This window comes from Rhipicephalus microplus, chromosome 7 (genome assembly GCF_043290135.1).
Source record: "Rhipicephalus microplus isolate Deutch F79 chromosome 7, USDA_Rmic, whole genome shotgun sequence".
NCBI lineage: Eukaryota > Metazoa > Arthropoda > Arachnida > Ixodida > Ixodidae > Rhipicephalus > Rhipicephalus microplus.
Window position 1 is genome coordinate 159,566,770 of NC_134706.1, and position 72,089 is coordinate 159,638,858.

Genomic DNA, 72,089 nt, shown 5'->3' on the forward strand with positions numbered 1-72,089 from the left:
TCGTCGAAACTCGAGGAAAACACGACGACGTCGTCCAAGTACACAAGGCAAGTCTGCCACTTCAATCCTGCCAGTACTGTATCCATAACGCGTTGAAAAGTTGCAGGCGCTGAGCAAAGGCCGAAGGGCATCACTTTAAACTCGAAGAGGCCGTCCGGTGTTATAAACGCCGTCTTCTCTCGGTCTCTTTCGTTGACTTCGATTTGCCAATAGCCAGTCTTGAGGTCCATTGACGAAAAGTACTTGGCGTTATGGAGCCGATCAAGTGCGTCGTCTATTCGTGGGAGAGGATACACGTCCTTTCTTGTGATTTTGTTCAGGCGGCGATTATCGACGCAGAAACGTAGGGTCCCATCCTTTTTCTTCACTAACACCACGGGCGATGCCCATGGGCTCTTGGACGGCTGGATAATATCATCCCGCAGCATTTCATCAACTTGTCTCTTGATGGCCTCACGTTCTCGCGTCGAAACCCTGTACGGACTCTGACGGAGTGGTCTGGCATTTTCTTCGGTTATGATGCGATGTTTCGTGATTGGGGTCTGGCGAATTTTCGATGACGACGAAAAGCAATCTTCGTATTGCAGGAGCAGGGCCTTGAGCTGTTCTTGCTTATCGTTCGGAAGTCTGGGATTGACGTCGAAAGCTATGGGAGAGGCTTGGTTCCTCTAAGCAGGTTCCGCAGAATCGGCGAGGGCGAAAGCACTGGTGGCTTCGACAATTTCTTCGATGTATGCGACCGTTGTTCCTTTGTTCACATGTTTGTACTCATTGCTGAAATTTGTGAGCATAACCGTTGCTTTGCCTCCCCGCAACTCTGCAATTCCTCTTGCGACGCAAATATTTCGGGTGACCAACAGATGCTGACTGCCTTCAACGACGCCTTCGAAGTCAGGTGATTCAGGAGCGCCGACTGAAATAATGACGCTTGAGCGAGGCGGAATGGTGACTTGTTCTTCCAGCACATTCAAGGCATGGTGTCCAGACGGCGTGCGCGGCGGTAGTGCTTCTTCTGTGGATAACGTTATCGACTTTGTTTTTAGGTTGATGACAGCACCATGGAGGCATAAGAAGTCCATGCCAAGAATGACATCTCTCGAGCAACGCTGTAGGACTACGAAGTCTGTAGGATAAATACGGCCGTTAATGGTGACTCTCGCTGTGCAGATTCCTGCAGGCGTTACGAGATGACCTCTGGCTGTGCGGATTTCAGGGCCTTTCCAAGCTGTCCTAACTTTCTTTAACTTCGCGGCGAACGACCCACTGATGACAGAATAGTCGGCTCCAGTATCGACGAGAGCGGTCACACTGTGGCCGTCGATAAGAACGTCGAGGTCGCTAATTCGCCATCTCACATTACAGTTAGGGCGTGGCGTCGGGTCACGGCTGCGTCGGCTTGTTCCGCTGCTTCCATGTTGCGTCGTCAGGCCACCTTCGGTAAGTGAGCTTTCGCTGTCAGGGCTTTGCCTGGTTGGCGTTGTGTTCGGAAAGCTCCGTCGCGGCGTCGTCGTCGTCGGAGGATCTTCGGTAGTTCGTCGCACAGCAACCGCACCTCCACCGGTTGCTGCCCTTAGTTTCCCGGATACGGGCTAGGAGACCGGCCCCGCGTTGGGCCAGAGTACTGTCGGTGGTGCGGTGACGTGCGGCGGCTGGGCGACGGCGAACGCGAAGGGCTTCGTGGTGTCCACCGAGTTCCTGTCAGGTAGTCGGCGATGTCACGTGGTTGTTCTCCTGGCTGTGGGCGCGGTGCATTGACGGCGAAGCCACGCAATCCCATCTGTCGGTACTGGCAACGGCGGTATGTGTGTCCGGCCTCGCCACAGTGGTAGCAGAGCGGGCGATGGTCAGGGGTGCGCCAGACGTCAGTCTTCCTCGGTGCACTGCGCTGGGAAGCTGGCGAACGGTATGACGTCGGTGGGGGTGGTGGCGGCGGTGGCGTCTGTCGACGGAAGTGCGATGGGGCGGTGTTTTGGCGTGGACGGGGAGGAGCGTTGTGGCGCAGTGCAGCGGCGTAGCTCATAGCTTCCGGCTCGGGCAGCGGTGCGTGGGGAATTTGAAGCGATTGCCGAACTTCTTCTCGCACAATGTCTGCGATCGAATCCACTTGAGGCTGCGCCGAAGGCAACAGCTTGCGCAGCTCTTCCCGCACGATCGCTCGGATCGTTTCACGCAGGTCTCCGGAGTTACTGGCTTGAGCAGCAGCGCAGTCTGCAGTCAGGCGACGATTATACTGTCTGGTGCGCATGTCCAGGGTCTTTTCAATAGTGGTCGCTTCGGCTACAAATTCTTGGACGGTTTTCGGTGGGTTTCTCATCAGCCCCGCGAAGAGCTCCGGTTTGACCCCTCGCATGAGGAAAGAACTTTTTTCTCCTCAGGCATGTCTAGGTCAGCGTGACGGAATAGTCGGGTCATTTCTTCTGTGAAAATGGCGACATTTTCATTTGGTAGCTGAACCCGGGTCTCTAATAAAGCAGCGGCCCTCTCTTTTCGAGCGACGCTCGCGAACGTTTGCAGGAATGCGCCGCAGAAAACTTCCACGTTCGGAGCGTGGACTCCCGATTTTCGAGCCAGGTCCTTGCGGTGTCTTCTAAATAGAAGAACACACGACGCAGCTTTTCATCATGGTCCCAGTGGTTGAGGGCGGCCACACGGTCGTATGTCTCTAGCCAGGACTCCGGGTCTTCGAACGATGACCCATGGAAAATTGGTGGTTCCCTGGGTCGATGCATGACCATCGTGGGCTGGGACGCTGCGGTTGTCATTGTCGCTGCAGTCGCGGTCATGGCCTTGGTCTTCCGCGGCTTGTCGTGTAGAAGCCCGTACTCCGGTGGTAGCTCTTGCTGTCGGCGGCTTGTTCGCTGCTCCTGGTTGGCGTCGTTGTCTTCTCCGCGACGTGGGCTGGGTTCACGGCTTGACGGGGGCGTCCGGTACATGAACGAAGCAGCACCTCCACCAAATGTCACGGGGTCGTGACGTGGCCGAAGACAGGAGACTTCTTGTTGGAATTTAACTGTTTATTTGGGCGAACCTGTGCCCGGTAAACAGAACGTCCACTTACAGCAGCAGTCTCGCACAGATAGCAGTCTCAGACTGATAGCGGCGAACGGAGCGTCGGGCTTCGATCAACAACTGACAAGCGGCGAAGCACGTCGGCATTTATACTCCCGCCGTCGAATGTTCTAGCGCTATCGCTGGCGGCGGCGTGCGTTCCAGAACAATCTGTACCATTCGCACAGTGGGCGTGATCTTATCGAAATGATCTACTACAGTCCGGAACCCTCTAGAAAACTGCAGGCGCGGTTTGCGCTGAGAATCGTGTGGTGTTTTGGGACGATAACAAAAACTTGGGAAATGGAACGTGGCAATATAATGAACAAAAGGGGACCCAATATGCTGCCTTGGGGAACATGATCTTTAATAGTTTGCACGAACGAAATTTCCCTGTTTATAGATACACACAGGTGTCTGTCTGCTAGGTAGCTTTCGATCAGATTTAAAGCTACACCACGAATTCCATAACATGGCAGTTTTCTTAATAATGTCTTGTCGTTGATTTTGTCGAACGCTTTCGACATATATAAAAATTTGCCAAGTGTGAACTTTTTGGCCTCAATATTTTTGAGAATCAATTCCTTTTGAAACGACTGGGCTCTTTCGGTTGAGTAGCCTGGTCTAAAACCAAATTGTGATATAGTTATAACGGAATGTTTATCAAAAAATTCAACAGTTTAGTATGAATAATTTTTTCAAGTCCTTTGGAAAAAAGCGGGAGAATCGAAATTGGCCTGTAATCTGTTAAAGTGTTTTTGTCTCCACCTTTGTAGATCACTGTTACCTTGGCATCCTTCATGTTCTGTGGGAAAATGCCGCTTTTCTAGGAAACGTTTTATATGTGTGTCAGGCATAGACTCAGTAGGTCAATAACATGTTTTATCGCTTCCATTTTAGGCCATTTAAATCCTCACTCTTAGACATCTTAAAGCTTTTAAAAACTCGTCTTCATCTTCATCTGTCGTTCAAAAATATATCGATTCCTTGAGTGGGGCTGGTAAGCACTCAAAAGCACTTGTTTGGTGCGAGCTTTTAGTTATGGATGTGAAGTATTCATTCAATTTATCTGCTAACTCTTTGCCTTTAATAACGTCATTGTCAATTACAAGTTCTAAACAATTTGTAGCCCTACCTCGAGATATGATGGAGTTTAACTTATTCCAAATTTCTTTGCTGTCAGAGACGCCTTCAAACATATAATTATAATAATTTCGTTTTGCTTGCCGTTGGATTTGTGTAACTGAATTTCTGTGTTTTTAAACGTCTTCAAATCATCTAAATTTTGGGTAACTAGAAATACGTTAAATAATTTATCTTTTTTTTTCACCATTTTTAGTATCTCAGAAGTCACCCAAGCTTTGCGAGCACACTTTGGCTTTCTCAAAGTCCTAAGAGGAAAACATTTATTATAAAGCGAAATGAACGTTTGCATGAAATAGTCATAAGCTAAATCAGCCGCGGTCAAGGAAAACAAGTTGTCCCATTTTGTTCGCTCAATTTCAACCCAAAAGTTTGAAAGAGATTTTAAGTTCACTGGTCGATATAATATACCAGAAACGGACTGTCTGGGCAAACAGTTCGTTTGTGCCATTCTCTCAAAGGTGATCGACGTCATTCTTCGCTCGTGTTCTACGCGTCATAAGCTCACTACTGCGCACCACCCGCAAAATAACAGACTCACTGAGCGTCTCAATCGCACGTTCACCATCATCCTATCTGTGTATGTTTCCGTGGACCACCAGGATTGGGATCACGCTCTTTTTTATGTGACGTTCGCCTACATTTTTTCCCGCCACAACCCTGCTGATTTCCCTCCTTGTATCTCTTGCATGGCCACTTTTACCTTTCAAAATGGTTCTAGCGTGAGGTACCGACACTCCTACACAGTACGCCCGCGACGCAGTTGCTCTAGCCTAAGTGGCTCGCTTGATTGCGCGGAATTGTCTTTGCGCATCGCAGCTGTCTCGAAATCCCGCTATGACAGCCATCACTGGACCGTCTCATACTCCTTAGGATCGTTGGTACTGCTCCGAACACCTTTAGCCAAATTAGCCGATCATTCACGCTCCCCTCTCAATATCTTGTTCTTGGCCACTACCTCCAATGACTACAGCATGATCTTGGCCACTACTTGGCCACTACCTCCCATGACTACAGCATTTAGGATTTGGCCTTCAGTCACCAGCGGCTGCGAAGCAACTGTCCAATGTGGCCGTCAGTCCTAAGACGCAGCGAAACAGCTCAGAGACTCAGAAATCACTCCTCTCGCAGGATCACCCTCAACCAAGCAATGCCACTTCCAACCTACCCACCGCCTTCTTCATCGGGCCTTTACGCAACAGGCGCCAGGGTGACCAGCCGCCAGAAAAGGCGGGAGAGCCAGCCGCCTCGGTGCCACCGTCAAAAGGACGAGCCTACCTGGCCGACCATGGTTGTATGGACACCCTTATGGCCTCTGTTACCCCGAGGCCATGGCGTAGCCTACATAAGATGAGACTGCCGAGCCCGCCAGACCAGTGGAGCTGTGACCCTATGCGGCAGCCCATACCATGCTGGGGATAGTAGCCTGGGGCCAGAACTGAACGAAACATCTAAAAAAATGGCTACTCTCAGTGGCCACCACAACCCTGAGTGGCGGGGGTCAACGGGGCGCGGTTCGAACCAGAGTGATACCGGCACCGGATCCAAGGCGGCAGTAACAGCGTCGGAAGCGACAGCAGCGGCAGCAATGGCGGAGAAGGTGACAGTGGTGGCGATGACTGGCCATGATGCAAGTGGGCACGGGAACAGTGATGGTGGCTACTTTGGATGCAGCAGCGACAAGTGAGGGCACCAGCGGCATGCCCGGCAGATGGCCAACCGCATGCAGGAGGGCACGGATTGGGACCCACCGTCGTAGCCTTACTCGATGATGAATAACGAAATACTCTCATGTTTCAGTCTGTCGTTCGGGGGCCTTCTTAAGGGGAGGCGAATGTGGGAGACCACGTGTGCCCAGCCTCCCGTTCCTTTTTACGGCAGCACTACAGTGTAGTTGCGGGGACACGGCTGTCCCTTCGAGAGTCAATAAAGCCTCTTGTTAAGGAATGGAACACCCCCGCGGCTGCGCTCGTTCCCCTTCTGGCAGGCTCCACGCCTCTACCAAAAGCGGGGGCACTGACCTTGCCTGCAACCCGGCACATTGTTCCGGCGGGGCGGTTACTCGCTTTCTCAGCGCGCTTTCCTCCACGAGTACTAGCTCCTCTCCCTGCGATTGACATGCTTTTGTCAATGTGGGGCCTTCGAGAAAAGCTTTAGCACGTCTCCGCTGGCTTTAGGAAACCGCCGTTTGCAATGTCAATGACAATACCCGACTATGGGAGGAAGTCTAGGCCCAGGGCTAGAGACATTGGACAGCCCAGAAAGATGGACGCAACGTTGTTGCCTCACGCGTCTTTCCTGGTGAATCACAAGAATAGCAACACCGCTCGATTGTGCTGTGCCCGTAGCAAGGCGGAAGATGGTATTGCTTTTCTCAAGAGGATATTGCGCTCGCGGAGATAGTGCAACACGTCGTGACCGAATAAAGAAGCGCCTGCCCCAATATCCAAAAGGGCTAACTGCTTCTTTCGAGCTAACGTTAACTCGATTAGCGGTGCGGGCGAGTCTACGGCATCACTTGCGCAAAAGAGTGAGGGTGGAAGTAATCCGAGCGCATCAGTGGAATTACTGATCACCGCGTGGGGTCCGACGTAGATCGATGGCGGCGCTGTCAGTTTCCCGAACCACGCGGTTGCTCCTGACCCGGTGTGCGGTCGCATTCGCGGGCGATGTGCCCCGGTGCGCTGCACCGATAGCAAGGACCGCGGAAACTACGCCGGCTCGATCGTAAGTTGCCTCGATCAGGTGGTCCTTGGTCTGAGTTGTGCTGCTCGTTAGGCCTCGAGTCGACCGCGCGCGCATGACGCGCAATTTCACGTGTGGGGGCGGAATGGACCATACGGAGCGCGTACGCGTAGGGGTACGAAGCGTGGTCTGACTGCTCCGAACCGCGTGGTACGTGCTCATCAGCGAACAATGCTGACGCGTTACCCCTAAACGTTTCAATGCACCTACTTGTGCCACGTGAGACAGGTGGCTGCGCAGAGCCTTAGGCCTAATTTGTCGCTCGACAACAACCGGCGTCCACCCAGCACCCAGCCTAGGCGCAGAAAAAGGCAGCCACAAGGAGACATCCACTCTGTAAGGTTGCCCTATCACTCGCCGCTCACAGCAGCTTACCGAGCGATCGGCATCCACCATCCCAGATGGGGTCACGACGCCCCGGCGTCGAGCCGCAATACAATACAGCAATGGCACCCGGCTCCCTTAGCCCGATGAGATAGAAGAAGCTATCTACAGAAAATCGGACAACCCACGAGGCTTCCATACTCACTCGCTTCGGACCTACAACCCACGTGCTCTAAGCTTTGCTCACCCCAGGAGGCAAACCGCATGTCTCTCGAACAACAATCTTGAAAAGCAACAACAACAAAATAGTAAAAAAAAACATTTGCGAGCAGAAACCTGCCGACAAGTTCAAATATGTTATATCCGATCTCCTCCCTCTCAACAAAGCACACCACCGACGCTAGGAATGAGAAGTCCTCTCTTGGCCTACTCTACCTAAGTCCTCTTGGGCCTACCCCGACTAAACAGAAGGTTGTACCGAACCGCAAAAACTGTCATCCGATGCTCCAAGAGCCCCTCGTTGGGCGCCTGATGTAGGGGGTTCGTCGTATGTACGGCTGACAAAGAAGCGTATATTTAATGTTCCAGCCACACACAGTCGTACCGTGCACGATTAACGTCCCCTATCCATAGCTCGTCTCATTGCAGCTACACGGGCTCGGGCGAATAAGGCAACATGCTAGGTCAACAAAACGACACTTTATTGCTAAGCGTTAGCAATTGCGCGTAAAGGTCGCGTAGAGAGACAGATAACAAAGGTGTTGACGCTTACTCCTTGGTCGTTGTCGTCCTCGGCTAGCAGGGGGTCGCGGACTCGACCTTCTTCTTCCTAGGCCGGTGCCAGAAAGAACGTCCGGTGGCACGCTGGTTTTCTTTACCGCCCCGGTTTCCCTTTTCCGGACGAGAATGCATTCCCTCGCTGAGTAAGGGGAAACCTGATCCATGCGCTGGGAAATGGGGATCACGAGTGCAGGCCGCGGGTGTGTTTCATTTCTTCGCAAGAGGCTTTATTGACTCCCGAAGGGACAGTCATGTCCTTGCAACTAGGTTGTCACGCTGCCATAAATGGGAAAAAGAGGCTGGGTGCACGTGCCCCGCCCCCCACATTAAAATATTTTGATGGGCGAATTTAATGGCAAAGTAGGCAAGAAACCGGCCGGAGACCATGCAGTGGGGGAATATAGAATCGACTCTAAAATCGAGAGGGAAGAGCTATTAGAAGGGTTGGCAAAACGTATTAAATTACGGATCTTGAACACCTTCTTCGAAAAACAGGCTAACCATAAGTGGACGTGGCGAAGTCCTGATGGTAAAACTGCAAATGAAATAGAGTTCCTTCGGTTTGCAATGTACAGGCTGTAGTAGTTGGCAAAAGCCGATGCAGTGACCAGAAATAAGACTTCGTATTTACTTAGATTTAATGAAGCAAAGACAGAAGCTGATACGAAAGAAGTCAATGAGCTAGCGGTGAGAGTGAAGGAACACGAATTCAGAATTTCGCTTCACAATACATTCGAGACACTAAACGAGGTAACCGCCGTTTGCACGACACAATGAACGTAACGACTTCCATTGCAGACGTAAATCGTCTGCAATTGAAGTTGGAAAATTAGGTGTCTCCAGCAGAGACACCTCCAGCAGAGACACCTCCTTAGGTGTCTCCAGCAGAGACACCTAAGAGAACTGGCACGTTGGTGAACAATGAAATCCGAAAGACACCAACTCATGTGCGTGACCCTAACCACCTCGTGCAGATAGCGTCATATGTGAGCATCGGTGATGACGGGAGCATGGTCTCAAATGACGTCGTTTCATTGTTCACCAACGTGCAAGTTCCGTTTGCTGTCTCCGCTGCCCGTTCTGCGCTTGAGAAGGACGCAAGCCTGAGGGAAAGCACTCCTTTGGTGGTTGACGAGCTCTGTCGTCTACTGTAGTTCTGCCTCTCCAGTACGTACTTCTCCTGCAAAGGAACTATTTTCAGGCAGAACAGTGGAACCGCGATAGTAGCTTCTATTTCCGTCACAATGGCAAACCTGACCATGGAGTGCATAAAATAGAAGTCCCCCAGCACCTTCTCGCCGTGACCCAAGCTTTTTCTGCGTTATATGGACGTTTGTTTTTGCGCAATTAAGACTTCTGAAGTTGAAAACTTCAGACAACACCCGAATTCCGTGCACCCAGCCATACAATTCACGACAGAGTGTAAAAGCGACTCCTGCCTGCCTTTTCTTGATGTCTAGGTGGCAAGAAAGCGCAACGGCATAGAGTTCTCCGTTCATAAGAAGCCAACGCACACTGGCCGCTACCTTCAATTTGATTCTTCCCACCCCACCTGCCACCAAGCCCTCGGTTGTGACCACGCTTCTCGAGAGAGCTAGGAACTTGTGCTCTAATGACACAGAGCGAAAAAAAGAACAGGCCCACGTAATGGCTGACCTCAGAAAAAACGGGTACCCAAAAAAACTTCATTCGAGCCGCCACCCGCCGCACAGAGCAACATAGGATACGGAAACCTCGATCAACCTTATTTGGCAGCCCCCCGAAACGCCTACCGGTTCAATACGTCCAGGGAACCAGTGAGATGTTGGCGCGGATCTTCAAGAATGAAGGGGTTCGCATCATGCACGTGCCTTCGTGTACGCTGGGCCACCTCCTCCCCCGCCCGAAAGACCGGGCAACAATGAACAGGAGCCGCGGTGTCGTTTACAAAATTCCGTGCGAGGAGTGCCCCGCGTCATATATCGGCGAGATGAAAAACCTACCGGAAAGACTGAATAAACACGCCAACGATGCGCGGAAGTTCTACAAAGAGCGCAGCGCAGTCGCCGAATATGCTGAGCTTTTGGATAACCAGATAAATTTCGAAGTGGCGGCCATCTTCGAAAGTGAGCCGAACTGGAGGAGAAGGTTGTTACTCGAGTCGTGGCACATATATTTAACAGCCCATAACATCAACCGCTCTCTCGAAACCCTTAACCCAGTGTACACACACGGAGTGCACTCCACGGCGGGGACTCGCTCGCTGGATACCGTGACGACTGGTTGTGCCCCTCGCAATCTCCGACTTCAGCGTAGCTCTGGCCGACCGGGCTCGCCCTACGTCATCTCCTGACGCCGATCTCCGACGACAGTGTAGCTCTGACCGACTGGACTTGCTCTACGACATCTCCTGACGCTGACAAGAGCTCTCGCAAGTGGTGCCCCGTCCTTGGACTCCTGTGACCGTGTTTCCATCTTTCCTATCTCTCCTATCCCCTTGATATATTCTCGCTCACTGGCTTACCTCATCTCTCTTTCTCTCTTTCTACACCTTTATTCCTATCCTTTTAATCCCTCCTCACCCCCATCCCTTGTGAGCTACTGCTTACTGCTGAGTTGTTGCACCCTGATGCAGACATTTGCGGGGCTCACTTTTCTTTTCTTTTCCTTCTTCTAAACATAAACACTCCCCCCCCCCACGGCAAAACGAGAAACAGAGAGGGAGGGGATCATTAGCCACCCCTCATGTGCTTTGAAGACTCCGCTGCTACATAGCCTACGCAGTCACCATAGGCACTGCGCCATGCTCCCGACCGGGCTGCAGAAATTAGCTGCCTTTTCTCATCTTCTAACCACTACCACCACCACTAGTCATCCCTGAGGAAGGAACCAAGTCAGTTCCGAAACGTCGGGTTTCGTCAAAACTTGTGGTTGGAGTCTTTATCAGATCCCAGTTTCATACCCAACCAGACAGACTTCTGTCGAATGTTTACATTCGTCATGTAGTTTCGTACTTTGTATATTAAGAATAAAACTCTCTGAGGCACGATTTCATGGCCTACCAGAGCGAAAAGAATATGATGAAAACACTTAAATTAGTTGAACCATTTGTATTCGCTGTGCTCCTGAAACTACAAATATTTATTCAAGTCTTAGAGTGTGATCCGCAATAATGAAACAAGTGTGATGAGGGACCCTGCGTGATTGTTAAAACATATGTACAATGAAAGAAACTAGCACGTTCGTATGATTGTTATTTCACAGCTGTTTCTACTTCATCATTGCTCTATTTTGGAATCATAATTAAAGGTGCTTTGATTTCGCCACCACGTGCACGTATTATAATAATTCCTCATATTATAATAATAATAACATAATAATAATAATAATAATAATAATAATAATAATAATAATAATAATAATAATGGTAATAATACTACTAATGATATTATTATTGTATTGAGCCCTAATTGGAGCACCACATAGGTGCAGGCCAGCCTCAAAGCCTGAGCCTGGCCGTCCTTAGTGTTTTCCGGTGGACCAGCACTGGGATCAGGCTTGAAAGAGCGGGCCGAACTCGGGCCTGCTCACTCAATAGCCCAAGATGAACTTTCTAGCAAGGTGTGCATTGCGTGGTCCAAGGCATTCTGGGCAAATTGATGTGACTTATGCAAAGAGCTGGCTCTTAGTAAAAGTCAGAAAAGAAAATAGAAAAATAGTTGAAGTTTTACTTTTCCTCAAAAAATGAACACGGCTTCAGCGTGATAAAAATGAATTACTCAAAAAACCGCTTCACAAGCAATTTCTCGTTTACCAGTATTGCGATTACACTCAACACTACTACAATATGGTAAGGCTAATTCCAAGAATATATTATATATCTATGCTGGTGCGCTTATTCGGAGCTGTATTCTCATGAATTCACCTGTGTATGTACATATTACGCAACATACAACTGCGGCGCACACCGTCATGGGTACCGGATTAGCTTCGACTACCTGGAGTTGATTACGTGCACTATAGATCAGTACACGGGTGCTCTTGCGCTTCGACACAATCAAAATGCAGCCGCTGTGGCTGCGAGAATCGCACCCACGCCCTACTACTTAACTGCGAAACAGCTTAACCGCGGAGCTTTCATCACAGGCAAAGCAACATTTCGATTGATGCACACACACGGGAATTTGTGACCGATAGCCCACTACAACGTGTAAGGTCTCATACTTACTCGCAATCAACAACTAATATCATCTAACGGGCCCGGCCCTGGCCAGGTCATGGACACACGCGCTCTGTATAAGTTCAGTAGAACACCTGGGCCCGAATTGGGCTTGGGACCACGGGTCCGGGCTTGGCTCAGACTTCATAAAATGGGCACGGGCCTAGCAAGGGCAGAAAAATCTAATTCGAGCAGTGCTCAAGGTCTTATAACTGCAAATTGTCAACTTGGCTGCTACTATAACTTAGTTTTCTAATATAATACCTAGATATTCGGGGAATCGAATGTCTTTATTGGTAGTACTTATCATTGTACATACTATAGAGGGCTGCTTATTTGTCATATGAGTGCACTTGATACAGCATGAATGATCAGCGTTTCCGGAACTCTGCACTAGGGCGCATGATAACGGTATCGTGTTTCTGACACGTAAGCATAGAGTACTCTGATAACTATTATGATTTGTACAAGCTAGCTGCTTCTGATCGTTACCTTTGCTGACAACCACCGGTAACGCGCCCAGTGTAACAGAAATAATATTGTTGGAGATAATTTCATAAAATATGCAGCATATATTTTCAGTTTATCCATTACGACAGCCCTACAGCTTTATCGCCGGGCAAGCACAGATCTTATCGTCTCTGATAGGGCCTACTTTGAGCTGGCTCATTGTGGTATTGTTTCAAGCCTGCAGAGAGCCCGCTTGTGCACTTATCAGCGGCCGCATGGGGCAGCGAGACATGCAATCGATGTCGTTCCTAACTGGCGTGGCGTTCATTTGTAAGTAACTTGACTTTTTCTACGTATAAAGCTTTACTGACACACCACCGTCTCATAAAAGCTGCTCCATTTATGGCGAATCGTCTTAGAATCTCGCTGCTAAACAAGAGGACGTGGGTTCAGTTTCTGGTCATGGCAGCCGCATTTCAATTGTGGTGAAATGGGAACGCTGGTTTACTTGCGCTTCAAGAAATCGAAGAGGTTTAACTAAGAGTTGAAGCTGTAGTAGATTAATTAGGAGCACGCGGTGAGGATGGTCACTATCTGCGCGGTAGCAATAACATCTCGAGCCACGGAGCATGCGCGCACAAAGCCCGCATCTGTAACGAATCATTACGTACCAGTATGGTCAGCTGTCACTTTCACCTGATAGTTTTTGCACTATGGGTTCCGTGAGTTAGTTCATGCTGTAGCTCAGAAATTTGAGACAAATCAGTGTTTCACGGTGGTTACCGCTTTTCCCCGCCCTGGTTAGACTCTCTAGCCAGTAGAATGACTGTTGAAGAAAAGAAAACGGTACCAACAGAAATAACTTTGCAGTCGTTTTAAAACTTTTCAGAAAACAATAATGGCAAAGCTGTTTACATGCTCATGGAACAAATGAACTGTTTCGGACAGGCTGAGGCTTTTTTAAAGCAAAACTGTAGTGCTCTAGGTTTGCCATTTTTTCGTAAATAGATTGAAAAATATTCATAATCATGAACGGACACGTGCTCACTCACAACCAAAGCACTCTTAAGAGATGGCAAAAATCATCATCATCATCATAATCATCATCATCATCATCATCATCATCATCAGCTGGTGTTGGTCTACTGCAGGACGAATGATCCCTAGTTCGAGCGGATTTTAACATGATAGAGGTAATGAGCTCACTTCACCGCAATTCCGGCGTCGGCGTTGCGCCGGCGTGGTTTGTTGTGAGAGAAAAAGTTATGATATTTTGTGACCGAAAAATTAAAAAAGATTCAAATAAAATAATTAATTATCGGTGTTAGTGTGAATCGAACACCACTCAATTGCGCAGAAGCGGGTGTACCCGTTCTACCATACAGCCAACCTTCTTTTTGTGAATTCACTGAAAATAATCTCCTCTGCTTGAAAATGCAGCAACTTTCATGCTCAACAGACACACACGTCGTGCATACAAGCTTCACAATACAGCATGAAATGTTGCCGTATAGTGCGGGGTACAGCCGTGCATTGCCATCGGGTGTTAAAAGTTGGGATTGTTATAATGACTTCATAGGTTAATGCCAGTTACCCACTAGAAAAGGCACAAATTCTACTGCATTGTAAAGACCACATACGTGGAGCATGGAAAGTTCAAGATTTCACACACTGAGTGTTTAAAGTATGCACTAGAACCGGAATATCAATATCGCGTTCAACTTCTAAAGGAGAAGCTTCAGAGACCAGAATTTGTTACCCAGTGTTTTCCGCTTAGGATACAGCCTTAAAGGCAGCGTCTGTCTATTCTTTAGGAATTAGAAACTTTTCGCGTTTATTTTTCACGCACTCCCGCCATGTATATCTCAACGTAAGAAGCACATGGAAGTAGCCGATTAGTCGAAAAACAGGTGCGCGCAACTCGTCCGTTTAGAGGAAGCGTCAAAGTGGGGGTGCGAACACTCGAAGTTAGCAAAAATACGACATTGCCGACACTTTGAAACCAACAATGTCAATATCGAGCGTGACAGGAAGAAGTTAAGAGGGAACACATGCATGAGAAGGAGGGTTATTCAAGGCACTAATACGGCATAAGCTCGCAAGGTCAGAAGTTCAAAACAACGTAGGGCGATTTTTTGAGGAAGAATAGATTTTCAGGCAGTAAAGAAAAGAAGGCAAAGTGAGCGACGAGTCAGGTGAGTTTGGAGTTGATAGGCGGTCAGGTGGTATTCTAACAATACTGATTGTAGGCCTAGTAGGTACTTGCTTACTAACATGCTTTGGCCGCAAGTAACACACACACAAAGTAAAATTCTACATTGCTAAGAAAGTACAACACAGCCCCCTACATAGAGATAGTGCAGCTGCCTAGCATACCATGACAAAATTCGGATCGAATGGATATTTCGGACCAATGCCAATTGTATATTTACTCAAAATACGTGAGGAAGGAATCGTTGAAAAACTAAGAAAAAAAGAGGTATGGTGTGCTGCCTCACTGTCGACCAGCTGCCAGTAATGCACTTCCTCACCAGAGCAGGATCGGCCACCTTGTTGCAGTACCTGGCCACAACCACCCATGAACACAGCAATTAATCTTTGGCCCTCAATCCCCAGCGGCCGCGAACAACTGTCGTATTCGGCGGTCACACCTGTGACGCAGCGGAAGGTGCTAAGACTCCCTGGGTCCGGAGAGGCCACCACTGGAATCCGAACTTGACAATCTTCAAAGCTCGAACGCTATCTAGGGGGGCCAGTCAGGCTGTGCAGTTCGAGGAATCAAAGGGTATTAAATGGGATGTAATAGGGCTCAGCGAAGTTAGGATAACACGTGAGGCTAATACAGTGCTGAAGAATGGACACGTCTTATGCTCCCGTGGATTAGTTGACAGAAAAAAAAGTAGGATAGGAGTTTCTCATACACATTATTATCGGTTGCAATCTAGAGGAATACTATAGTCTAGGTGAGAGAGTGACAATTATCATAATCAGGTTCAACAAAAGGTATGAGATGAAGGTGGTGCGGCCTACGCATCTACATCGAGCTATGATGGTTGAACGCCTCAGCCATTATTAAAGTCAGCCATTAACAAAGTAAAGACACAGTGTACTGTTTTCGTGGGTGACTTTACTGCCAAAGTAGGCAAAAACAGGCCACAGACCTTGCAGTGGGAGAATATGGCATTGGCTCTAGAAATGCGAGAAGATGTTTATTAATAGGGTTTGCATAACGTAATAATTTATTGATTTTGAATACGTTCTTCACAAAACGAGCTAACCGTAAGTGGACGTAGTGAAGTCCTAATGGCGAAACTGAAAATGAATCAGACTTCATTCTGTGTGCCCACCCAGGCATCGTACAAAATATCGAAGTAGTCAGCAAGGTCAAATGCAGTGACCATAAAATGATAAGACCTCGTATTCACCTAGATTTAAAAAAAAGCAAAGACAAAGACTAATACTTAAGAACCCACTTATTGAACTGGTGTTGAGAGGCAAAATACAAGAATTCAGACTTTCGCTTCAGAATTGATTCGAGCCACTAAACGAGATAACCGACTTCAACGTTGACACAATGAACCATAATCTTACTAGTATCATCAAAGAGTGTGCAATTGAAGTTAGAAGTACAGTCACTAGACAGAAAATGGGCAAACCATCTCAAGAGACGAAAAATCTTATTAAGAGACGACAAACAATACAAGCGTAAAATGCAATGGACAAAATAGAGCTAGTGGAGCTTTCGAAGTTGTTAAATGCGTAAGGTAGCCGACATCAGGAGGTATAACATGAAAAAGAATTAAGCAGGCTGTAGAAAGCGACAAAAGCCTAAAAGCTGCGATAGTAGACTTGTGCATAGACAAACATTGGATGTATGCATTGAGGAACAAGAAAGACGATCTTATAAACGATATAGTTTGGATAGTCGAGACTGTGGAGAAGTTCTATAGAGAGCTATACAGAAGCCAAAAGAACGGGGATGATATCGTGAGAAACAATAATGAACCAGAGAAATTGGACATCCTACCCGTAACGACAGGCGAAGTAAGGAAAGCCCTAAATAATCACAGCATATCCACGGAGTGAATGGTCATGAATGGAGCGAAGCGTCCGTTAGCCCATCCGTGCTTCCGCCCGTCCGTTAGTTCTTGCTTGCGTTCGTCCGCACGACCATCCGTGCGTTCATCCATGCGTCCGCCTGTCTGTCCATCCATCCGTGCATTCATACGTCCGCGCGTCTGTCCAACTGTGTTTATTCTGTCTGTGCGTCCGTCCGTGCGCCTATCTAGTGAACACTCCAAGTACCGTCATCTTGCATCCCCTGTGGCAGATAATCACTCCATGCGTCCATCCATCCGTCCTTCCGCATGCTAGTCTGTCTGTCTGTCCCTCCGTCCGTGCGTCTGTTCGTGCGTTCATCTAGTGAACACTCCAAGTACCGCCATATTGCATCTCGCATCCCGGTGGCTACGTACGACTACAACGGAGGATGGACAGACCCACGGCTTAAGGAGCTTCGCTTCTAAAAGAATGCAAAGAGGTAAGGCCGCTGGTTAGGATAACGTAACAAAATACATCCTGAAAGATGGCGGAGAAATGGTGTTAGACAAATTAGTCATCTTACATTCGAAACGACTCTTAGCGGGAAAGGTACCAACATCTTGAAAGAATGCCAACATCATTTCAATCTATAAGAAACAAGACGTGAAGGACATAGAAAATTACAGGCCAATCAGCTTACTGTTCGTTCTCTAGAAAATATTTACAAAATTATTACCTAATAGAAACGAAGCGAAATTTAGTTCAATCAACCAAAGAACCTAGCAGGATTTCGTACTGGCTTTTCCACAAAAGATGATATTCCTACTAAAACCAGGTATTAAAGAAATGCGCTGAATCCAACCAACTCCTCTACATGGCTTTGAGAGATTACGAGAAGGCGTTTGAGCAAGTCGAGACATCAACAGTACTGCAGGCATTACGGAATCAGGGCATTGAAGAATCCTACATAAACCTAATGGAACACAGGATCCACAGACACAATACTTCCGCATAAAGAAAGCAACATAATCCCAATAAAGAAGGGTGCAAGACGGGGCTGCACAATCTCTTCAATGCTATTCACTGCGTGTTTACGGGAGGTATTCAGGACCCTAGGTTAGGAAGAGTTAGGGATAAGAGTTAATGGAGAGTACTTTAGTAACCTGCAATTCACTGATGGCATTGCCTTGATCAGTAACTTAGGGAACGAAATACTACTCATAATTACTGAACTAGACAAGGAAAGCAGAAATGTAGGTCTGACAAGAATATGCACAACACTAAAGAAATGTGCAACAGTCTCGGCAAAAAAACACCACTTTGCGATAGGTAAAGAGACGCTGGAAGTAGTAAAGTAATGTGTATGGTTTGAACAAATAGTAACCGTGGAGCCGAGCCAGGAGAGTGAAACAAGTAGAAGAATAAGGATGGTGTGGATCACAATGAGCAAGGATTTTGAATTCATGAGTGGTAATTTGCAACTAACCCTCAAGAGAAAGGTATATAACAGCTGCAACCTGCCAGTACTTACCGACTGAGCAGAAATATGGAGGCTTACAAGGAGTTTTCAGCTTAAACTGAGGATGACGCAGTGAGTGACGAAAATTATAATGATAAGTGTAACCTTAAGAGACAAGAAGAGAGCAGAGTGGGTCTGCAAAAAAATCAGGGGTAATGAAATCATATTTGAAATCAAGGAAAAGAACTGGACATGAACCCGCTAAGTAGCTTGTTGGCAGGTTAACCGCCGTAGTTAACCCATTTAGGCCCATGAAAAAGCTAGGAGTCGGAATATATTGATATTGGGCACAACTAAATAAATAAAGTAGACAACAACATGTGCAAAGTTTCATAAAGCTCCGTTTATTTCTTCTGAAGGAACGATACTGTACTTTAAGAAGTACGCTGGGCTCTTGCCATAGCAATGCACAAGTTAGTGCGGTGCAAAAACAAAGCACGCGAGGCTCTTGCTGAACAAATGCCAGATTTATTTTGGTGCATGGAAATCGTTGAAGCACCCATGTTTTATGCATAGCGTAACATTACACTTTTCGCAACACCATTTTGATCTTTTGTGACAGACAGTGCACCTCAACTGTTTTTCAAGCTTCTTGTGAAAATGCCCATGCGGATCAAAGACTATGGCAGGCACAGGGGATGCTGGCGACCTCTTGATGGCTCTGTTGGATACACCAAGGCGCAGGTAGTGCCTTGCTATAATGCGGGTGAATGACAGTAAGTCTAGCCGCGAATCTCCAGTAACTTGATAGATCCCCCATGGGTTGACTACGGTCATGCTGATCATCTGGGTGAATAGGGACCACCAACACTTCTTCCCACGGATGAAGATTCTGTAGTTATTAACCGTTTGGTCGTGGAAGTCAACGCCTCCCATACCGCTGTTGTAGCTGTTGAACAGGTGTGGCTGTGGCAACTTTACATTACTTTTTTTTCAGAAGATGACCATCTGCTCACAGAGCATAGCGGCTTGACTGTGTCGTTGTTCGTCGCCATTGTAACTACGCTGTTGTCTCTCCACTTTACGAAGAGTACCTCGTTTTTTGGATCAAAACAGAAGCGGAATTCCCCACGTTTTTGTTGCTCCATCTTCTTTTTCGTTGGCAGAGGGCATCCACTCAGTCGATTCTCTCGTATAGTCCCTGTTGCTCGAAAACCAAGTTTGTGTATTGAAATAAGAAGGCTATAACTCGTAAAAAATTGTCGAAGAATACTTTTTGGTCACTAGGTGTGGGCACGATTTGAATTGAAAGGACCACTCGTGATCCCAGTGGCCCTTTGTTTGGTTAGATCAACTTGCCACAGTAAGTGTCGAAAGCATAGCAGTACCCATCAGCGCTGCACAACATCCAATTCTTGTAGCCGGAGTGGATAGGCTTTCCTCTGATGAACTGTTTGCATGGGTAGTGCCCGAAATATTATATATTGGGTTCATCTATGGACAAAGTTTCGTGAAAAATGCCGTGTTGTCTGAACTTTTTGTTTTTGTTCAAGAGCTCCATCAGTCGTCTCACTTTGAAGATTCTGTCGTTTGTACTCTGAAGCAAATCATTGTCGGTTGGTGCAAAAAGCGCTTTATATCGAGGAATCTCTGTCGGCTCATACAACTTGCTACACACGGAACGTTAGCGTACTCCTCGAGGGACTAGTACATGCACTGGCTGGGCAGCTTGTGGTAGCCACTAAGCAAAAGAATTCCAATAAATTTCTTCAGGTCCTCTATGCCGAAAACAAATCCGCGCTCATTGTTCTGCTTCGCTTAGTTCCCGGTTTGCATCACAATATGCGTAAAAATTTCCTAATCAAGCATTCAGCTAAACACCTCATTTGAAGACTTTCCAAAAAACTCAGATTTTAGCTTTGATTGCTTTTCTTCGGGCCTATTAGTTGATGCTGACCAGGTGTACTCCGGGTCGCTGTTCCGCCAACGTGGGGGCTGAACCTTTGCTCTTTTCTCGCGCGCCGTGGCATCGTCTGGATCGTCGTCACCTCCATCGCAGTGTAACTCTAGCGTGCCTAGAAGAGACTATAATCGTTTATGTTTCTATAAAAGACGTACGATCTCAGTAATTATGTATGTACACACCTGAGACGTCGTTCACAACCACATCCGTCATAACGTCGTCGTCCCCCTCCTCCTCATCAGTGTCCACGGTAGCGTCAGGCGGGAAAATGACAACATCAACAGGCTCGTCAATGTTTCCAGCGACATCTGTTGCAGCCTCGAGGGCCTCAGACAACCGACAAAACGGTATTCTTCCAAAGAAATTGGCTGATTCCATCTTTGAGGCAACCTACAAGATGAAGTGCATATAAGCTCCACGAAGGTCCACTGTACTACACAAAGTACCGCAACATTTAACAACGCCTCAGAGAAACGCCATGCACCATATCTGTTTCTTGCGCTTCGCAGCGATTATTTTTTTTTCACTGATGCGTAATCAGTCCGATTTTTCAACATTTACAGTGAAAAACCTCAAATAACAAAGAAAAATTGGTACTCACCACACGTGTTCCACGGGCGCCCATTTTCCGGAACTTTCATGACTCATAGAACGCACAGCAGAGATGCGAGTGACAATGCCAGATTGGGGGTGTCTTGTCGGGACCTCTGGCGTCCGAAACGCGCACTAGTAAGATCGAAATATGGGCATGTAAAATTTTGCTCCCCGAAAAACGATGTGTACTTTGTAAAGTACGCTGGGCGCTAATGGGTTAACTAAGGGTAACTGATTGGATTCCCAGACAAAGCAAAGGCACAAAGAAGAGACAGAAAATTAGGCGAGCCGATGAGAATAAAAAGTTCGCAGGTATATCGTGGCAACGGAAAGCACCACAGTGGGTTGATTGGTGGATCACGGAAGAGGCTTTTGCTCTGCAGTGGACGTAGCCAGACTGATGATGATGATGATGATGATAATGATGATGATGACGAATTTCTTACCCCTGTAAACATCCGAATTTCGTTACTCCACCTTCTTACACCGTGTTTCACCAAGCTTACCCGAGTGCGTTTTACATTCTTTGATGACCATTATGATACTCTTATAGCGACGTGACGCTTATAGCAGCGTGCAGCATGCTATAGCGAGAAGTGGAAAACAAAGAGGTGAGAGCGTAGAAACCTAGCCATGCCAGCACCACCTAGGTACCTGTCAGCTCCGAGCTTTGCGTGACCTAGTGGAAGCCTCGCTAATTTTTTTGGTCTTTCCGACACGACGAGCACCGGCTGTCACTGTGTTCAAGAACATAGAAGAAAGAACAAAAAATCTTGCCGTATGCATGGCATAAATGATGATAAGTTGGCGAAGCTCGAGTTGAGGAGATAATCGGTGAACCGTAACTCTCCCGAGAAAAGCTAGACTATTACATCATTAAAAAGACGTAAGACTGTGCGTATATTATATTGATCAACTTTTCTATTGTTCTTGTTTGCTTGTTGTCTTGTTTCTTCGTTTGTTCTTTTAACTTCTTTTTTGTCATGGCGGCTGGATTGCGAGGTCTCTTGAATATTACGGCTTTATGGTTCGTGAAATTAAGCAAGAAAGGTTCTTGTACTAGCTGCTGTAGGGATTTCGCAAACACTAATACTATGCAGGGCCCCTAGTATCGTGGTAAGTTGCTTATGGATACATCTGAGTGTGTGTTTAGAAACACTGTTCTAAAAGCACTTTGACTTGGGCGAGTTGATAGGTACATAATTGCGTAGGCTTCAGTGCACTTTGAACTATGACTAATGGAGACACACAGCGCTCGTCTGTGTTCTGTGTGTCTCCACTTGTCTTCGTCTAAATTGCGCTGAAGCCTATCCAATTAGAAAACCTGTCCTGCACGATGCAGTCATTGGGAATTAGGTCCATCCGTGCGTCCGTACATGCATCTATCCGCCCGTTTGTTCACCCCTCTGTCTCTCTCTCTGTCTGTCTGTCTGTCACTCACACTAGCAACACCTGCTGAGTGAGTCATACAACTGCGTGGTTACGAACAAGTCACAAAACGACATATATGAACAGACTCATGGCTTTAGGAGCTTCGCTTCTAATATATCTAGTAAAATAAAAAAAACTGTTGTGAAACCTCAAACTCTCAAAATGCATACTAGTATCTGATTGTGTCGTTAATTTCTGCGCAGTTTCGTGGCTGCAGGCGAGCTACCTTTGCTGCTTTGCCTATGGCTGCCACGAACCACCAGGTGGCTGTCCTCTACCGACGCCGGAAAAGACAATGCGACTGTTTTTCTTCGAACCCGTGTGGCAAGGGTGCGTGGACATCGAAACTAGTGGCTGCGGAGCATACGGCTGGCCGACGCTTTATCACTGCAAATTTTTTTGCAAGCACATGCTGCATGACAGCGTGAATGGCTCATAGGAACAAGTCTCGCAACCACCTCTTACGTGCCTGAGAATAGGACGAGCTTGACCTCTCCTGTATTATTAGTGTGGCCTGCAACACTGCATTTGCCATGTTATTGCATTCAATAAACTGTTCCAACATGTAACTTGGGTCATCTGTAACTTCTTTTATTCCTCACAGATTTCAGTTTCGTACATGAAAGCATTGCTGTGAGAGTGTATGTCGTACGATTTAACTAAAGGGCTGTTAACAAGCTCTGAACGTTCATAATGAATTATTGGCAGTGCGAATTAACGGAACGCAGCCTTGGCACCCCGTTAATTTGCCCTGCCAATATTTTGTTCGGTATAAATCTGCACCAACCAGCCCGCCTTTCAACCCTTCAGCTCTGAAAGTATAAATATTAGGCATGTTCTTCTCTTCTAGTCATTCCCGCGCTTTCGGCCCAATTTGCGACAACAGGGTGATGTCATACACGAAAATAGCTACGTGCTAATCAGATTGTGTGCTACGTCACGCCAACAGGCTAAGGTGTTTCACACTTGCTGTAATGGCACCATTCAGCACTGTTTGTCACTCCAATGTTTAAATGCACAAGCATACACCCTATGAAGTTCCCGGATAGATGAACGCTGCCAAAGCTCAGTGGTAGAGCGACGAAGGAGTTATCCGATGGTTTGGGTTCTGCCGATAGCCAGTTATCTTTTCACCCGGTTTTTAATTTCTTCACAATTATATTACAGTTCCTTTTAATAAAATATCTATAAACTTTGTGGATAATATGTCTATAAATTTTGCGGCATTATTGTCTGTTCATTCTTACTATAATTGGGTCTAACAAACAAAGTGGCCCAGTGAAGTTACCGTTCTTTCTTTGACTTAGAGGGAAATAATTGATGCCAAAATATGCCTTCAGGTGGTATGCGAGAAAATATTCGTCAACCACCAGCTCGTGATAATATCACGTGCTACGTGACATCAACATTTACAACTTTTAATTTTTACTTAAGGTAAGGAAAAAGATATCCTCGTCCCGCAGCATGAATATATAGCAGGCAATGCCAATAAGAAAAAAAAAATGAACAGGGCAGTGCCAAATGAAATTTTGAAGAAGAATGTGCAAGAGAACCAGACTCCACCCCTAGTAAAACCAGACAAAAAAAAGCTCTTAGTTTGGTGTACAATGTTGATCTTGCTGCTGATACGTTTGATGGAGCTAATCATGAGGGGCAAGTCTTGTGATTCGCAGCTGAATGTGGCTGTTTTGTAGATTTTTCTTTCCTGTCAGTCGATAGAGTAGGAGTTTCCTGTTGATTTAAATTTCTTTCTAAGTGATTGCTCTGTAAAACTAAAAATAACTTTTGATTACTGCCCTCCACTCCCCCTGCTCGGTTAGTGTCAAAATGGTTTGTATATTGGTTTTCGTATTTTTTTTCTAGTAGCAGATGCGGAATATAGCTATGCAGAGTAAAAATATTCTTGGATTTTTGTTTCAGTTTTTCTATATAGAGTGATATTTAGTGCGGACTTATAGTTAAAGAAATTCAGGCAATACAAAATGTTTCAAACTTGCCGTATTGGCAAAAGGTGGTGCTGACTGAAGCTGTCACGTTTAAATGTGTATGACCATATGCACTGCCAACTGTCAGGTGTCTTTTGCCATGACAATTACTCAGAGTGGACAGCACACCCTTTGGGTTTTCACGATGGATAGCATTCGTAAGCTTAGCTTTGTGAAAAGCTTTAGTAGGCCAGGTCATTCAGGTTTAATTTGGCGACAATTTTTAAGTGATTTATTCCTTTAGATTGGCACGCATTGCTGCGACACTAAAAAGTTGTATTAATGACTTCTTTCGCTTTTGACAAACACAAAGTGCCAAATGGCAACTGAGTTGCGCTGAATGGAACCTGAATGACCTGGCCAACTTTGTTCCGAACCCACTTGTAGGTGTCTAGGTGGAGAGACATGTAAATCCGGCGCGGGAAGCAGAGTGAGACAGAGAGAAGAAATATAAGACCTGGTCTACCTCTTATGGACGTGTCTTGGGTGTTGCGACTCCGGCTCCTGCGGGTCTCAGTTTGGTAGCGGGCCCCCGTCGTAGGAATAATCTTCCAAAAAGGCCGATGAGGCGCTTCTGAGAACGACAACAATTTATTTACATCGTTAGTAACTGAGAATCCGAAAGGAGGTGATCAAGTGATCAAGTAGAACTCAAGTAGTCTGAAGTATAGGAGAACTGAAAATATACAAAACGTCTTCGCTTATATAGCGCCGAGTTGCCAACACTGGGCCCATTGTCCGCAGCTTCAGCCAATACGGCGCTCGATGGTCTAGAGGCTCCCCCTCGTAGGCGTGGTAAGACACCACACAATGCACGCGGAGAGGGCACAGTCTACACGATGCCCAAATATGAACAATAACGCACTGCACCAACGTTTTGCACTCGTCCCCAAGATTTTGCGCATGTCCGATGTTCTTACATGACCTTGGTTTCCAAGATTTCTTCAGGCAGTTGGATGATGCTTGAAAAACCGGCTCCCGGTACACGTGCCCAACTTGCCTGACTGCGTTTGGGTTGGACAATGTAGTGGCCCGACAGATAGCTTATCGTCAAACCTGCCACTCCATTTAGCCGATGCCACGGAGAGAGAGAAAAGGAAGATTGGTTGACTAATTTCTCGTCGTTGAGGCGCTGAGGCGTGCTCCAGCAAAGGTTACAGAAAATAGTGCCCTTTTTCTTTCTTTCAACCACACAATAAACCCGCGTCCTGTGCTGGAAGTTACGGCTTAACTGCGAATTTCCCGGACTTCGCTTCTCCTTGAACAAGCTTTGCTCCTCCTCGCAAGCTGCAGCTACAGCCATTTTGGGTTTTAACTTTCAGACCTAACTGAAAATACCACACTGGTTCGGATTTCTCTAGGTCCACGGTGACCACTAAAGTGGCCCAGTTGCCTCCTTGTTTCCCTGGCAAGCATTGAATAGAGTCAAGTTCACAATGGCCTTTCTTTTGCTCGTGCAATTTGTTTGCGCGAACCGGTCCTGGACCCCTTGTTCACGTTTTGCTTAGACGAAATCAGCTCGTCTTTAGGAGACATCTTTGCTTAGAATGCGTCGAAATATTTTCGTTCAGTTTGCAAACGCCTAAACAACTTCAATACTGATGGCGGTCATAACGAGGGCTACAAGCGGCTCGTTGACGGCCAACAGGCTGTCTGACTTGCACCAGGGAATACCCGTAGCTTTTTTCTAGACGTCATGGAGAAAACGCAAACGCACGATTTCGTGTACTTTGTATTGATGCTGTAGTGCCAACTTACTTATATGAAATATGCTTTGAAGAATTGATGATTTGGTGAGTTGATAATGCATTGAAACAACAAGAAAAACGTGCACAACGAAAAAAAGCGGCGGCACGAGCACCAAAAAATATCACCATAATCATTATTATCATCATCGTCGTCGTCGTCATCGTCGTCATCATCATCATCAGTGTAAATACGTCCACTGCAAGAAAAAGGCCTCTCCCATGTTCCGCCAGTCAACTCAACTCGCCTGGTTCCATCAGTCAACTCGGTCCTGTGCTTGCTGCTGCCAATTTATACCCACAAACTTCTTAATCTTGTCTGCCCACCTAATCTTCTGTCTCCCCTAAACCCGCTTGTCTGCTCTAAGAATCCAGTTACTTATCCTTAATGACCAGCGGTTATCCTGCCTACGTACTGAAATATACGCAGAAAGAAAACGCTCAAAATGCATTAGCTCCGCTAGAAAATGCTTTGCCTTTAAAAACTAGCGCACCTTCCACTGGAGGCACAATGCTAAAACTACAGTGAAACTGACAAGCGTTCATGTAGAACTAGAATCGGAACATAGTAAGGCTTTAGCGCCAAACGACACCACAAAAAATAATGCAGAACACAGCGCTGTGTTCTACTTTTTTGTGGTGTCACTTACGACTCAATCACCACGTTGGAATCACACCAACTAGCGCGGCATCTCATTCTGGGGCTAGTTTTTTTGCTAAGTCTTGCAAATTCCCTCAATGTTTCAGTATTTCTACCTTCGTATCTACGTTTTTTTCCTGTTTGTTCTAATGTACTTATTTCTTGCTTTCTTTTTATTCTTTCTATGATTTTTCATCATTTTGTACTCATAAATATTTTGTTGTCACCTTCTGTTATCTCCTTTTGTTGTCTCCTCACCTGCCTATTTGCTCTTTTTATCCGTTTCTCTCTCTTTTCTTTTCAACTTTGACCCTCTGTGCACTTCTCACTTGCTTCCATCCTGTTATCCTTTCTCTCAGCCAATTCCTTCCTTTTTCTCTTTCCTCTCGTGTCCTTACGTTTTTTCTTTTGACCTTTCTCTTTTTATGTTATGTGATTTACTCTCTACAACCCCCTTTTCCCTTCCTTCCTTTAACACCTCTGATTATCACCTGACTCCTGTTTTTTACCACCTTGCTGTCATTATCAACATCATCAGCGCCATCAGCCTGACTACGCTCACAGCAGAGCAGAGGCCTCTCCCATGTTCCGCCAATCGACCCGATATTGTGCCTTCAGCTTCCACGTTAAACCTGCGAACTTTTTGATCCCATCGGCTCACCTAATTCACTATCTTCCCCTGGCGCATTTGTCTCTTTTAGGAACCCACTCAGTTATCTTTAATGGCCAGTGGTCATCCGGCCTACCGGCCTACGTGCCCGGCACATATTCATTTCTTTTTTAATTCAACTACGATATCTTTAACCCCAGCTTGTTTCCACCCACTCTGCTCTCTTCTTGTCTTTTACGTAAAGTTAAGCCTATCATTTTCCTTTCCACCACTTGCTGCACCATTCTCAATTGAAGCGAAACCCTCTTTGTAAGCCCTGGGTTTCTGCTCTGAAGGTAAGGGCCGGCAAGATGCTGCTGTTTTAAACCATCCTCATGAGAGTTAGTTATTGATTCCTATGAATAATTTGAGCATGTTTGCCGAGTGTGATCCACCCGATCCTTATTCTTCTAGTTACTCCTCTCTCGTAGTTCGGCTACACGTTTACTACCGGACCTAAGTAGAAATATTCCTTTACAACTTCCAGCGTCTCTCCACCTATCGCAAAGCGTTCTTTTCTGCCCAGATTAATCCACATTACTTTTGTTTTCAACAGGCATAATTTTCAGACCGACTCTTCTGCTTTGCTTGTTCAGTTCAGTAACCATGACCTGTAACTCGTCCCCAGAGTTACTCATCTAAACAATGTCATCAGTGAATCGCAGATTTTTAAAGTACAGTCCTCTAAATCTTATCTTTAGCTTTTCCCAGTATAGGGCCTTCAAAACGCCCTGTAAACTCGTGGTGAACAGCATTAGGTAGGTCGTGTCTTCCTCCCTCACACTCTTCTTTCTTGGGCTGCTGTCGCTTTCTTCATTGAGGACCAAGGTGTACGTGAATACGCTGTAAATTTCTTCCAGATATTTTTTGTAGAGGTGCTTTTAAACTTTTAGGCATTGGTTGGTTAAAGGTAAGCCAAACACTTCTCAAGCCTCATGAAACACTGAATGTTAGCAATGGCCAACATGCGAGTGATGTAAAGTATCATCATGCGTCCATCACCTCAGGACGTGAACTCGATGTAACTGGTCACCAGGGATTCAATGTCATCACCGCCATTTTTTACGTCAATCTGCACAATGCCAATATGTTGTCGTGGCAAAACGAGGTTACGAGATTAATTTAGAGCATCTTATTGAACGATGTCTGCAGGAAACATATCAAATTCTTTGTGCGAAGAATAATTTTGAGACAGTTAACAAAGCCCATCTTTCTTGGAGGCAAGCTGCGTCTCCGCTGTTCATTGTTTCTTTTTCAATGCGCTCGTCTCGGCGTCACGTCGTATTGAAGAATAAGTCGTTTATTATCCTGGACACCAGGCACTGGATCTCTTGTTCTAGTAACGCGAACAATTTCAATTTATTTTGAGTAAAAGCAATTCTTTCAATTTCGGAAAACAAGGGTAGTTTCTAAGCTGTCTTCACTTCTCCTCACCCATGTCTTAAACTGGTGCAGCTGTTGCGGCTTTTGTTTATTCTTAAAGCGGTCCCGGGTGAGGCGCTGAAGCTTTGGCAGTTTCTTTGGTGGTATCGAACGGCACCATGAAGCTTCGTGCAGCACTCTTCATAGCTTTCTTCATTACAACTTTATGTGCACCGACATTCTCCCAGGTAAGCCTCGTGGAATATATACACCTACCTATCATTCTTCGAAACGTTTTCAGGCACTCTACACTCGGCTGACTGAATACGTGGCAGCTAAGGACCTTTTTAAAATACAATGTTTGGTTTCAGAGCACATGTATCGCTACAGGATATTCTATTTCACTTAAAGCATGGCATACCCGGCGCAGCCACACATCAGAAGCGCGCCATTCAGGCGATAGACTTTGAAAAAGCTGTTCAATATCCGGCACTCGGCTTTCCTGACCATTATGGCCGAAATAGGAAGCGGTCAATGCGCATAAAACTACGTGTGCAACTGCGGTCAAAACCACAACCTTACCATACGAAAATGCGATGTTAAACCAGCCCCCATCACAATGCCCATGTTCATCTCGCATCACAATGTCGTATGAACACCAAAAGGAGCGCTCATCTCGCCACTAAGATTCAATTTAGCATTAATGCATCTCCCTAGAGCACTAAACGAGATACCTGGAAGTAAGGATGCAATCTACGCAGAGGATGTCAATATGTGGATGAACATTGGCTGCATGAGGCAGATAGAAGTGTTTCAACGGGCTGTGGACACTGTGGAACACATCGGTCGAAGATGCGGGCTTCACTGCTCCCCCACAAACTGGAATTGCGGTATTTAGGCAACGTGGCAACGACGTTCCTTTGAATATCCAACTTTATCGAAGCCAGGTCGAGGATATGGGAACCATACGCATCCTCGGAGCGGCAACAAGATAGCACTTGAAAAGCTCCGTACTGCTTGTACGTTTATCTCTCGAATGATAACTAGAATGGCCAATTTACAATGTGGCATGAAGAAGGCAGACACATTACGTTTCGTAGAGGCCTTTATGATCATATAACCTATAGCTTTGCGTGCCTACGCATCCTGAACAATGATAACTTCAATTTAGACCGTCTATTATGACTTTCATACGAGAAAGGCCTCAATTTACGTCTATATGCCATGAATGACAGGTTGCTTGCGATGGGCATATATTTAGTACGGATTGAGAGCTCTCACATGAAGCAAGTGATTTGGCTCACGCGTAATAAAGCAGGGCAGGCCTCGCTAGACGCCTTCGAAATAAGTCAACGGATTTTGGTTGCCAGTAAACTACCGCTACCAAAGGAATGGCAAAGAGAAGTCCATATTTGGCTTTTGCCACGCAGTGCGCACCCAGTCTCTCACAAAAACAGTTGAACTGCTATGGCCAAATTATATAATAATGATCGCTTCGCCTGGAAGCCTTTTTTGTGAATTGCGCCAGAACCCTGCACAAACGTGCCATGGCAGCCATAGTTAACAGGCGACAAACCATGGACTGCATCTCGCCTATCGGAATAAACATCAAAGAAAAAAGCCGGTATATCCTTAGCCACACGTAATGCAGAACACACCTTTGTCTTTAGACATTCCCAGGCATAGTATGAGAATTGCTCCAAAGATGATGTCTGCCGCTTAACACATTGAATACTGCGACACGTTGTGGCAACTTGTAAAGAGTGTCAGTGGTTAGAACTGTTATGCGTACCTGGGAACAAAAGAGTTAGAAGGAATGAACTCGCTCATGACACCGCCAATATCTCTTACATCAAGGGTCCACTGCTTCCACAGTGTAGCAACTTGCTGAGCAGGACGATCTCCAGCTCTCATTTCCCATTATATTCTTCAACAAATCATGGTGAGTGAACCCTTCCCCGTCATCAGAAATTAAGTAGGGCATGGCAGGCCACTTGTGGCGACGACTACAATTATCATCATTTCTAAATCAATATGTATTATTGAAGATCTACCCTTCGTTGTAAGATCCAAAGCTGAGCTTCTGTGCCAAAACAGCCACTTTAATTCATAATATCTGAGGCTGCCAAAACAATCCCAGTATATCAGCGAAATATATTTATACTTTAGTCGAGTTGGATGAGACCTTGTACAGCTATGACCCAATGCAGGAACATGCCTTGGTTGAGCGAGCCCGGGCAGCGGCAAGTGCCAATGGTCTTCCGGACGCCGAGGTCCAACCACTAGCGACTAATTTAAAATCAATAAATGTTTTATTGTATCGCTGCCCAGAACACGCAGCACAGACAGTGTGAAATCTAAAAGAGTGTCCTTTCCAGAGCCCGTTGTATAGGCTCTCTTGGGGCACTAGAGAAATAAAATGCAAGGTACCCAGTGGACCATAAACCACCGTCAGTTTGAGCGAGTAGAGAAGGACCCAATGAGCCACTATTAGTTATAGCGTGGATTAGCACGGTACCCGCAACACATATGTAAGACATTGTGCGCTCTTTCTTTCTGCTGTAGCTGATGACGATGAAGAAATATGGCTGAGCTTTAGAAGAGTCTGAAAGCATTCAACAACCCACTAGTTGCGCATTTCGCATTGTTTGACGCATAGTTTTTTTCAAATCTTCTACGATGCTGTCTTGTATATATCAACACAGTCCCCTGCCCAACATGACAGTTTTATGGGGTGCTTTGCAGAGAAGGTTTAAGAACCAGCGTCTCTTTGTGGTAGAGCGCTCGACCATCACGCAGAGGTATCAGGTTCAAATCCCAATTATTCCTACTTTTTTTCAAACTACTTTTATATATCTCGCAATAGCCTAATGGTCACGTACACTGGATTTGGTGATCACGTGTAGCTATGACGCCTGAATCGACTCTAGCTGTGCTCTCAATTTACCTTTCACTGTAATACTGACGCGAGGGTTCAGCAATACTGTGGGTTTAATAAGCCACCAAGTAGCTAGCTTCTGGAAAGTGCGTCCATCACGGCTGGCTCTCAAGCAGAGCAGAAACGCGGTATATCGATTATGAGTGCGCTGTTGCCCTTGACCAATTACGTGCAGGAAGCATTATCCCCTCTTTTCAACTCCCCCCCCCCCCAATAAACAAGCAAAAGTAGATATAAAAAGAAAAAGACAGCACCGCCTTGATGCAATAACAAAGGTTCGTAAAACATGAGGAAATGTAAAATTCAGATAAAGGCAAAGTAGAACCTAAAAAGCTTGAGAATAAAAGAAGAGGCATTGAATGAACAAGCAAGTTCACCAAAATAAATACAATACAGAAACAAATATTTATGAACGAGAAAAAAATACGAACGCGCAATGAGCGGTTTCATACGCAAACGCGAACAACGTCGGGACTCGGTCATGCCTTCGTCCGCACCTGCGGTGTTGAGTACAGGGTTACTTCGTAGTTCACGTCACTGACACGGCGTAGCACTTCATATGGGCCAAAATATTGGCTCTGTAGCTTTTACTAAGGACACGACGGCGAAAGGGCATCGACACCCAAACTTGCTCTCCGGGGTTGTAGAACACTTCTCTGTGGCGCTTGTTATAGCGTCGTGCCTCTGACTGCTGCTGCTAGCCGATGTACAGCCGCTCGAGCTGTCTTGTCAAGCTTCCTAGACAGGCTCGCAGAATTCCTCGGCGTCAGTCACCAACTCGTCGTATTCTTGACGTAGTAGCATAGAGTCTAGCATGGTCAGCAGATTGCGCCCATAAAAAAGAGGCAAAATGGCGTGAATTTCATGGTCTCTTGCACGGTGGTGTCATATGAGAAGTTCACGTAAGCCAAGACCCGATCCCACGTTTTGTGCTGTACGTCGATGTACATTGCGATCATGCCTGCGTGCGTCTAATTCAGTTGTTCGGTAAGTACGGTGGTTCGCAGGAGACATGCAGATGTCTTTCAATGTCTGGTTTTGCTTAGTTTGAAAACTTCGCTCGTAAGCTGCTGCTTTCAATGCTGTCCTCCTGTCCCTTATTATACTGCAAGGAGCACCGTGGCGCAACAAGATGTGGCACATGAAAATTTGCGCTACCCCACAAGCCGTGACTCATGGGATTGCCTGCGTCTCAACGTAGCGTGTTAAACAGTCGGTATACACGATCCCCTACATAATTTATCAGAAAACGGAGAAAATTGCCCGAGAATGTCGATGGTAACTTTGTCGAACGTGTCGCAGTGTGATTCATTTGGCTGATGTGCGCCAGCTGGCTCAACCGATGGTTGCTTCCGACGCTGGCATTCTCGACAGCCTTTGACGTACTGGTTGACGTTTGCTGAAAGTACGGGCCAATAGTGCCCCTCACTCAATCTGGCAAGTGTCTGTGAGTAGCCTAGGTGACCAGATGTAGGTTCGTCATGGCAAGTGAACAGGACGTCGTCTCGCATGTCCCGCAGAACCACCAGGAGGTAAACACAGTCGTTTCAACGGGCGTTTTTCTTGTAGAGCACGCCGTGTCACAAACATAACGGCATCGACTGGCGGGGCAGATGACGTGGTATGGTGGCAACCTTGTCCTCTGAATTGCTGGCGTCAGTATGCACCTCTGTATTGGTATAATTGTCGAAATGAGTGACAATGGTTGCTCATTGCATGTGCGGCCGAAGTTAAGCAAAATCCACCTATTACTCATCATCTCAGACAAATGACCCGCCAACTTTTGTGAGCCAAGTCAGGCATTCTGCTAACCACGAAAAACCGTCAATAAATCTACAATAGTAGGTAACAAACAAAGAAAAAACGCCGGAGGAACGGCCTCTTTATCGACACGGGCTGGTATTGCGGTAACTGCGGCAATCTTGCCTGAATAGGGCCGGGCGCCATTGCCGCCTACGACGTAACCAGGAAATTTAAGCTCCTCCTAACCGAAGTGACATTCCTATGGCTTGAATGGGAGGCCTACTGATTGCACTGCTTATAGCACACTCCGTCAGCGGTGAAGGTGCTAATCGAACGTTCGTGAAAGGAACACCACATCGTCATAGTGCACGGGACATGTCCGCCAATTCTGTCCTGTGGGAACAGTGTTCATCAATCGCTCAAAAGTTACCGCCGCTCAGCGCGACCCAAGGGGCAGCATTCTAAATTGGTAGAAGCCATATTGAGCCACGCAGGTTGTTTTCTCGCGTTCTCCCTCATCGATCTAAATTTAGTCGTACCCACGTTTGAGATAGAGTGAAGTAGTGAGCATGGCAAAGTCTGTCTAAAGAGTCATCGGTACGCGGCAACAGGTATACGTCTTTTTTTATTCACGTTGTTAAGTTTCCGGCAGTCGACACAGAAGCGTAAAGTCCTGCGTTTATTTTAGGGGCGAAGCCCCTATGGCGTGGGTTGTTCGTCCCGTTGTCGTATGTAACCACCGCTGGCAAATACCCGAGAGAGTGATCCTTAGAATGCCCGTTGGATGGTGGTACTTGTATACGTTGGATACATGATGAAAAGATGTGAAATGCGGTACTTTGAGTGTTGACTAGATAAACAGATGGACGGACGGACATACCCGAGAAAGCGGTGCTTAGAATGTTTGCTGGATGGTGATACTTGTATATGATGAATACATGATGGAAAGATTTGAGATAGTGGTACTTGAAGTGTTCACTGGATAGACGGACGGACGTACGAATATACCCGAGAGAGCAGTCCTTAGAATATCCGCTGGATGGCGGTACTTGTACATGATGAATACATCATGAAAAGGTGTGAGATAGCGGCACTTAGAGGGTTCTTTAGACAAACAGATAGAGGGACGGATATACATATGGACGGCTGGGCTGTCGAATGCACGGACTTACAGATAAACAGAGGACGCACGGAAGGACAGACAAAAGGACTGCCACAAGAACGGACGGACAGATGGATGGACGGACAGTCAGGCAGACGAACGGACAGACGAATGCATGGATGGACGCACGGACGGTCACATAGATGGACGGACACACGGATGAACGCATGGATGGACGGAAGCAATAACAAATGGACGGAAGGAAGCACGGACAGTCTGATGAACGCTTCGCCTCACCAATCATCATTAACTTCGTGGATATGCTGTGATTTCGTGGCTGCTGGTGGACGCTGGACCAGCTGACACCGCATTTCACACGCTAGCTCTTAGGTAGAGTCCCTGCTGGACAGCCTCGTCTGAGCTCGAGCCCAAAGTTCACCGTTCAGGCTTGTTTATCGAAAATGGAGCCACCCCAGCCGGTATTCAATTCTCCGACCTGCTGATGAGCAGCCGAGTATACCTTAACCACTAGAAACGTGTACCGCCGCATTCAAGAACTGCTCTTAACTTATGGCGGTAAGGCTACTTATGAAAAAACGAGAAAAATATAAGAAAAGTACAAGGTGCGTTTCAGAAACCTCTCTTATCCTGTCATAAAGGCTCCTTATGAAGAGCTCCCTTAACTCGTCAAGTATAGCCCATGGGTGCGAGGGTAGGTAAGTTTTCGCTACAAATCCATTACTTCTAGCAGCAGTGAATTAGCATTACTGGAAGAAACCAACAACAATATCCACAGAAGCAACTAAACATAAACATTTGCAATGTTTCTTTAGGCACCGGCAGCTTTTGGTAAAATACACGTTTTTCGGCTGGCCGCTTTTCTGCAACTGCCGTCAGTGCAGGCCACTTTCGTTATTTCAACGTCTTGTATGTTCTTGCAGCATGAAAATATTTTTCATTCCTCTATGTGTTGCAGTGTTCAGTGGTGTCGTCGTGCTTACTTCAGCGCTTGCTGTTTTCTTGCACGTTTTTTTTAAATTTCACTAGATATATTTGATAGTTTGAGCCCTTTTTAGCTTTTTTACGAAGTTGAATTTAATGTGGAACGGTGCACTGAAATAACTTCATCAGTGGCTACGTCCTGATGAAATTTGTGAAAAAGTATCAAAACTGACGCCGTGTGCCTTCAGAGAAAACGAAAAACGTTGAAACAGCTCGCTATAGAATTCAACAGCCGACCCACTGTGCATCCGTGAATGGCAGACTAAACAACTAGAAAAGTGTTTGCGTCACTTCGAGAAGTTTTACCGGTACGCGAGAAAGTGTTTTTGCAAGCATAGCTGGTATCTGCTCGACTGTATATTCGTGACACAGTAGGCTACGAGGCATTGGCAAGGCCATCGCTCCCAAGTTGAAGCGTGCCAACTCCATCATAGTGCGATGCGATTAGCAGCTGCATGAGACGAGGCACAACGAACCCATGACCATAGATGGATATTTTCCTGCAGAAACTGCACAGCGAGCAGATTCTTCACGGCACTTTCTGTGAAGCGGGGGTGGTACGAAAATTCCTGCTTGTCATAGGTCTCAACCAGGTTCCGTCGATCGTTGAGGACTCGCCGCGTCGGTGACGTGTACGCGTACGCTGTGCCGTTCATTATTTCTTCTTTGCGGTGCACATAATAAATGGAATACATTATATACGCAGTTGTCATCCCCCGCCATGTTGTTTAAAGAAGCCTTAAGGTGGGTCATAGGCTACCTAATCATACCTTAAGTTCGAGGAAAGTTTCACGATAAGTTTCAGGTAGGTTCTTGGAACGCGTTAAGGGCAGACTTATAGCTAAGCTTGAGCTAATTCATAAGGATAAGGTCAAGTTAGGTTTATGAATATGGGGGGTGGTAGCCTCTAGCGCGTCTGAAGGAAAGACTTTGGTGGATATCAAACAAACGCGTTAATCTTGGTTGACACGGCGTATATGAGATGATGATGAAGAATAAAATACACACGACAGGCGCTGACAAGTGCGCCTGTCCCTCAAAACGTTAAGGTATTTAGTTTCACTTGAGCTGAAGCACCTGAAATTAGTCCGGTTCCAGGTCACTGTGGGTTAAAAAGAAATTAAACGGCCGACGCGTTAGCCCACGCTTTGCTGAATGTCCCAATGTTTCAGGTTCTCTCACTGGTAGAATTCACTGCAATTAGATATGGTAAATTGGCAATTCAGGGAATGGATGGAATCAATAACAACATGGATGGAGTAAAAACACCTAAACTTCCCTTGGAAGGCTCAGTGGAGACAATCTTGGCAATAAGAAGTGAGGACAGCGAGACTTCGGTGGCGCGTCCCCTCAGTAACCTTACACCTGTAGAGGGCTGGTCTGACGATATCACCCTTCTGCCGATTCTGCGAAGAATGAGAAAATATCGCAAACAACGTTTTTCTCATGTCGCCCATATTCCAATATTAGAAAACCATTTCTCATTAGTCCTCTAATAAACAAGGTGCGCTAGAGTAGGGAGGCTTCGAATCGACATCGCCATTCTTCGTCCTCTTTTGTGTGCGGTGTCAACCAAGATAAACGCATAGCAATTTGTTGAAGCTCCCTTTGGTTATGCTTAACCAAAGCATAACCAGCCATAGGTTATGATTTTTAAAGCACCCATAAAGAATGTCGGCTAATTTATTAATATATCACACCGAAAGCAATCATTCGATTTGAGATTAACACGACTAACAAAAATGATTAATTTATTAAAAATTTATTCGTCCATATCTAACCTTCAGTACTGCTTCCTCAATGCTTTTCAGGACGCCCGAGCTAGTTAAGTGTCGCCTCTTCAATGGCATGAAACCCGCACCATTAACGTGTGGGTTTTATGCCATTTGTAAATAATAGTGCGACAACGTCGCGCGTATCTATAGCGAGCGGCCATTCCGCAACATACCAGTCAAGGCAGTGGTCAGTAAAATGTCAAAGGGCAATCGATGACATTATTAGAAGTACGGCAATGTCAGAAGACAGAGTTTAAAATGTATTTTAACCGATCAAAAGCTTCGCTTGCCTTCCAGCTTCACACAATGAAAGATGTATGAGTTTCTGTGTGTCCATGGTCTGGCCAAGTCTGTACAATATACTTTTGCAACAAGTGAGGTTGCACCATTTTCTAACAGAAAGGAGTTGAGGGCGGTGGTGACGCTGAGGACAACGAGGAGAATGAACCCGAAGATTTCAAAGGAGTCTTCACACGTTCCATGAGAAAATTGCAGCGACAAGTCCGGAGACGGCACAACCACTACAGGAAGCGGCACAACGCCGAGCCCCTTGAAGCAGATGACGAGGTAAGCACTTTCACTGACAACGCCGCTACAGAATAATGTATGTAATGCTGTAAGGGGTACTAATACCAACTTCTGAAGCTCACTTTACTGAGTCATTTCAATTTCTTGTAAACAGCGATCACTCTGAATAAACGTTAAGCTCAGTAAATGCTCATAAGACATTTTATTTTGATATATAGAATCATTCCTCGTAAAGCGCACCAAATAATATCGACGCTAGTATGACCTTAGACTATGGTGTCAGTTTAGTGACTTCAGGCTACAGAAAGGCATCGTGTGACGACGCGAGATACCAAAACATCCAAAACGGCTGCTTGTGCGTCAACTATAGGGAAGCAGAGCGAAAATGAAAACGTCGGGTAGTGATATATTGCGGAAGCCTGTGACTAACTCTGCACTGTGCCATCAGGAAGCCATAGGATGCTTGAAAGCATGGCTTTTATATACGAGAGACCTTTAAGTCGAGCTTATTGTGGTGTTTCTGTCCATCCTTGCTGCGCGTGTGCAACAGCTGGCCCAAGCACTGCTGTAGCGCGTCCTGGTCTGTGGAAGAGGCTGGATAAAACGCTGTGGCCTCTCCCCCTTACACACTCAGCAATTACGTGATGGCGTGAGGGAACAAAATTCTGCAGACGCACGATGAGCCGATGTGGTCCCGCGTGGCGTGCTCCAACAAGAGTTCGGGACGAGTAAAGGTCACTGAAACTACAGAGAATTCATGGTGTGCTCCATTTGCAAGGACGCTTTGTAATCGGGCAAGGTGCCCGTTATGTATGGAACTTCAAGTCAACCCATGCAGGCTTCGCATGCTACCCATGGTTCCCTCTAGGAGTAGGTGGTGTAGTAGATTTTTTTGAAGGAACACTCATGCTTACCGGTTGATTTTTGGGGTCTTGAGGTCTTGACCATTCATTCAATCAACTAATAATAAATAAATAAGTATATATGTATATATATGTATATATATGTATATATCTGTATATATATATATATATATATATATATATATATATATATATATATATATATATATATATATATATATATATATATATATATATATATATATATATATATATATATATATATATATATATATATATATATATATATTTGTGTCATTACACCACCACGCTGCCGCAGTCCGTGTGTCTAGTACATCCGGGCACAGGGGTGAAGCCAGGGAGTAGCAGACGAGGCCAGTGCCCCCACTCACCGCAAATTTTTTTCCACATGGCATAGACAGTGAAAAATGACTATGTCAAGCTACGCGTCCGACCAGAAATCAAGAAGGTGCCTTTCCCGGGAAAAATTCCAACTACGCGCCTGTCGAGGCAACGACAAAGCGAAAAAGTCGGAAGGTGTTAGACGTGTATGTCTAATTCAATCTCTACAACATATATAGATAACGGAAACGAGAAAGCATGGCATACGTCGACCCATCCTTAATATTCACAAACGTTTCGGATGGTGCGCCAACATTCGTCAGGTGGGCGAGCCTTCCCACTGACGAAAGCTGGCCCACCAGCAGCAACGCTTGTGACTATTAAAAGTGTTTCGACATACGTCGTGTTTCTCGCTCCCGTTTCACTTTGGAGCTAGTGTTCTTTTTTCGCCGCTACGCTATATCATGAAAACTTATTCAAAAGTATTTTACAGTTCGATGTGCATAAAGGTTCACTTTATGGTCGTTCAGGGTACACGGGCTAGTCAGCTCGAGACATCCTAAACTAGGAGTAATAAACAAGGGGCATGCCGTTTGTTGCTTCTTTCTGCCAAGGTGACTACTGGAGGACCTCGTACGACATATGGATTGGCCACATGACTAATTTCTGTTTTAAGATTTTGTTGTGGCCATTTTTTGCTGCATTTTTTTAAAAGTTGCATGTATTGGCTCTCCTCAGCTAGTTATTGCTTAACATCTAGTTTCTTTTCGAGGCTGCTCAGTGGCTATCGCGGTCTTAACGCAAGTTAGGAAAACCCCACGATCACATAAAGGGAACGAAAAACGAAGGGCAATATGTCATAGGGGATAATATGAGCAGTTTAGAGCATAAATACAGCTGCGGTGTTTCTGCTCATTGTGTCTTACAAAATCAAAAGCCATTGATCGATCGCCCTTCAAGCTCAATGAAGTTCCAATAGTTTAAGGCAACTTTTGTCCTCTCAGCTATGCGCTCTGTATATTGGCATTCGAACTGAGGCTGGGGTACCTTTCTAATAAAGTAATCAAAGAAAAGTGTTGTGGAGGAAGCCCGCCAAGTTATTTACACCCACTCTCATGGAGAGACAAAATTGAGTTGGTTGCCACGATGGTGGCAGTGTGGTATTTCTCTTCCTCTATATTTCAGTTTGAAACAAAGGTGTCGTTATCGAAAATGATAATTAGGAATGGAGACTAGTTCATCCCTGAAGCCAATGAGGTTAGGCGCGGTATCAACCACCACAGATGGCAATAGGAGTAGCGGAAGTGGACGCTAGTACACTCCTCGCGTGGATGGCGTTTAAGCAGAAAGACTAACGAAAACCACAAAAGCGCATTTTCGAACTCCACGTGACTTGTTCATAAAGCATTCCTTCTAGATACATATTTCTGTTGCCGTGGTGCATTTTCCAGCTGGACCGCTACGCTCAAGCCTGGGCTTATTACTTGGCGAAAATTGGCAAAGTGATGCACAGGAGGTCAAGGACATACGGCGAGAATATTTACCAGGGATATTATGATGACAATCACCCTATAAGAGGTAAGCACAACTTATGTATGACCCAGGTTGTAACTTTGTGTTTGTGTGAACACAACTCTGTCATGTAGAACTTTAATGAAGAAAAAGACCACGCAGTGCTTTGTCGATTTGCCAAAGATGACTGGAATATTAAAGTATTCTTCCTTTTCTTCTTTTTTGTCATACTCTACTTTACTGACCCTCCCCTGAAAGCATTTTGAACTTGCCTTTGTTTTGCATAATCTCCATGATCGGGCTGCGTTTGACCAAGCAAGAACTGTTTGGCATGACGTCACAACTAAATTGTCCACTGTTATGATCTGTGGTAAGAATATGCCGAACAGTGACGTGGCTGATGGCGTCATGTTGCGTTGAGATTGTGTCACCTTTCGTGCGCTGAAAGTCACGCGCGCTAATTCCACGCACCTATTCATTTGAGTATTGGGTTAGTTTTTACGAACATTTCTACTCACTTGATTTTCCATTATTCATGTTGACGCTGAAAAGATGTTGAAAATCTCAACAGCTCACACCTAAAATCAGAGAGTTCTTTCTCCAGGAGACGTATAAGCCTGTCACCTTATTAATGACTTGACAAATGAGTGCATCTCTAGAGTAATGCGAGAGAACTGGTTAGATACAGTCGTACTGCCGTATTTTTGTGCTGTGTTTCATCAACTCACGTTTTGTTCGTCTCAGAGTCTTGTTCATTCTCACGTGTAGCTCCGTAGACAGTGTGGATTCTTTAGTTACCTTCTGGCCATGCCAATGACCACTAGCTGACCACGACACTAGGACAGTAGCAACAAATGCTAGTCTGCTAGAAGTCTCTTCATCGTTCCTTCTTACTCACTACGCTAAGTTTCTTTTTTGTCCACGTTCTAAACTCTCCGAATTGCAGTGCTCTTCGTCTTTTGGTAAATCAATGAATAAATAAATTAAAAATTATTCTAATAAGACGCCAATGGGGGCTAACTGGTACGTCGCCACTTGCGTTTGTGACACGCTGCAGATTACGAAAAAGAAAAACAAGAGATGACGCAGAGTGATGCGCAATCTCTGTGTCACCTCTTGCTTTTTTATACCCTGCAGCGCATCACAAGCATGCATAAACAAATCAATTTTTGTAAATTTCCTGCACCTTCAAGGCGAAGCTAGAAGAAAAAATTGTGTTTTTGTTTCTATGTTTTACATATAAAAATTAAAATAGGGTATACAAAACTTCATTAGGGAATAGAAAAATAAACTCCCAGTCATAATGCTGCTTTTGTTCTATTTGGTGCGAACCTGGTGATGAAGCTGAATGGCATGTTTATGTTGGTATTTTTGGCTAAAAATGTGGCTCTTTTTTAAACCCGCCTCACGCAATCCTTCTTAGCACTGTTATTTCTTATATGGATATAAGGTTACAGTAACGGCCTTTCAGAATGCTGGCTCACAGTATCAAAGTCATGATATCATCCTAAAGAGCAATGAGACCAAGGATGATAACAATAGTAGCAGCAGATGTGACGCGGTATAAGCAGCGCCGAACGTCAAGTGTTGTGTGGCCCGCTTCCATGAAACCGGCGCTTCCGCATTCAATCTACTCAACGGTCACTTTAAGCTACACTCTATACAATCTTCACATTCTGTTTCTTCTTAACGCAGTTAGGGTGCGCTTGTCATGTACATGTGTGTTTACCAGTTCCGATTTTTTATACAGGAAGGGACGCTGTGGACACCTGGTACAATGAAATCAACTTGTACGACTTCAGCAAGAACCACCGACAACGGGGCACGAGAGAATTCACACAGATGATTTGGAAGAAGACCTCCGCTTTGGGTACCGGCATCGCTCGTGGGAAAAACAGGACCTACTTCTTGGTGACGGTCTACGATCCCAGAGGTAACATACGAGGAAAGTACACCAAGAACGTTGGCAGACCTAACGAGCAGCCCCAACAGCCGTGGCCAGTACCTGAGCCAGTGCCAACACCAGCACCAACACCAGCACCAACACCAGCGCCAGCGCCAGTGCCTATTCCAGCACCTCAACCAGTACCAACACCACCGCATGCGCAAATACCTACAATTGGTCGAGGAGGAGGAGGAGTAACAATTAATGGGCAGAACGCAGCCGGCAATCCGCTTTTAAAGCTAAAGGGATGCCCCGGTAATAAGCCAATTACTTTAAAACTTAGGGTGGGACCCAACTAACGAGATTATGGTATTTACTTGCAATACATGAGTTCGGATCGAATATACACTGCCAATTTTTATGAAAGCGAACACGCTAAGGCGTAGCCCGCGCGCTTCTGCGGCTGCTTGCAACGCATTCAAGCTGGAGCGTGAGCAAGCATAGCCTCTTTCTGCGTCATCTAGTGGCCAGAAAACAACCAGTCACTGGTGATATTGCTGGCCACTGGTTTCAAATAACCAATGACTGGTTGTTTCGCCCACCACTAGATGACGTGGGAAGAGGATGTGCGTGCGTTCGCTCCGCTTGAACGCGTTGCAAGCAGCCGCAGAAGAGCGCGGGCCACGCACCTGCGTGTTCCCTCTCATAGAAATTCCCACTGTATATGACTGCTTGCCGAAATGCGCATAAATCTTGACAATGGCAAGAGAACTGTGCTTATTTTTCCTGTTAGGTGCACACTTTGAGCCAGATATTCGATGCAGCGCAAGATTAAATTTTGAATGCCCTGCCTGATGTCAAATAAAGCTGAAGTTTATTGGTCAACGTAGAGTTTACGAGCCGTTTTGCAAATACTTTGGTGTGGCTGGTCAAAGCTATGCGACTGGCGAAAAGTTATTTTCCGAGCATATGCCCCCCCCTCCTCCTCTCGGCAAATCGTTTTTCTGTGTGCTTTTAATAAAACGATGTACTGGAGCTACGTTTTCGCTTATTCACTTTTTATGACCAAGGTCGTTTCATGTACTTGCGTTTCAAAGCGTTTGACTGAAACGTTTCATCGTTACATTGTATGACTAGAAACAGCGAAGAAAATAGAGGAAAGGGTCATACACTTTCTTTTGCATTTGCCTGAGATAACTGGAAGGCAACGACCAGCGTTTTTTTGCTTTTTTTACTCAGAATTAGGGGGTGTTCATCACCCCCTAATTTTTAACGTCAGGGTTCTCAATCTTGTAAATTTTCAATCTTGAATGTTTCGACACACACTCACTGTTTTTATACAAGCTTGAATACTTCCTCTACTAATCAGAACTAAAATTGGGCTCTTATTTCAGGACTTTAGCTTTTCTATTTGCGCAAAAATACGAAGTCTTTTCCAAATTTAATCGCTTGCTGTGAACATGGTCGAAAAACTTGCCGAAAACTATTCAATCATTAGTCACTTCACTGTCTCGTTGCTCGCCGGGATGAATTTCTTCAATGTGGAACGTTAAGTTAGGTCAGGTTGGGATCCTGTTCTAATGTATCGCTACAGTAGCGAAAAATGGCCCCCAGGTCCGCGAAGGCAATTGTGGTGAAATGCGAACGCCTTTCTTGCGCAGTGATTTGTTACCGTTGCCGTCAGACATTTGCCTACATCGACTTCTGCCATCGTACTCAGAGGCGTCCAGCCAGTGAACGGTCGAGCGTACGAAGTGAACGAACGGGAGATTGGGGCGCAGAGAGCAGATAAAGTGAATGGCGAGAGAAGGAGTGGTGAAGCACGGCACCTATCTTCTGATACAATCTCTCGTACCACATGCTTCGGTTGCTAGGGGCGAGAATAAGCGCACGCGACTACAGCTGTTGCCATGGAGAGAAAATGAAAGTGGAAATAGAACATTTGCCGGCGCGTGGACAACGCAAGATGCCTGACATAGCCCAAATAAGAGATGCATTTGTATTCAAAGCTCCCGGAGCAACAGGACTCCTGAGGCTTATCGTTTTGTTTCTTTGTGTTTGTTTATACCAGCTTCATGTTACATTTGTTTATACCAGCTTCATGTTACATCAGACGATGATGACAATGTGTTCTGGCCTTAGAATCACGTGCTGAAGCAGCAACTCACTGAGTCGGGTAGCGGTTTATTGTAAATTATCCCCTTTTCTTCTCAACAGAAGGCTAAATTTTCTTCAAGTGATTCTGAACCTCCTAATGTTTCCTGTGACAATTTAAATTTTGAGCAAAGTGCTCAATAATAAAACAGCTGCTCAACACATTGACGCAACATGGAAGCTCTCAAACTGAAGCGTAATTTTGAAAGAGTACAGTTAAGGCGCGTTATAAACAAGGCAGAAGCAACACTCACACATGAAAGCGTTACGAAAGAAAAGCTTTGTGTTTTCAAGGAATGCCTCAACGAGCTTCATACCGACTTGAAGGCCACTGACTCCGGCATTGTCTTTCTGCTATCAACCACAAAAGCGGAAGCGGAGTTTGATCAGGTTGTGGAATACAATAATCGAGCCACAACCACGTCAGTGAAGCTGAAGTATAAGCTACGCCAACTTCTAAATTCTCAGAGCCATGCACTACCGGCAAAACCTACTGAACCCGTATCATGCACGCCCACACCCGCTATCCAACTTCCGATAATTGACTTCATGAAGCTTGATGGCCCACCTTTAATGCGGACGCCTTTTTGGGAACAGTTTAGTCAACTGATTTACAACAACGATGTGCTCATCGACGTGGGCCATTTCACCTATCCACGTTTGGTTCTGACCGGCACCGCTGCATCGGCTATCGCCGTACTGCCAGCAATGGCGAGTTGCTCTTCAGAAGTCCTGCACAATTAACGCTTTCCGAAGTCCTACATGATCATTCAGGCTCACATGCAGCGATTCATTGACATGCGACGCGAGTAGTCCTCTAACATTCTTAGAGGACTTTCATACCTCGACGACACGGTCTGATCCCAGACGCGTGTGCTCAAGACTCTAGGAGTATCGGAGGGCAATAACTCCGCGACGTTTTACCCCATAGTGCTAAATTCGCTACCTCACGACGTTGTCCTCGACTTCAACGAGACCATCAAATGCCAACGTATGACGTACACAGGCCAGGAACTGCAGCCCAGACACGGAAAGGGAGGATTCAATTTTCGCTGTTTCTATTCAAGCAGAAATAGTGGCTCGAGAGCAAACGGCCCCGCACGTTTCTTCAAGAGAGCATCCATCCAAAAGCCGAGTTAAAGATTCTCGCACTATCGTGGCATCTTCTTCGCGGCATCAATCAACCACGGAGTGTTTCATCACATTCGTGAAACCAGCTCCTCAGAGGAACTCCTGCTTTTTCTGTGGTTCAGCTAGGCATCACACCAAGCACTGCGACAATTTAGTGCTACCAGAAGACACGAAAAAGCGCCTACTAGTGGCCGGTCGCTGCTTCTGCGGCCACATATGGCATCATATGGCACAATATTGTAGGATAAAGGTCAAATGGGCAAAGTACAATCAACGCCATGTGGATACATTGTGAGACCTACGGATGATGAAATCAACTACAGATTTTGAAACGTTATAAAAATGAGTAGAACGTAATATGATTGCTTTCAAAGCCGGCTGTCCAAGCCACAGCAGTTTAGAGGTATACGCTAGGTTTAGAGTTTTTAGTTTCAATCATCTCGCTAGGTCGAGCTTTATTCGAGGGAGGCAGTCAGCGCAGTTTCATGACGAAGCGACTGGCTGAAAAATTGCTTTCTCAATTCTTCAGTCATGATAGCCTTTCAGTGGGCTATTTTGTAGTTCGACATGACGACAAAGCCTTCCCACGTGTGTTTGTAACCTTGACTCCAGTACGTGGCTGCAAGTCACAGCCGATAGGAGCTGTCATCACGACGATGATAAGCCATCAGTTCACCTCATGACCGACAAGAGACTTCACCGACGAGTTCGGACACCAAGGACTTTAATTTTCTGGCATTGACAAAGCTGAGAGTCCAAACGCTATTGACATCTTGATCAGTTGGGACTGTTACAGGTTTTTTGTCTCTCGAACCATCAACAATTTAGAAAACGGACTGAAAGCAGTCGTGACTGTCTAGGCTGGATGCTATATGGAGCAGCAACGTTTTGCACTTCGGCAAGGCACTACAACGTGATCATCATACTGAAAGCAGAATTGATGGTCTGTATGGAAACAACAGAAAATTACGCGGACTTGGAAGCCATGAACAAGAAATCCGAGAAACATAAGAACACCCACAAAGAAGAGCCAGAAGCTGCTTCTGTCGAAAAGGCGTCCCAAGAGGGGTCACAAACCAACGAGATATCACATGCCTTTGTGAAGTTGCACAATGGGGATTCAGACGAGCCACACGTTATTGAAATGAAGTCTACGCCACCCCCACAGTTTGATCTTACTAATGTGACTAATGTACTGAAGGCCTTAAGACTGGTACGACACACTGACAGTGCCGTATTATTGTTTAGTGTAATAAACGCTACGAAATTAATTCAGCGAAAGGCCGAAAATGAACGCTACATCCTGCCGACCACATCTCCATTACGCTACTTACGTGACAGGTTGAAATTCTCCTCAGAACCCCATATAACAGAAGAATGGTGACTTGCTAACAAGAGAAGCATCTACCCAAGAACGGTGGACATGACTCGGATGGCTGACCTGCGAATAGAATGAGTGGTCACGTCACCTTATCTTCACCAACTCTACCAACAGTTTGGTTATGACGACGTGCTTTGAAAGTGATGTGGATAAAGCGCGTCTAAGTCAGCCTGAAGCACTAAGACAAGCGGAACTGGTAAGAAAAGATCTTGGCCTGCCGAAACTATTGTCGCACGGGCCGTTCGACATATATATGTGCCCACTAGAACCAAACTTTTTCGAGAACTTCCGCGCAGGGAGTTTATTGAAAAAATATCAAAGACGATGAATACGATGACTTCTGGCCCTCGAATCACGCGCTGCAGACACCAGCCGACTCAAGTCAAGTTGAGGATCTTGACTTGACTTGAGTCGGGTGGTGGTTTCTTGTTCTTGTTCACCTATGGTCCGTGGCGCACGCCCACTGTGGGGGATTGGCCAAGAATTGAGTGGTTTTATAAAATATTGTGTAGTTTTAGACTAGTGGATATATATAATCGGAAGATTACCGATGACCTAGGAAATTGTGGTGCTTGATCTAATGCATATAATACTTTAAATAAATAAATTTAGTCCTAAAGTAGAAGAATACTCTGAGTTTTATGCGTATATACTCTTGTAGACACGTTAAAATAATAACAGATTAATTAGTCAACCTATAATAACTTGACAGTATAGTCCTCAATCGCCGCGCATACTGTCGCACTAGAGAACCCAGAACTGGAAGCTTTAAAAGACAAAATGAAAGGCAGAGATGAATCCATACCAATACCACATAAAGGTATTTATGAAAAGGTATTTGCGTATTGTTTTACGTCAGCATCAGGTTAAAAGAAATAATATATTGTTTCAAGTTCATTACAAAACGCACACAGTGGCGAAGGTGCCTAAGCAGACTAGTGTTTTTAGAAATTCAGATTTGGTACCAAGGAACGCAGCCTTATGATAGCTATTTCTCGGTTACAATTTCGGCAAAAGGCTCTTCGCCAGAGATATATTAAATGGCGATATTGGTAGAGTTTGTTAGTGCTGTACCTCTAAAGACTTCCATAAGCGTACTTTGCGGAATCGAGCAGCAGTCGCATAAGCAGATGATGGAAAGTGCGGTAGAATCGGTCCGCTCATCGACGACTTAGCTAAGGAATCGGCTATTGCATTTAGAAATAAGCTTTTGTGTGTAGGCACCCACACTAATCGGACTTTTCTCAAATGCGCAGGCACTCGTGCAGAAAACGTATTTGTTACTTGGTGATCAGCACCAACAGAAAGTACCTCGGGGGTAGTTAGTTATTATAACAGGTGATGTAATAGCCATATGCAAATTGCTTAAGGCGAGCACTACTGCCAGAAATTCAGCTTCAAAAAGGGGTATGAAATCGAGAAGTCGAAGGAAATTAGACCACTTTGAAATTGGGCTAAAAATACCAGTCCCTCACATTTGGTCACATTGCTATGCGTCTGTAGCAATAACAACGCTTGTTTTAATACTGCGCAGGTGATCTTGAAGTAAACCATCCATATATTATGGGGAAGTAATTTCACGTTATTAGGAAAAATTGCCGTCAAAAACAATTTTCACAGAGTATGAATTATCATGACTCGGCATGATATCGCATATACGTACGTTGAGAGGCTCCAGTAGGTTTTCTACAAATCTAATTTGTGGGGCTTGAAATTACAGCCATCTTGCACTGGAAAAAGATTCCAGAGTATAAACAAAGGCTGTTTCTGTTTGTCGTAATGGTGATTCATAATTTCCTAAGAATGTCTGAACAGTCAGATAGCGAATTTGCCTGGAAAGTGGAGGGACCCTCGATTCGAGATACAACACATCGTCAGCAACTGTTTTAAGCAGACCAAGGCATAAGCGCAAAACTTCCTTTTTTTCAGAACTAGAGGCCATAACTTGTAAACTTGAACTCCAGAGAAAATTACACAACTAAATTCTAAAGTAGGACTAACGTACATGCGACATATAAATACCAGTGTGTCTCTTCTTATACCTATGCGGTAGTTGCTTAGCCTTATTGTAAATAAACCCCTTCTTCTTCTCTAACGGGAGGCTTAATCTTCTTCAACATTCTTCAACAAATCAAGCTAGCGCAGCAAGAACTTGAAGATGAACCTCGCTAAGGGTGTCCAAGAACCGATACGACTCTCTCCCCCACCCCGAAATCTATATCTTTCCCATTCCGCTCCCCTCCACCCAACCCATACAAAAGTTTCCTTATTCAGTACTGCACTGTGATAGAATGTGGCTTTTTACCTCAGTAACCCAAAATCTTCTTCTGAATTCCAATAAATTGAGGCAAATATAGCCAACACATTACGATTAATTAAAGAAGTCGCAGTTAAGGCTTAACGGCTAAACAATAAATGTGATAGCAAGACGGCAGACTGTTATACGAAGTAAGGCTATAGAGATTTAAATAGGAACCATACGAAACGTAGTAAACACGGCTGATTGTGCGTTGAGCTGCAAAGTTTCTCGCAGGTGCCGCGTCCTTCTGGGTCTCCGTATGTATGCGAGCCTGCCTTGGTGCAGCGCGATTAGCATTCCGTTAAAGCTGTTCGCAGGGGTTCGCCTACAACATGCAGTGGCACAACTAAGGCAAGACTACATGCAGCGTTTTCGCCACAGTTTGTCACACACACACACACACACACACACACACACACACACACACACACACACACACATACACACACACATATATATATATATATATATATATATATACATATATATATATATATATATATATATATATATATATATATATATATATATATATATATATATATATATATATATATATATATATATATATATATATATGTGTGTGTGTGTGTGTGTGTGTGTGTATAAGACAAGAAAACAACTTAGCGGTTGTCTTATTTTATTACCAACAGTTTCGACCGATGGACCGGTCTTCGTCAGGGTTTGCGAACAAGTCTGACGAAGACTGATCCACCGGTCGAAACCGTAGTTAACAAACTTAAGACAACCACCACTAAGTTCTCGTCCCAAGTACGTTTGGCTCATTGAAAAGCTCATTCAGTATGTATATATATATATATATATATATATAAAGAACACAAGCGAGTACACGTACGAAAGAGCAATACTTTTATGCCAACGTTTCAGCCGTGGCACGGCCTTCGTCAGGGAATAATTATTCCCTGACGAAGGCCGTGCCACGGCTGAAACGTTGGCATAAAAGTATTGCTCTTTCGTACGTGTACTCGCTTGTGTTCTTTATACGTACCAGACCCCTTGAACTTCCTGCTGAATATATATATATATATATATATATATATATATATATATATATATATATATATATATATATATATATATATATATATATATATATAAAGTGTGTGTGTGTGCGTGTGGCGCTAGATGCGGGAGACGTGGCCTGGCTCATACCCAATGTTTATTCCCATTGCCACTTCTTCCTTCATGGCCTCTACCGACCATCGCTTCATACGTCACATGATTCCCCCTCCCCCCGAAAGAAGGCAAAGATTACAAACAAGAAAATGTAGACAAGGAGAGGTTGAGAAGTCACAACTATCAAAATGCACAATTGGTTTCATGGCCCAGTGGTGTTCCGTAAACTAGTAAAACTTGAGAAAAGAGTGCAGCAGTCCAGTAAATGGAGGAGTTCTGGTTGGCGAGACTCCCTGTGGCGTTCTGTAGAAGGTAACCACGTCTTGCAAAACTGAACTGACCATGACATCACTTGAGCAGCTGCGAGGAACGAACAAGGTTGGAAGTCATTGTAGCACTTGAAGGTCGAATGTCGTAAGCGCCGAATTCTCTGTCGTACGCGCTGTATTCTGTGTCGTGGCTGAAACAGAATCAGTGTTTGCAGCCTGCGTGTACAAGAACTGAAGATCAAGGAACTATGTCTATGTTCGTGCGTTGTACAAATTATAACGTTCAGTCTCTCTCGTAGTTTTCTGTGGCGTTGGCTCCGTTGATCGCATCGTGGACGATGTTGGGATATCTGGTGTACATGACTTCCTTGACGTTTTTCTCTGCGAAGACAGCTCGGATGTTGACTTTGTCATTCCTTTAGGTAGTGTCATTTCTGGCAGCTCTCCTTAAGTCCTAACTGTGCTTGTGGTGTCATTTTAGTCCGTCGTAGTGCTAGTTCATGTAACTGCTGTAGTTGCGGAATCTGTCAAGGTAGTTTTCCTTTAGTATCATGAGCCTGCTTTTCTTTCCAACTTGATGCGACTAGTAAATAGTGGGTACTCATTGAGGCCTCATGATTCTTCTTGTCAGACAATGAAGGCTGTGGGCTAGATTAGCAGGAAGATATTTGGAGGCTCTTGCAACGCTGTTCCTAACGGACGCTTTTGGTTCACGACAATGCGTGAGAGGTGATACTTCTGAGTCTCCTGTTTGTTTGGACTCTCAGTTGGCTGGACACTGGACAGCGGCACTGTGACAGGCGTAATTTGGTCAGATAGTACTTGTAAATGTCGGTCAGTCTGCGCAACTAAAGAGCTGAGCTCATTTAATGCGTGAATCTCTATTGAAGAGTCTGGGCTTGGCCGAGTACCCCCCGGATCCCTCTGCTCTATTCCAGCCGTAGTGAGCGTTTTAGGCATGAGGTGGGTAAAGTGAGCAACCAAAGGGTCAAGTGACGGAAAAACAGGTGGTGGGCCAAGTGTTTCAGACCAGGAGCACAGTGCGCGGGGTGGCTCAGTAACACGAGTCCTTTGGTGCAGTAATGACATAAAGGTTGGTTTTCGGTTGAGCAGTTGCAAACCGCGGTGCGGTGGAGGATAAACTCTTCCTGCAAACAGATCTGACTGCTTTTCAGTTAGAGGGTGCATTAATTTGATCTTGTTTTAAAGGCCGATTCATTCGTGGTGTCCAAATGCGGGAGCAGTGCTTTTGAATTTGGCGACCGAGTGCGATTGTTTTCACATGGTTAGCAATAAGAAATTCTTCATCATAGTCGCGAAAACGATCATCTATTCTTTGATCTTTTGCCACGATTCATCGTTTTTGAATATGTGTGTCAAGTAAAACTTGAAAGCCTCACCGGAGATGTAGTCAGTAAAGTTGATGACCATCTCCCGTTTCGACCAGGATGCAGTGGTTGCGTGGAGCTAGAACAGGTTGTACCAGTCTTGTACGGGACCGTCGTCCGCTCATCCGGTGTACTTGGGGATGCTAAGGTCGTCTGGTAGTGCTGTTTTGATGCTGGTCTAGGTTTAGAGTTGGGATGCACTTGTGTGGTCCACGTTCGGTCACTGCGTCTTGCTGAGATGTTCGATGATGATGGCCGGTTGAGGAAGTGGCTGCCAGTGCCAGGTTTTCATCCTGTCGACTCGTGTCACGCTACGCTAGATGCGGGAGACCTGGCCTGGCTCATCCCAATGTTTATTCCTATTCTCACTTCTTCTCTCGGCCTCTACAAACCATCGCTTCATACAATATATATATATATATATATATATATATATATATATATATATATATATATATATATATATATATATATATTTACTGTTTGTGAGTCAGGCAGTATGAATGGTGTGGCCTGTGAGGGTCATTAATTCGAATCCCTGGTGGATGCTCTGGAACTTTTTATTTTGATAATTATTGTTTGGGTCATTTATACATATATGCACATATGTACACATTTTCGACGTGATAGCGACGGCAAAAATCAATCGAGCGGGTCCACATAACCGCTATCGCAATAAAGAAATCCCCGCCCAAGCACTCCCTACAAATGCTTAACCAGCAAAAGCTGAAATGCACTGCCCTAATGTTGAGTACTCGGTTCAATCCAACGCTGCACTGAAACCTTTCACAGTTATTGGTTACATGTTCGTGCTTCCTAATGAGGTTACACACACGTTTGGCTCGGGTGTATAGCTGTGTTTATTTCACATGCGGCACATTCTGTCAGGTATTATCACGTTCATGGAGAACTGAAATGAGAAGTTGAATGCGTTTCGCAGTGAATTAATTACAGTGGTTGTTCTCAAATCACAGGCGGTTACAGACGTCACCGCCGAAGCGAAATTTCCGCTAGAGAAATTCGCACCGAACGCGGCCTTTGGTGCGAGCGAACGCGCTCCCGCAATCATCATGTTGGCTCTGTTACGTCTGCAATGTTGCGAGCCTTTGACTTCGCGAGCTAACTCGGCGGCGTGGTTTCTGCAATCCGCCCGCCACCAGCGCTTGCATTTGCATTCAGAATTCAGCTTGCCTTGAAAGGATAACCAATCGGCACGGCGAATGCAAGCTTCCTCACATTTACGCTGTCGGCGCTCTTTGAGAGTGCTTCATGGCTTACTCATCTAAAAGCTTTCAGAAGAAACTGATGCGCGTGGGCTCGGTACCACAGCTGCGACGGAATGTACAAGTTTACTCACAATACAGCCAATGACGCGTGTGCTTTTTTGCGACGTTGAGGACGACGTAACTGATACCGCAGTGAATGGAGACCGCTCGTGACAGCGATGTCGAATTGTTTTTCGTTTTTATAGCAATATACAGCCTTCGAATTAAAAGTGCATGCACCACTGGGACCTCTGATGATGCAATGCTGTCTCGTACTTGTGAACGGTAAGGCACTTTACGGGCCAACAGAAACAATATCCGTAGTCTAGTTCATCTGGTGTATCATTTTTAAAGGTTGTCTTTGAAATGACGTTCCGGCATTTGGTTGTAAGTATGTTAACGAGAAGAGAGAGAGAATAGAACACAGTTTACTGGAATGAAAAGTCATTGATATATGTACACAGGACAGCCCTTTAGCGCGTCAGAAAAGAATGATGTTTGAAGTATCTCTAGAACAGCTCACAACAAGTATCTAATGCTGTCAAGGTGATATAGCTTCATCCGTTTCTGTTATTCGGGCTCTATTGTTCTTATGTGCAGTAAGCGTATCAATTTATTGAGAGACTATGTATTGTTCTCCTGTTTTTCTTTCCCCTGTTTTTTTTCTTAATGTCTTTCATTGCATCGCATCGTGCTTGACACACGTTGACAGTGATATCTCCCAAAGAAACGTGAACAATTCTAACTCAGCTGAACAAAGAAAAATGCCTAAAAAGTGAAAGACAAATTGGGCGCCATAGTACAGTTGTCATTTTATAAGAGGCGCGCACTGTTATTTGATACGCACAGAAAGAGGGGTAAACAACTTTCGACAAGGTTAGGTACAAACCAAGAAGTAAGTTATCGCAGCTGTTTCTGCTAAAAAAAATGGGTTGCATTGACTGTGGCACGTGAACTCCCCGAATAAATGTAAATTTTAAGAGTGAAAATAAACTGTTCAGTAAATTGTTTCTTCACCGGGGAAAGACGTACTCCCAGTTTCGCCACAAGGATGAACAAACAAATCGCGACGAACGCGATAGCAGCAAACTGCACTGTTACACGAAGTGAGGTTGGCAGCAATTGAGTCTCCTGGATCCGATCTCACACAGCTCTACAAAACGCTGTTGTAAGAGAATACGGGTACATCAAGAACATGTTTCGAGTAGCCTCTTCTCACAGAGAGCTCATCATGTAAGAGCTCAGCATTTAAAGGGGTATATGAGCTCCCAGCCGATCACTGTCGAGGTAGCGCCTGTGCCAGCAATGACGACTAGGTCCTTAAAATAAACGTTAAGTGTGGCAGCTAACCTGCCCTCCTCACATTTTTTCATGGCCCGTCAAACGGGCAGGAAGTTTCTGTCTGTTTAGCAGTATATGACAGCAGGCATGGAGCACCTAAGAATATTATGGCTCCTTCAAAATGGGCAAGAATTTTTCTCTCGGCTTCGGGGGTAGGCCTCCCGATGGGGGGGGGGGGGGGGGGGTTGCTGTTATCCACCCTGCAAGCGACGAAGGTGGGCCGTCTCGTTTGGTCACTGCGTAAGCTGCGTTCGTCGCCACCACTCGCACGCTGTCCATTGCGGGTATAACGTACGACGCATAGCGCATGTTATCAATTCGGATTTTGTATGGGACTGCGCAGTGACAGCGAAAAGGGAGGACCCTAGAACTTTTGCCTCAGGTTGAACGCAATAACGATATCCTGTTCGTAGTACGCAGTTCGAACACTTCGTGCATACCTTTTATTGCGCGATATTATATGAATTGTTGAAATTGTAGATTACTACACTTTAATACAAAAAAGGTGAAGGTGGCTGGTGCCAGCGAAGCTTTCGCACATGGCTGCATGTCTTGTCTTGTCTTGCCGCCTAGAAGATATTGGCTCATGCCCACAAGGCAGATTTGCACAGCACGTGTGAAATCATGGGCAAATATGCGCGTGAAATGTTTTCAAATGATGCACCCAATACGTGCCTCGGGAAATAGGCACAGTAACGTGTGTGCCTCCTGTAGTTGGTGTCTGGCTTTAAACTATGAAATCATCATGATAATCACATGTTTTGAAGCCCTATGGCAGTGCACGCTTGTACCATGCAGTTTCGATGCGATAATACATGTTGTATTGTGAAGCATATAAGTAGGACACGTGTGTTTGTAAAGCACGAAAATCCTTTTCCCGAATTTCCAAGAAGAGTAAGTTATATGCTCGGTATTCCAAAATACACACGTGACTGTGTGATAGAATACCTGTTTACTACACAAGCCACTCAGGCTCAGTCTTTACTCAGATGTGGCTTTATTATTACTTATTTTATTGGCATCTCGCTTAACTTTTCGGCCACGCACAACATGATGAATTTCGCCGCACAATCAATGACGCTAACCGACGCCGACGCCAGAGTTTCTTCGAAACGAGCTACCTAACGTTTAAATATTCGTGGAGAGCGTCCATATGATTGCTACCGCAATGAAATTGTGACCATCATGAACATGTAGGTGCTGTGGAAATTATGTATATCCCAGAGGTGGCCACTCGGTACAGCACAAGTAGTGTTCTAAAGAAAATACCAAAAAAGTTCACGTATTAGTTGCCGAATGGCCTGCATTGGATGTGAGCGCCATTACAGGAGGGGAGAAAGATGAAGAAGGCAGGCATTCACGTCTACTTCATTATATACTTGACGAATACTAGCGATGTAATCTATAATGTGAATAAATGTAGAGCATGCATTTGACTTTGAACGGGTGAGGTAAACTAAATTGTCTGGTCAGCTAAAAACTTCACTCTGTAGATATGACATTAACTCTCATTTCCTTTTAATGATCAATTTGATAAATGTTATTTTATTGATTCTCAGTATATACCTTGCAATTTATTTTTTTCTTTCTACATTTCAGTAATAAGCTCACACTTAGTGTGGATCCCCCGTCGCGGTAGTCTAGATCTATGTACTCGGCCACTGACCCACAGCTCACGGGATCAAATCTCAGCTGCGGTGGCTGCGATTTCGATGGAGGCGAAAATACTGTAGCCCATATGCTCATATTTGGGTGCACGTTAAAGAACCCCAGATGGTCGAAACTTCCGGAGCCCTCCGCTACGGCGTCTCTGATAACGATATGGTGATTTAGGGACGTTAAACCCCACACATCTATATATCTACCTGTATATCTATCTATGCACTAAGTATATATGCACCTTTGCGATGCCGTTTTCTTAGCTTGAGACGAACAAAAAAAAAAAAACGCCAGGCCTACACTGAACACAAAGCATTCTCACAGCGAAATCTGTAACAGTAGCGTTTCAGAACGTTTTCTTAACCCTGTTTCAGTAACTGACACAAGCACACTTGCTGGGTATTTACAACGTCAGAATTATTATTACATTTTGAGTAGTAGGCTGTCATTCATTATGATATTCTTTTTTATCATTCGTAGAAGCGTGGTATCCACTACACACTTGGAAGGAATTCGTGCATTTTTTTTGTGCAGTGGCTAACGAAGTTGAAGAATCATGCCTGAAGTGGGTATGCGCCACAGCAGAAAAACTGGTAGATCCCACCTACAATGGGAATATGATACACGAAGCACGAATGAGTAAGGTTGATATATCACTTGAATATCAGCACGAGGTGGAAGTAAATTATACTGTACATGACTACCATATCATGATTATCATGTCTGGGCGTGTCATTTACCTTCGTCGTCCATTTACGTCACGTCATAGCAAATTTGGTATATGTGGAGCTAGCAAAACGGCCAAAAGCGTGCTAAAGCATAGCAAGTAGTCATGTTTTACATTACACGCATATCTTGATTATCATGTTTGGACGTGTCATTTACCTTTGTCATCCGTTCATGTCACGTGACCCTCCATTTGGTATATGTGAAGCAAGCAAAATGGCCACGAGAACGCTATGAGCATAGTATGTTCTCATGTGCTATATGACAGGCATATCATGATTATTATGTTTAAACGTGTCATTTACCTTCATGCTCTATTCACGTTACGTGATACTAAAAGTGGTAAATGTGAAGCTAGCGAAACGGCTGCGAGCGCACCATAAGTGTGGTATGTTGTCATGTTCTTACATGAAGCGCAGGTCATGATTATCATTTTTTCTCCAGCCAGATACCTTCGTCGTTTATTGATGTCATGTAACACCAATATTAGTAAATATGAAGCTAGTGAAGCGACCACCAGTGGACTATGAGCCTGGCCTGTAGTCATATTGTACATGACACGCATATCATGACTATCATGTCTAGAATTGTGATTTACATTCGTCGTCCGTTCGCGTCACGTAATGCCGAATTTGGTAAATGTGAAGCTAGTGAAACGGCCGCAAGCGCATCATAAGCTTAGCATGTGGTCCTGTTCTTAAATGGCTTGGATCTCATAAGTATCATGTTTGCACCAATCATACCAATATATCACCAATACACCTTCGTCATCTATTGACGTCCCGTAACGGCCAATTCCGTAAATGCGAAGCTAGCGAAACAACAACCACGAGCTCACCATGACCATGGCGCGTGGTGATGACTTACATGACATGCCTGTCATGAATTTCACGTTAGAGTCTGTCACTTAAGTTCGCCATGCAGTCATATCATACCATACCATTTTTGCAATATGTCTTGTGAACGAAACCACCGCAAAAGCTTTGGCCATGAGGTGCAAACTATGACCTTTATGACATGCTAATCTTCATGATATGACTTGTCACCTGTGCTCGTAATACAGTCATTTTATGCTATATCAACTTTGGTATCGAGACCATTATCGAAATAGCCAAGAGAGCTAAAAGTTATAGGTGGCTATATAGATCGATCGATCGACAGAGAGATATATAGATAGATAGATAGATAGGTGGATAGATAAATACATCTTTAAAAAGATTGAGCCTTCTTTAAGAGCGATACGCAGTGGTACATCAGGATTGATTGATTTGTGAGGTTTAACGTCCCAAAACCACGATATGATTATGAGAGACGCCGTAGTGGAGGGCTCCGGAAATTTCGACCACCTGGGGTTCTTTAACGTGCACCCAAATCTGAGCACACGGGCCTACAACATTTCCGCCTCCATCGGAAATGCAGCCGCCGCAGCTGGGATTCGAACCCGCGCCCTGCGGGTCAGCAGCCGAGTACCTTAGCCACTAGACCACCGCGGCGGGGCATGGTACATCAGGAGCTGACACTTCGGGTCTAGAGAAGCTGCTTTTGTACTTCGTCTAAAAGGCTCTGCAAACCTTCGCTAGTAAACAATTCCGTGTACACAATACTAACAATTCAGTTTTTAGAAGCAGCCACTCTTCTATCTACGCTGCAAAAAATTGAGCGTATTTAAGGAGAGAAAAGCGGACTCAGTATCCAGGAGCCTCCCCCCCTCCCCTTCTTCCACATCATGGATACAGAACACGTTTAAGAGTCACAGACTTCACCACTTCGCGAATAATATAGATGCAGCAGACGTGTACCAATATTGTTTCACTGAATCATGAAAATACAAGTGTCTCCTCCGTTAACAAAAAGAAAGTAGACGAAAGTAATCATTTGCAATACGGATGACTTCCAGAAATTTATACTAATATGGCCGTCACATACCATCGTTGCATTCATCGCCACGACGTATTCTGCACCACTTTTATTCTACGAAACTGTATTTGTTCCCTAATGGCGGTTTCGGCGGGCATCGCGCAAAGAGGAACCATTCAACCGCGGCGGGCGCATCGCCATCGTCATTCATCCGTCGGCTGTCAATACTCTAGTCCGTGCCCTCCTCAAAGGCAAGGGCGCACACGTGGAAGGGGAGCCGGCTTGTGCTGCTTTTTTGTCTGGTCTGCATCTTAGAGGTGAGTGCCTACCTTCTCATTTACTCACCATTTGGGTTACAGCTCGTGCTACTAATGATCTGTGTCATGTAGCACCTACGTTATATCTCAGATTAGGTCGCTTCGAGTAAAGTCTAGGCCACAAACGCAGTGCCCCTTTATTGATGTCGTTTTCGCGTGGCTTGTATCATGCATGCATTTTCTAAAACGGAGTGCCTATTGAGACCGGAAAATACAGCATTTACGGCAATTGCGGATTGATTGTGCTGGTCGTGTTTATATTTCGAGCGTGAAGTTTTCATTGCGCTCCGATTACTTGTCCACAGCACTTGCATGCCGACAGTGTTCGGGTTTGTCAGCACCGTAGTGCAGCCGTGTAATGAGGGCACCTCCCTTTATGCTGGCGGCGTTAGGTGAGCCTCTGTTTACGGTGCTGGTACACCGCTGCGTGGTAAGACGACGATATCTACCATGAAATCTTGGCGCGCTGCAGCCTGTCAGCGTGTTGTCTCGGTCGGCTCAAAGATCGTCTCCTCTGCGTTGTCTAATAAAAGGTGGCTGGTGGCAGGTAGCACCAAGGTGCGAACAGCCAGAGAGACCTTTAACTCAAGAAACCTAAAACAGCATGCGAATTCTTCGTGAAAGCTAGAAACTACGACTCGTAAAACGCGTTCTGAAAATATTAGAAGAATCTGTGTTTCGTCTGCCGTGGTGGTACAGTGGTTACCGTGGTCGGCTGCTGACTCGAAGGCCAAGTATTCAATGCTGGCCGTGGTAGTCGCGTCGTGATGAACGGGTAGTGGTAGAGGCGCGTGTACTATGCTATGTCATTGCAGTCTAAAAATGACCACATAGTAAAAAATTCCGGGCCCCTCCAGCTCGGCGTCCTCCATAATGATATCGTAATTTTGGGACGTAAAACCCCAGGACTTATTTTTAATTATTTGTTAATCTCCAATTTGTTCAGTACAAAATTTTCTGAGTAGAAGAATTGTATAATTTTCAGTACATGAAGAATATGGTTCATATTGGGTATTTTTTTTTCATACAGAGATAACATTTAGTGAAATATGATAGTTCGTATTAGCTGATTATCAGAGTTTTCTTTCTAAAGGCAAACAGTAATTCGATATGTGTACAGCGCAAAATAATTTTTATAGCTGGTGAAAAAATTACAAAGATGTAGGTTTTGATCGTTTGAATTGAATTTTATTGGTCACACTCTTTACAAAAAATTTGCATACACTGCGTGGACCCATAGCCATAGGCTAGTTTGGGTCCAAAAAAGAAAGATTTGATAAAGGCACTTCAGAAAAGTGTAACTAAGAAAGTTATACAATATCGATAAAGAATTCACTTGAGTTTTTAAAATCTAATGTAATAAAGAATCGGCAAAGAAACATTGCAGTGCATGAAATAACCGCACTAAACCGTTACAATATACGAGAGAACGAAAACGAAGTAAACACCTGTTTACATAATGAAATCAAGACAGTCATCAGACTAATTATGGCGCCCCGCCACGGTGGTCTAGTGGCTAAGGTACTCGGCTGCTGACCCGCAGGTCGCGGGTTCAAATCCCGGCTGTGGTGGCTGCATTTCCGATGGAGGCGGAAATGTTGTAGGCCCGTGTACTCAGATTTGGGTGCACGTTAAAGAACCCCAGGTGGTCAAAATTTCCGGAGCCCTCCACTACGGCGTCTCTCATAATCAAATGGTGGTTTTGGGACGTTAAACCCCACATATCAATCAGACTAATTATGACAGGACAATAATAAATCAGTACATTTTTCTAAATAGTGTTTTTCTAGTGCCTTAGTGAAATTGGAACACATTTTTATTTCAAAAGGAATAACATTCCAGATTTTAATACCAACAAACTGTAAAAGCCGTTCACCATATACGTTGTTAGTTCATGGAATATTCCATTTACCAAAGGTTAGTTGTCTAGTAGAACGAAAAGGGGCGGAAAACATTGACACATGAAAAGGATGGTTGTAATAATAAGTGTGTGTACGCATCTGGCTAGTTTTAATTTCCATAGCTTGTCGAAGGGCAAAATAAGTAATCTGGAAAACAAAGGTTTGCTGGGGTGGTTATACTTGGAATTAGTAATGATTCTTACAGCCCGTTTTTGAAGTCGTCTAACCGGGTCCAGATAAGTTGTGAACGTGCCGCCCCAAGACTCAATGCACTATGAGATATGACAATGAATAAAAGCATAATAAAGAATTAGTAGAGTAGTGGTATTGAAATATTGACGAGCCTGAGTAAGTGCATGACACCCTGAGGCTAATTCGGAACACACATTTTGAATCTGCATCTGCCAATGTAAGTTGTTATCTATAGTGACATCCAGATATTTAATTGTGGTTACTTGCTCGATCACGGAATCGTCAATATTCATGTGTATGTCATTAGCATCAATAAATCTTAACCGAGAGAGAAATGTGATGCATTTAGTCTTATCGGTATTTATAGATAGTTTATTATTCGATAACCGATGGGCGAGCTTTTCCAGTTCTATATTGGGCTTCGATTCAAGATCAGTTAGATTTTTACCTGTTACTAGGACACAAGTATCGTCAGCATACATCAGTATGTTAGAAGGCTGTAATATCTGCGGAAGGTCATTAATATACAAGGAGAAGAGCAATGGTCCCAGCACAGAGCCCTGGGGAACACCAGTACTCAAGTGGCTCATAGAAGAGATGAAATAATTAATTACTACAGCCTGTTGACGATCTTTCAGGTAATCTGAAAGAAGTTCAAATATGGTCCCACAGAAACCAAAATGTGGTAATTTACTTAGCAGTATTCTGTGGTCTACGGTGTCAAAGGCTTTTTTGAGGTCCAGAAAGATAACTGTTACTAATTTATTTTCATTCAATGTAGTGTTTATTGCTTGAGTAAGGGTCATAATGGCGGTGGAGGTAAAATAATTTGGTCTAAATCCGTGTTGCTGATGGGAGAGCAAGTTATATTTCGCAATGAATTTATAGAAACGATTGGCAAGAATTTTTTCGAAGATGTTGTTTATTATGCTGAAAACTGAGATTGGTCGGTAGTTTGACAGTTGAGAGTGATCACCACTTTTATGTATCGGAATAACTTTTCTAATTTTTAAACAAGAAGGGTACATGGCTGCTCTCAGAGTATGGCTAAATAGTCGACATAAAAACGGTCCGAGGACGTCTAAATTTTCTTCGAGAAGCCTTACAGTTATCCCATCTAGGCCTGCCAATTTACTCATTGACATTCCTGACACAATTCATATGATTTCCTCAACGTCGATGTCATACATGACAAAAGAATTGGGATTGAAATCTGCGACATCATGTTCTTGCTTGGGTTCCATGAATTTTTTAGCTAGTGTTGGACCAATGGAGGCGAAAAAGTGTTCAACGAATCAACCGTATTGGAGTCGAGGATATCAGGAAGCACATTAGAAGCGGGAGGGTTTCCGACAACGTCATTTATAATTTGACAAAGTTTTACCGAATTACCATTCGCCTGCTCTATTTGTCATGTATAATAATCCTTTTTACTCATCCTCATCAAGGCAACTGATTTATTACGCATTGTTTTAAACCGGCGCAAATAAAACTAGTTATGCTTGCGCCGTTTCCATTTGTCATACCAGTAATCTTTGCTTCTTATGACTTCCCAGATTTCTTTATTCATCCAGGGACATATTGGCGTTTCCCGTGAATGAACCAAAACTTTTCTGCTGCTTCCTTTGATCGCGTTTTTAATAAGAGTAATCAAGTTCGAAAAGTCAAGTAGTCTATTTTTGTTACAAACCTCGGCCCTTCACGTTTTTCATTCTTTAGGCAATCAACAGAGACAAATATTGGGTAATGATCTGTGATAGGCTTGTCATACACTCCGGCACTAATATATTTCACGGAATTTGTCAGTGCGCGATCGATCAATGTAGCAGACGTTGCTGTTATTCGAGTTGAAGTGATGAGATTGCGAAAGTGATACAATTTTAGCAAGTAGTTGTAATCATCGTTCACTGGACTACAGGTATCAGTGTTCATATCACCAACAATAACAGCAGATTTTTTGACATTGTTTGTTAGTTGACTCAGGATCATTTCAAGCGTTTCAAGAAAGGAGAGAAAACACGCGTTGGGGGGACGATAAACTACGCCCATTGTAACTGAAGATTCCAACCTGATGAAAAGTGATTCAATGGCTCGTTTGCTGCATGATAGTGAAGAAAGAATTGTATATGAATGCTCATTTTTTACAAAGAGAGCAACACCGCCCCCTCGAGAACGAGAGTCACATGGCTGCGATAGCATTGTGTAATCAGGAATAACAATGTTTTCATTCGTTTTTAGCCAAGTTTCAGTGACAGCGATTACGTCCGGGCGTTGTGGCTGCTGGGCAATAAATGCGAGAAGCTGATTAAGATTTTTTTCTTATGCTGCGAATGTTGCTGTGAAATATCGACATGCATCTGCGAGTGCAATTGTCTTGTTAATTTAGGCGAAACATTTTGTTTGAACTGGGTACGTGCACTGGGTATAGGCACAAGAGAACCACTTGTGCCGCGCTGCCAAGGTCGTCTTCGCATGTCACTTGAAACACGCGCGAATTTTCATTTTTACGCATCAGGATCCTGCCGTCAACCACCCACACAAGCTTCCAGTTTTTTTCTCGATTTAGCTGTATTGCCTTCCCAAGCAGAACCTTGTACTCGGGGCACAGATGTTCGTTTACGAACACCGGCTCATTTCCCTCGAAACCAAGGGTCGCTCTGTTCAGTCTGTGTTTTTTGGCTGCCTTCAAGATTCTGTCTCGTGTCGACCTAGACAAAAATTTCAGCACCACGTTTGGAGGGCCACTACCACGCGTTGGAACACGATGAACAGCATCAAGTGCGTTCTCATCAAGCCACACCCAGCGACAACGCAATTTTGTTGATAGTCAGAGATAGGTCCTCATTAGGTACCTGTGGGATTCCCTTCAGTTCAATACTTTGCTTTCGACTGTACTGTTTAAGCTCAATTAGCTGCTTCTTAGTTTCCTTCAATTCCTTATTTAGCATTCAAATTTCCTTTTGACACTCTATGCTGCGTGTCTTTGCCTCCGAAAGTTCAGAGCGCATGCTTTTCATTTCGTTTCTAAAGTCTTCAAAGCAGTCCTTTATGTGCCCCATTGACTTTGTGACAGCTATCAATTCGGCCTTCATAGCATTGATGGTTGAGTCCTGATTTTTAATTGTAGCAGTAAGGTCAGACATGGCCTTAACAAACTGCGCAGTCATTTCCATAAAAACCTTTGTGACTTCCTTGATGCTGCCAGGGGGTTTGTCGGCTAGGGACTTTGCAAAGTCAGACAAATCGGCTGTTGCACACGACATGATTGCACAACAAAGACAGGGAACAAATGCGTTTTTCAGAGCGGTCCTGCAGCCACAAAATTTGAGAAATTAATATTTAGGGTAAATGCGTACTTGCCTACCGGAAATGACGCAAATCAACGGTTTAGAAGACGTGAAGTACGGCTGCCAGGACCGCTCTGAAGTGCACAATTCAGCTGCGTGGTTTCTTATATTGGCGACAGAGATGCCGCCCCTCGATGAACTCCGGAACGGTGACGTACTCTTGCTTGTTCGTTGCGTACGGTGTCCGCCAGGATGCGCATGTGTCCGATGAAGGCCTGCTGGCTCGGGCCAACTCTCGAAGTAATATTCGCTTCACCGAGTAGCATCCAGGCAGATACGGACACTCGTTCAACTAGGGCTTTGTACACGTTTGGTTATAAATTTAGAATTGAGGTGGTCCTAGTAAAAACTATGGTAAATAACACATTTAGCATTAACCTTCGTTGGTTACTGTCATACAAAGTCATCAAATCGCTACTTATTTTAAGAGATAAAAACTTTTTTATGTGGTTGCTGGACTCTGTGCTTGCCCATTTTTATACCTTGAAGCAATGCGTCCTAGTGGTGAGTACTAGCTGCACAGGCATGAGGATCATTTATACAACATATTAGCTTCGTCCGTGTTTACTTTAATAGATTGCTATCTAGCACTAGCCTGCATAAGTAAAGGAGAGATTCAAACCATACTAGGGTGCATTTAACCACATGCAGCTATCTTCTGACAGTTCGAATAGTGTGCTTTTGCAACAATGGTTAGTGACACCGATACATGCGAGAACTTATTACCTGTGCAATAACATTTGAAAGGGACAAGAACACTACAATTAAGAAAAAGATCTATTGAAATCAGAAAAGAAAGGACATGTTTTTATCATGAACGAATACAGCTGTATTAAAGTGACAATGCCTGCTATTAAAATGACAATGTGGTGCTACCCACTGTTTAATATTTGCTGCAAAGTTTAGACGAATGGATGAAAAAAAAGGAATACGAAGACACTGCTAACTGATGACGTTTAATAAAGCCACTGCAGAATATAAGGCTGGTATTTGCTCCAGTTAAAAACTGCTGGTGAAAGATAGGAAAAGTTAAAAAATAGTAAACCACAGTGGGGCACTTATCAAGAAGGTAGTTGAATCTTTTAAGGTGAAGCTTCATTAAAAAGCTGTGTACTTTATCTTCAGCTCTGCTTGTAGTTTGCAGGGTGAGAGGTACCTAATATTTTTGATGTCACTTCTATTTACAAGGAACAAAGTTGATACCCTAATGTTGGTAATGAAATAGAATCAATTCATTTTTTCACTCGGAAACAGAGTTAATTCCTTATTATTGTGACTGAAATAGAATAAATAATTTTTTACCATTCGAAACAAACCTTACAATTTATTTCAACAGAAACTTTTACATTTGCAAAAGGTATGCCTTTTCTGCACAAGCTCAACTCTATGTGCTTTGGTTATTACTAGCTTATAAATAGTAAAATGGTTTACATGATGGCTTGCGATAGTGCCAACTTTTGTATACTAAATTAGAAAGCTCTTATTCATTTTAGTGAGAACTGAAATATTACAGGGCAAGTAATTGGCTCAGGTGATTAGTGTCAAGATGTTTTAGAAGCCCATATATGCTTACTTTTATATTTTGTTGCATATATTTGATTCAACACACTCGTTATAAACATACTATTTTTCTAAGTTTTGTTAGTGTATTACCTGGGATATAATTATTGTTCATAGTGCAGCAGAGGGCACAAAAATAGCTTCAAAAACTGTGCTTTTTGAACATTCTCATGGACTAATACCAAATAGAATACTGTGAATCTCATAATTTGTGGAGGTCAATTTCCTGTGAGATTCAATGGCAAGCTTTCTTGGCTGCATTTTGTTTACTCTTTGAGTCAATTGTTACTAAGCTGATATCCATTTTTTGTGTAAACTTATGAGCTGTCAGCATACCAAGGGCTTACCAGATATGTCAATTGCACTGATGCCTCAGGAGTAGCTGATGGTACAATTTCATACCTTTACTCCCATCTGTCCTTTTAAGAGCACAGACGTCAGCTTTATGAAATGCAGGTACATGCCACGGTGCCTTGATGTGCATGTCATAATTTCTGCCAGGTAAAACAGCGCTTCATTGTAGCTTGTTAAGTCGTATATAAGTACTTATTTATTGTTTATTACTCTGTTTTAAACAAGGATAGCCAACATTGCAAACACACTCAACATTGCTTCAATACAATGCCTGTTTTGCTCGATTAGTCTTTTATAAAGCGATCACAACCATTAGTGTGGCTATGCACACCACCTGGAATTCCAAGGTTCAAATGCAGCTGGAACTGATATTTACTGCAATTTTTCACTGAAAATTTTAACTCTTTGTAAAGCTTCTACTATTGGCAACAGATGCACTGTTGTACTGTCTCGTTAATGCTTACTCAGAGATGTCCAAAGTGCAATTTTGCTGCTCCTGAGTTAAAATACGCAGTGAATCACACGTGGGTCATACCCACAATTCACAGACAGTAGTGTGCAGGTATGCAAAAACGTGACTGAAGAAAAGGTTTGACATCGTGTTACACAAGCATGTCACGGGGGCATGACACAGCAGTTACAATGTTACACTCACTATTTATTCTCTTCCAGGTGCTACTTCTAATGTTTTTGGGACAGCTGTCTTTCTCATTCCAGCACCACTATGACTATTCATGCCACAAACACCTTGGTGACGTGATGTTGCAGTAATTTGTGTCAACACATCACCGCAGATTATCAAGCGCCATCGTTTTCCCTGCATCCTCCACTGCCGATTCTGGACGGTTCAGCGTTCAGTCCAGCAGCATGGAACAGAGGCAGGTGATGAAGCAGCTCATAAGCACACCCATATCTTTGTTGCATGAGGCCATAGCACTACATTGAAGATTTCATACTCATTGGTAATGTTCTTTCATATTAGTGAGTGAGAAACAAACCTGTACCATGTAGATGATGTTTACTTTATTGTCATTATCCAGTTATTATCCAGCGGATGGGGTTGGCTATTTAATGATGTTTTAGGTATCGTTAGGGCGACCAAATAGACAAATGTGCAGACAGACAGACCGAAATTTTTCCGTCGAAGGTGCCCAAAATGACTATCGTCTTCAAAAGTCAGGAACAATACCTTGATTTTGAAAGGGCATGCTTAGGCCACTTTTCAACTAGTAAGATCAGACCCATCATTGCAAAATTGTATAACAAATAAGAAGTTTTTTTTGTGATGAGTAGCAGCTTTCCTGTTGCAAGGCAACGCCTCTAGCTGGAAGTTCGTAACATCATTTTCAAATATAAGTGCGGCTTTCGTAAATCTTTTCATGTTACACTACACTTGCTTGCCTTTTTGACTGTATACATTTATTACTTGACATGAGCTGTGAGGTTGATGCATTGTTTCCATATTTTTCTGCAGCTCTTGATAGAGTTTCTTGCTACATATTTTTCTAACATAGCAAAACATTCCTGTGACTGTGCTCACTTGGGTTGAAGACTTTCTTTTTGGCAGACCTCTGTTTACATTTGTTAATAATGACAACTTTTTTTCGGCTTATGTGACATCTGCTGTATTGCAAGGAAGTGTGCTCAGTGAAGGCCTGTAGCCAAAGGGGTGCCCCAGAAGTTTGTCCCCCCCCCCGCCCCCGAATTGGCATGTTGTGGGTTGTTCTACTGACCATAAGTAATGAAGAGAGTCATTTTTCCTGGCCATCAACTTGTGCCCCCCACCGCTCCGAAAAACATTCCTGGCCACGGTGCTGTCTCTGTATGAGCTCGTTATTTCTTCTTGCTCGTTCTTCAGCGTTTGTTTTTACCTCGAATTGTCTTCATGTGTATGAAATATAGGGTGTTTCAAGCAATGTGTCCAATATTCGTTGAAAATTAGAGAAAGGAGGTACTTTCATGCTATTTGCGGCATTGCTCTTCCTGTGACAAAAGGAATCTTCAGATAGGCACAAACATCAATTACAATAGTATTTATAGCAATTACGACAATTATCTTTTTTACCAGTGGTAGTAGCTGGTAGAGTCAAAGGGGCAAATTCAAGTCATTTCTACTGAAAGTCTATAGCCACTTCAATATTTTGGAAAAGCAGCCACTGATAATCACTATGAAGTGATGCAATCTGCATAATTTAGCTGTCGAAATGAAAACCAGTGCACCAGAAAGCACATATACCATTCATTTTGAAAACGCCCTCAATGATGACACTTTCTCTAGCCGTTATCTACCTTCAATTTAGACACTTTGCTTTGTGCCCACTTATTGACGCTCACTTAATCTTCTCCCCCAATGCAAGAGAAATAGTGTCGCCATGAAAGGCATTGTGGAAGTGAATAGTAAATACACTGTTTGGTGCGTCGGCTTCAGTTTCGCCAGCTAACCTGAGCAGAATGCATAGCTCTGCGGTGATTACCAGAGGCTACTTTTTCTAAATTTTAAACTGGCTGTGGACTATTTGTAGGAAGGGGCTCGATTCGCCCATTCAACCCGACCGGCTATTACCACGGTTTAAATGAATAGTTGTGTTAATTTATATAATCACTGCCGTAATTAATGTCTGTACGTATCCGAAGATGCCTTCTGCCACAGGAAGGCAATGCCACATGTAGCACGGAACTGCCTCTTTTCTCGAATTTTTTAAATTATTTGACACATTTCTTGAATAATCTGTTGATGTTATCTCTAATGATTCATTCTATGCCAAATCATCCAACTTTTTCCCGACCATAATAAATATGGCTGATAAAACTTCCACATATTTCTCAAAGTGCGAAACTCGACCTGGTCTTTTATTTATGTTGCCAAAAGTTTTACTTCCTGTTTATGAGATTCTATTGTTTGGCACCATGTATGGTAAAAGGTGTCAAACAACAATTTTTGTCAAAAGAAGTTTTTGGAATGCACTAGATAAAAGACATTTTTGGCAAGGTAATGAAGTTATCTAACTTTGAAATAATGACTTAATTATGTATAACAATTCTTTGAGGGCTTTTTACACAAACAATATTGAATGAAGTTGTCACATTTGGAGTTTTCTTCCGGGAACAAGGTAAGTTCCAAGGACACAAATAAAATATGTGCTGGTGACCTGTCAACATGCTACAAATTAAAAATAATTTGGGCACTGATGGTATAACAGATACCACAAAAGATTGTGTCACTTTGTTTGGGAAAACCTTGGTATTCAGAATCAAACCTTGCCTTGGTGGTCAGACTATAAATATGCACAAAATTTCATTTTAAAGCTCTATGAACAAGCTCATATAGGTGAAATTACTAAAAAGTGTTATTTTTAAATTCGCAAAATATTTTTTAAAACATGTACCTGCACCAGCTTTTCACCTACGTAACTCAAGCGACGTGACACACTCGGAAAGGAATCTTCAGCAAAATCTCACCGACTTGGAATACAGAAAGCGAATTTGGTGCTCTCTACAGAGTAATTGAAATGGGAATGGGGTGATAAAAGGACTGGGTTCAGTGTGGTGACTTCCAGGTGAGCCATACGGCTTTATAGAAATAAATTCAGACATCCTGCTTTTCTGGGGAGTTCTGCAGATGTAGTAGGTGTGTTTTATACACTTAATAAAAATATTTAGTCATATTCAGTACATATGTCTTATAGCATGCTAGTAGCATTGATGCAGTACACTGAGAAACGCTATCATAAAACAGCCGTTTATTATTTTTCTGGCTTTCAGGAGAGCACCCTGCGTTCTGAGACCCAAAGCCTGTCATATGAATACAGAAGCCAAAAAAAGTAGTCCATTGAAAACTGCAAGCCAAGGCAAAAGCCTCGTTTATGTTGTGCGTAAGGGATAATTGTGTATTGTATACTTTTTAGCGGCTCGATGGCTCATCTGGGAGTCATCACCAGTTGCGTAGCCAGCAAAGCAGGAGGAGCTGCTTAAATCCGCGCCCCACCACAGTCCCGGTATTTTTTATCCTAAAGCCATGTATTGTCCTTCTACTGTGACCGGATTATGACCGCGTATTTTATCGATGACTCAGTAGAAGGCCCTAGTGTGAGTGACAGGCAGACAGACGGATTCACGGTTACCGATAAGACGCTCAAAAGTTTTGCGCCACACATCATCATTCACTTCATAGATATGCTGTGATTTTCTTAGTTCTGCATATGCATATCTGCATGCACACATACAAACACACAAGAATATACATAAAGTATGACCGAAGTCTCCTTCCCCTCACACATTACCCCCACGCGAAAAATATCTTTTTGCTACACTAATGGTCTGCACACTCTAGCAACATTCATTTTAGCGCACATCTGTTGGCAATGGAATGAGATAATAGCCCCTTTTCAATTTCAATTGCTCTGACAAGCTTGCTATGTGTGTACTCCAGGTCTGTGGAAGTCTGTTGAAGATTGCCCTTGCAAGTGCTTCATGCCACTTGAGTTAAGTAGGGGTGAAGCTGGTGGAGATACATAATTTCAAAATAATACTTCTCAAGTTTAAAAAACAATAGCCTTTAGTAACTTCACCTATATTGAGGTAGTTCATAGAGTTACAAAATGAAATATTGTGCATGCTTTTGACCAACCACCAAGGCAAGCTTTTTGATGCTAAATACAAAGTTTTTCTCAATCAAAAAAAAAAAGAAATTCACAATTTTTTAGACTATCTGCTAAACCTTAGTACGTAAATTATTTTTAATTTGTAGCATGTCAAGAAGGTCACCAGCACATATTTTATTTGTATCCTTGGAATTGGCCATGTTAGTAAAAAAAATCCCAAACCTGGCATCATAATTCAATATTGCTCGAGGGAAATGCTCTCGAAGAATCGATATACAAAAGTAAGTCAATATTTTTAGTTTGATCACTTCATTACCTTGTTGGAAATGCCATTTATTGAGTGCATTCCTAAACATTTTTTGTAAAAAATTGTTGGTTGACGACCTTTGGCTCAGTCGGCGCCTTAGTACAGACTCTCATAAGTTGGGAGCAAAATTTTTGGCAACAAATTAAATGACCAGAACGAGTTTCCAACTTGAAGAAACGAGAAAATTTTTCCCCATATTCGTGATGGTCAAAAAAAAAACACTGGGTGATTTTGCATGGCATAACCCTAATTGTGTTATTGTTTAATACATTGAATTACTCCTTCGGTCCTTTTACCTCAAGTAATACTGTTAGCCAATATTTTGGTGTGCTCATGAAGTTGTTTGTGCTTTCAGCCTTTTCACTCTGTATGGTTTATATTCTTATTCAATATGTGTGATGATTTATTTTTCTGCTGCAAGCCAGTGCCTTTAACAAGGCCTAATAGGAGTCTTCAAATGAATAAATTAATTGTGCTCGCACTATTTTTTGCTCTGTACTCACCTGGTGTGGTTGTGCTGACAAAATGTTTTTCCTCTTTCTCAGAAAATAAATCTGCACATTACTGTTACAATAGAAAAACAACACAGGTGCTTTGGGTATCTGGAAGGTATGATATCTCTTCTTTTTATTTTAAACTCCTGGTACAGCGCTGCC

The 72,089-nt window shown here is 44.3% G+C and overlaps 1 protein-coding gene and 1 long non-coding RNA gene across 2 annotated transcripts; both read left to right on the forward strand.

The window, feature by feature from the left end:
• Positions 1–12,741: 12,741 nt before the first annotated feature.
• Positions 12,742–22,745, forward strand: LOC119179761 (uncharacterized). Its single transcript, XR_005110865.2, has 2 exons — positions 12,742–13,018; positions 22,380–22,745. It is a non-coding gene; the product is annotated as an uncharacterized LOC119179761 (long non-coding RNA).
• A 5,899-nt stretch (positions 22,746–28,644) lies between these two features.
• LOC119179991 (uncharacterized) lies at positions 28,645–42,906 on the forward strand. The gene is made up of 4 exons (XM_037431120.2): positions 28,645–28,805; positions 37,517–37,684; positions 40,302–40,428; positions 42,113–42,906. The coding sequence occupies exons 1-4, from the start codon at positions 28,737–28,739 to the stop codon at positions 42,604–42,606; spliced, it is 858 nt and encodes a 285-aa protein (XP_037287017.2). The 5' UTR covers positions 28,645–28,736; the 3' UTR covers positions 42,607–42,906.
• Positions 42,907–72,089: the final 29,183 nt, after the last annotated feature.

Coding starts and splice junctions, on each gene's coding strand:
- LOC119179991 (XM_037431120.2), top strand. CDS start 28,737: ATGAAGCTTCGTGCAGCACTCTTCATAGCTTTCTTCATTACAACTTTA. Junction 28,806..37,516: donor GTGCACCGACATTCTCCCAG/GTAAGCCTCGTG, acceptor ATTTTCTAACAG/AAAGGAGTTGAGGGCGGTGG. Junction 37,685..40,301: donor CCCTTGAAGCAGATGACGAG/GTAAGCACTTTC, acceptor TGCATTTTCCAG/CTGGACCGCTACGCTCAAGC.